A 72,089-nucleotide genomic window follows, 5' to 3' on the forward strand; every position below is an offset into this window, starting at 1 on the left:
TGCCACAACCAAATTTCGGAGGACTTGTCAGTTTGATTCGCTGAGAGATCTTGAGCCAACTGATGTGAGCTAGCGGGTTTCAGATCTAGGTAGTAGAGCTTCCCCCTTCTAGTACCACAACCAATTGTCATTCGAGTTTGGATGTCCTTAAAAATACAAAGGTTAAGCCAGATGAAAATCACAACACAATGCAACACACAGGTTATTTGAGCAACAAATAATAAGTTATGGTTGAGGGAAGGTACAACTAAGATAGAATCAAGATTCAAATTATGTGAAAGAGTAATTGAACATTCTCCAATCATAGGTGAGGGAGTGCCATTAACAGTAGAGACTATATGTTCTATGGACTGCTTCACAGACCGAACATGCTGACTGTCGAGGGCCATGTGATTCGTAGCACCGGAATCAATTATCCATGTACTACTACTACTACTATCAGATGCAGAAGTATGGAGAACCTTACCAATGTTACCTGAAGTAGCAATCAAAGAGGAAGCTTCTGCAACATCAGTGGGAGGTTTGGTCATGGCAACAGAGGCTTTGTGGTTTGGCTTCGAATTGCGCTTACGTGGCGCCTTTGCTAGATCCCACCAATCTGGATAGCCAATCAAGTCATAACATCGTGCCTTTGTATGGCCTGTCTCACCACAGTGAGTGCACAGATGTTCGGGTTTGACAGCACCTATCTCATAGCTACCCTTCTGTGATCGTGCTTGGTCAGAATCAATTTTTAGAGCATATTGCCGAGACTGGGTCTTGGTGTGGTGAACCATCAAAGCGGAAGACTCATGATTGTCTGGTTTAATATTCAAGGTAGCCCGAAGTACATCATCCCGACGAACATAGGCATAGGTGTCGTCGAGATCCAACTTTGGGTCCTTCCGAAGAATTTCACCTCTGATTTGTTCGAACTCTGCATCTAGGCCCCTTAGAAAGATGTGCACTGGCAACCGTGCGACCAATTTCTTATATGTGAGCACATCATCGAGATCCTTCATGATAACTTTATCACAATAATCTAATTCTTGGAAAATTTCGACAAGCTCACCGTAATAGGTTGACAGAGGGCGACCAACTTGTTTGGTGGAGAAGGCACGCTGATTCAATGCGAAGAGTTATGTCTCATCCGATCCATCATAGAATGATTTGGCAAGAGCATTCCAGATCTCTCATCCGATACATAGTCGCAGATAACGCTTCATTATTGCCAGTGACATGGAGGTCAGCAACCAGCCCTTGGCCTTTTGATTTTCAGCATACCACTTTGCATAGGTAGCATCGGTTTCCTTCGGTGGGTCAGTTTTGCCCATAATATATTCGAGCTTCTCACGCCATGCGATTTGCATCTCCAATATTTGGGACCATACATTATAGTTACCTTCAGTGAGGACAACACCGGCATGGAAGCTAGAGTTTTCAGATTGGATATGGATTATTGGGGTGGATGATTCGAGAGTAGAGGATTCAGATTTGTCGGGAGCCATATGGGTTCTTTGATGGTGGTTGAGTTCTTCAATGGTGGTTCAAACAATACATAAGGTTTGTTCTTCGATGGTGAATATTGGAGGTTCTGATACCAAGTAAAAAAATAGTATAACACTTTCTTATATTTCTCTGCAAGATCATGGGCATAAATAGCCGATTCACATAGTTGAGATCCTAAAGTTTAGAACCGAATCTATCTATGCAGAAGAGCATATCTCTAATCTAGGAAAAACATCTTTACAATAAGGGAAACATATAATCAGTCTATATATGGAAGTACACCAACTTGGAATTATTTTTAGAATCGTCAACAACTAACTTTAACATAGGGATGGAACTCACGCATTTTGGGAGGTTAGCCCAAAGATTTGAGGGGCCAACAATTCAGAACACAACTTGCGTGAACCTAAAGTTGAGTTTAATCCTGGCAACCCCAGCCCAACCCAGCCTAGACATTGTGTTGGTCGGGTTACAAGAGTTCAGTAGGTTAAGAGGCATGAATATGTTTCTGCCACTTAAAATATTTGGACACTCTCGATATAAATTTGCAAAGGGATTTCAATTTACAATCTTGAGGAAATGGGGTTGGTGTTGAAGCTTGGTTTGCTGTGTTCACATCCCATGCCCACAGCTAGGTCGAACATGCGACAGGTAGTGCAGTATTTGGACAGAGATGCTCAGATGTCAATGTGCCTCTACCTGACTTATCTTCTCTTACTGTAAATGTTGGTGATCCTACACATGGTACTTAAGGTTTTGATGAATTTGTCAATTCAAACTACTCTTTTATAGAGAGATCGTCGTTAGTTGCAGAGTCAGTACTCTCAGCTGGGTCGTTAATTGATCACTATATAACTTCAGAAGGATAGTAATGCGTTAAGCGTGCTTAGTCTAATGTTAGTTATGCCCCAATGTGAGTATTTTTCTATTGTTAACTACTTAACTCTCAATAAAATTTGTTGTACTAAATAGGGAAACACTTAGTGAGTTCTCTACTATTTTTTTTTAGTTTTTGTTTTTAATTGATTGTTTACTTTTGTATGTGGTTGAACGTAACTCCTTGATACCTCCATCCACCAATTAATGAAGTTACGCCAAGTTTTTAATTCCGTAGATCCTTTTCTAACCGAAAACAGAAGATAGAATAACCACCATTCGCTAATCAATATTATAACTGTGAGCTATATATTGTTGGAGGGAGATAGGAACCAAAGACAGTTTCAAAATGTGTCCTAGCTTAAATGGTATGTGAAGAAAGGTTGACATCTGAAACTGAAAACTTTTTTTTTTGCTAGAAAAAAACTGAAAACTTAATCAGACTAGATCAGAATGCATGACTTGGTTTAAGAAAGACTGTTTCCTGATAGAATAGCTCTTATCAAATCTTGGAATACTCCGCTATCAGTAAAAAATTTGTTTACCATCCCAAATGACAAGAGCAATGCTTTCTTTCTATTACATATCAATTGGACTAGACTAGTGCTAAACTTGGGACAACAGTGAAACGGTTGAAGTACTCTGTTCAATCAGTTGGGAGTTGGGACAACTGTGAAATGGTTGGAGTGCTCTGGTCAATCGGTAATCTTACATCTTCTAGTTCTTCCAAATCATGCTAAATCAAGCCAACGTCCTCAAGATTTATTGATATCATTCTAGGGAAAAATGATACCAATCGATCCATACTAAGATAGCTTGTATATGGACAATCTAAATTTCAATCGAAATCTAAGCTTTCACTACAACCAACAACCCCACTTCTAAGTAATGAAATTAACTATCACAAACAAACAATAGCAATGTAAAGTAAAAATATAATACAATGAGACAAGATTTACCGTGGTTCGGCCAATAATGTCTAGGTCCACAAGAGCCAATCATTTTATAAATATGGGTTGGGAAGGAAGACTACAATCAATCATCTCAAGTATCTCCAACACTTATTAGATCTCTTTTCACTAATCTCTCTCCTTACAAAAATTTTTCTTAGTTTTCTCTTAATTTTGGTTTATCTCAAAATTGGTTTTTCTCTCTCGTATCTTGTTATGGGTAAGAAACCATAACTTCTTTTATATAGTGTCCTGAAATTTCAGTGAGCCACGAAATTTTAGTTTATCTCGGTTTATCTACAAAAAACTCATAAATCGATCTCTTCTTCTCAAATGGTAAGGGATTACCCAACAATCTCTCCCTCCCGAGCCATGAGGGGGTATACCTCCACACATTCCCAAATCAATAGGAGGAGTGTGCTACCAATCCGGTGGTACGTAGCACAATAAACATCAAACTTGTCTTTCAGCAAAACTTTTGTCATCATATCCCACCCATTCTTGTCGGTATATATGGATTTTCGCAATGCAAAATTGCTTATCTTCGGGACATTCTCTAATCCAATGATAACACACATGTATGTGTTTGGATCTAGAATGAAAATTTGGATTCTTGCTCAAATAAATGATGCTCTAACTATCGCATAGTACCACAAACTATTTTTGTTTTAGCCTTAATTCATTGAAGAACCTCTTCATCCATAACATCTCTTTGCAACACTCAGTGGATACAATATACTAGGCTTCTGTAGTGGAGAGGGCAACACACTTTTGCAACTTCGATTGCCATGAAACTACTCCCCTGCAAATGTAAACAGATAACCAGAAGTGAACTTCATCGAGTTAACATCACCTGTCATGTCTACACTACACCATAATAAGGATTTTCAAACAATTGCAATTTCATGTTTGTAACACATATACATCCGTTAGTAAATTAGTAACAATTTGTATTCCGTTACAAAAGTACTTAACCGTTTAACCGTTAGTAAATTACCCGAATTATTTTGTGACGTTTATGGAGATATTAACTAACGGATGCACAATTGTGACAGGTGTTAAAATGAAAATAGAAAAATTGAGACCAATTGGAAAAAAAAAAAAGGAGGAAATTTTAGCAGGATTGTTTCACCTCGTGGTCATTATTTCATTAGGTCAAGTTGTGAACTACCCTTAGGGTAAGAAAAGAGTATATACAAAAGAAGAAAAAGGGATGAAGTGTTGGCACTGCTGGTCAACCGCTACCAAGAGGCAGATGAGACTCCAAGGAGCTGCAAAACATCACCACTTAACTAAAGCTGTCAGAAAAAATCCACCATTGAACTAGAACTAGAACTAGAACTAGAACTACTACTTGTATGTTTAGAACTAGAACTTGTATGTTTAGTACATTGAACTATGAAATTTCTTGAACTATCTGTCAAAATTTAGTACATTTCTTTATTCATTTATTCATATCTATGCAAACCTGTCAGAATTTAGTACATTAAACTATCTGTCAGACTTTAGTACATTTTAAATTTCATATGTTTGCTCTATCTGTCAGAATTTTTCGTCATAATTTCAGTAGAACTAGAACTAAGTTGCTTCTTTTGTTAACAACTTGAACTAGAACTAGCACTCTAACATTTGGAACAAAAGTTGAAGAAATCAGAGTTGAACATAACAAAAGTTGAACAGAACTGAAGCTAAAACTCAAACAAGTCTTTTTTTTTTTTTTTTTTTTTTTTTTTTTTTTTTTTTCAATAATGGATATTTCATTAACATACAACAATACAATACAAGGTGGAAGAGTGCTCGGATTTGCAGCCTTAGCTAGTTCATGAGCCTCCCCAATAAAAGACCTACTTAACCAACTAAACTTAAAACAATAAAAGACTAGCCACTTCAGCAACAACAACCTCTGCTTCATGAATTCTCCTCCCTCAGTTTTTGCAACTACTCCTGCTATTGCATTTCTATTGGACATGCTCATCCTTTTATATTTAGCTTTGAGAATTCAGATAGAGTCATTTTTAAGGTAACATGGGGTTCCGTTGTCAAAATGGTTCGCTTATTTCTTAACTCCCTCTTTAGTGCATCTTCAAGCCATTCAAATTCCCCACAACTCTTGCATTAATTCAAATACTTTTTCCCAATATTCATTCCATACTTGGTAGTCTTCACAGACCTCTTTCCCCTACAATAATTTCTCTTACAGTCACAATCTACCCATGGGCACTCCTGAATCCAATGGCCTACCTGACCACACTTAAAGTATTCATTTCTTGATGAGCTTGATCCAATCCCAAACAGTCTTTCAGCAACAGCTTCATCCAACCATTGCATATAACTTGTACATGATTGATGTTGGCACTTCAAGTACTTCCGTCCTGGATTATTTGTTGTTTGTGATATGCCCAACTTTCGGATCCTATCACATGTAGATTCCTTACAGGGAGAGTACATAAATTGGCACTCAATAGCTGAGTGTCCAACCTCATCACATACCTGACATTCAACCTGTGGTGAACAAAACATGTACTAATTACTTACTGAAGAAATAAAATTTAACAACAAAATTTGAAACTAAAAGAATGTATAAAGCTATCACAAGGACAACACTACTATAGAAATACACATATACCACAGTAGGTATGAATTTATATACCACTGTTTTTGTAATAACAGTGGCTAATATTTGTATACCACGGTAGAAATTCATCTGATTTTTTGGATCTTAGTTTGTACCACTAATTTACAAAAACCGTGACATCTGGTTAGTTTATACCACGGCACATTCATTTTTCGTTTTTCAGTTATGGAGTATCCCACGGTTTCCTAGCAAACAGTGGTTTATATTTCGACAAATTATAATCCCGTGGGGATAGAACTTGAAGTTTATCAAAACAGAAAAAGAAAAAGAAAAAGAAAAAGAAAGAAAGAAGTTCCACTCGCTCTAAAGCGTCTGCGCCCAAGCTTCAAATTTTTTCTGCATCCAACTTCCATCAACTCTAAGGCCGAATTCTCTAACCCAAACTTTAAGAGATCAGTGTGCGTGTGTACTGTGCTTCATCAGGTTGTGAGCTGCTCGTTTCATGCGCTTCTGTGTTTTTCTAAATTTTTTCATCCGGTAAAAATTTCTTGTTTATACTTCGAAATTCAAATTTTGTTTCTTTTTATTACGTATCTAAAGTCTATTAGTTAGAATTTCGTATATTCAATTTGGAATTTTTAGTTTTTAATCTGTGTATGTTTGTCGTCATCCTCTGAGAAAATTTAACTAGAATTCTTACCAATTAAATATGAGAGGGTTGGATACTTGGCGATCTAGGTTCTCTAAATAGCCGCTTGTCTTGCTCTTAATGTGTTCGATAGAATGAATGTGTGGGTTGGCTGGTGTGGTTTTGAAGCAGGAAACAACGACCAGGTGGCACCCTATGGATTCACCACTCACTCCTTCCACTTTTTTCCCCACTCTCAAAATCCCCAATTCTCCAAAAACCCTAACAAACTGAAAAAATAAAATGATAGAACAATCAATAGAAAAGTTGCAAGGAGTTGTACGAGACTGTGTAAGCAAACATCTCTACTCATCTGCAATTTTGTTGGCAGATAAAGCTGACATTTACATGCAAGCCCAAGCTCTTTTCCTCGGTCATCATTACCATCTCCCTTTCCATCTCTTAAATGCCTTCCAAATTGTCCTCCAAGATATCCGCTTTCGCTATCTTGCCACCAAATGCCTGGTAAAATATAATATTATTTTAATTAGTATATAATTGTACGTGTCAGTTTTTAATTGGATGTGTTTAGGAAGAATTGAAGGAGTGTTATGTACTTGGATAAAGTTGATGAATATGGGAATGTTATTGGTTTGAAAGATAGTAATGTTATGTACTTGGATAAAGATGGGGAAGACCGTGAAATCAATGTAAGGGCTTTCTTTATTTTGAGTCTTGAGTTTACTATTCAGTTGATTATGATAATGTTTGTTTTTCTTGGTTTACAAATTAGTTCAGCAATATGTTTTTTATGAGGAAAGGGAAATGAGGAACTGGAAAATCGTGCCGAGGCTCCCAAATGGTGAGATGTTGTCATGCTATCTTGTTCTTTGTATTTGATATACATACACTACTACATAAATGCTCATTAGCCACGGTAGGTCAAAGCGTATATACCACTGTTTCCCTAATAACAGTGGCTAATAGTCATATGCCACGGTAAGAATACCTTTTCTAATTTCGGTAAAAGCAAATGCCACTAATCTTGTAAAACAGTGGTATATAGTATCTCATATACCATGGAACAAACCAATATCGCCTAATTTGTATTTTGATGTTCATATACCCCATCGTATCAACTAAAAAGTGGCTAATGTTGTGCAAAAATATAACCATACCATGGACAAAGTCGGTCTACCAAAAACCCCACGCCCAAAGAAAAATTAATATTTAGAAAGTAGGGTCAAAAACCTTATGGTACTAAAACTTACTCTTTTCAACTTCCCAGACTCTCAAAACTTCTAACTTCCGAAACTCTCTCTAAAATTTTATCGGTCTCTTTTTTTTTTCTTAACTTCCATCATCCACTAGGGTTCTTCTTCAACTTCTATCGGTCTCTCATCGCCACCAGTAAAGCAGCAGAGTGATTTTATTCTACAGCTCTCACCAATTTTGGCTATCAGGTAATTGTTTTTTGCTCTATTTAATTTCAATTTTGGCTGTAAAGCAATTATTTTTGCTTTATATCATTGGTAGCTGTTGATAGGGTTCACAAAAAAAATTCTTTCCAATTTTTCTTTGCAAAATTTGGACTCTAAAATTTGGGGATTTTAGTGTAAAAATTGCAGACTTGTTATGGGAATTGAAAAAAATCAGAGAGTAGATAGATTATGTTCTGTTGTGGTTTAGGTTTAACTTTGCTTAATCTTTTCTTTTGATGTTTTAAGAAAAGATTTCCCTCGCTATTGTTCTTCACCTGTTTAGTTGATATTTATTTTATATTTTTAATTTTCTTTATGTTGCAAAGAAGGAGCATGATCGTAGGGGGAGAGGGGTATGTTCGATCGTGTCTCAGAATCCTAGTACTGTAAAAAAAAAACACACAACAAACAAAAACAAAATCATGTCCATAAGAACCTATACATACTTTTTGACATTCATTTCTTATATGGTTACGTGTATATCGAATCATTTAACCTTTAACGTTTCTGTGTGACGTGTGTTTAAAGTTCCTAGTTATATTTTTTGCACGGGTATTTCTAGCATCCAACAAATGCATGTTGATATCAAACAAGGGTTGTAGGGGGTGATTTAGTCTAGATGGAGTCGTGGAGATCATAATACCAGATTGTTTTGCGATCTGCATATATGGACTTGTCTTGGACACTGTCAAGAGATAGCCATTGTCGGGAGTGTTGTACAGGATTTCCCCAAGATGGAATGTCTATGTGGCAATGCCTTTTCCCAGTTGTTTAGTGTTTTCTAGGCTTCACAAAATCAAAACAAAAATTCAAAGGACAATGCTTTTATTATAGGAAATTTTTAATTCTTCTTGCAGATAACAGTACAAAACCTAAAAAAGAATTAACTGACCAGCCCCGCGCTTCTCCAGTGAATGGTCTTAATGGTTCCAATATATGTGCTTTTCTGACAATATTCGACCCTTCCATTGGAGGCCAAGAATCCTACATACAAAGAAAAGGATTTTTGTGGTAGTCCTAGCTTTTTTGATGCTTTGAATAGCTGATCCCCAGAGGGCTTGTGCGGATCACTCTGCCATGGCACGATCCCCTTCACATGGGTTACGAGGGATTGGCTTTCTAGAGGTGCTGAATTCCACTTAGTACTTACCCAGTACTCACAGTCTCACAGACTCGACTAGGTCCATAGTTTAGTGCTCATCCCATATCCATACAAGTAACCTAAATATTTACAGCATTCAGATTTCACTGAAAACCAATGTGTAGCCCAAACCGAAATAACAAGCCACCATTAAATTAGTTTGGTCTTGATGTAAATCTGATGTGCTTGGTCAGTACAGTGTTTGTTACTTGAATCATATATTTCTTTAAATATGTTAGGAAGCTCAAGAAGATTTGGTGGAGAAACTAATTGCATAAAGAAAAATTATATAAACAAAAAGTAATCGAGTAAAATAGTAAATGTTAAAAGTCATATATGTGCTGGTATCATTTGCTTTTACCCAATACTCTAATAGTAACACTGATGTTCTATTCGTATTATTTAAGAAGATTCTTTGAAGATTTGAAACATGTGGAACCATTATATGATTATTGAACTGTCTAGCGCCTCTTAAATTGCCATCGATGTGTTCTAATCTCTGTCAGTTATCATCATTCTTCTTCTATTGGTAATAGGTACTCATGGTTATACTGCCTATTGTTATTTGATGTTACCTACCTTTCTGTATTTATGAATGGTTGCTATGATCTGTAGGGACCAAGAATGAAGATTCTCCTTTCTGTTGCAGGACGTTCCAAACGGTAACATTAATGAATGCTGACTATTGATAGTTATCATGTATGGTCCCCTTCCAGTAGTTGTACACCCTCGTTTGTAAGTGTCACTACTTTATTTAACTAACAATTGGTAATCTGATCCTGTAATTTAATGGTGGCATTCATATGCCAGATTATTCGGTATTTCTTTTTTATTTTTTGCTTACCTACTTACCGGGATCTAACTAAGTAGATGTGTAATGTGTCGTCTCTATACGCACTGAAAAGTGAAACATAAACCCAGTGGTTTTGAGGTTATATGCAGGATGCAGTATGCTACACCAATTTTCTAGTTGAAAAGATGAAGGCTTCAAAGCATTTGTAGAATGTAGGTAACTTGGTATGCAAAGAAGATGATAAACCCGGCGATTCTTTTGATAGTCAATGACAATGTACTGATGCGACCACCTATACTCACCAAATTACTACGATTAGTTCACAAGTGTGCCTACCAACATCAGTAGGTCAAGTACTCAAAATACAATCAAAGACCTAAGTACGAAAGGAGTAACTTGGCTTGAAATGGACGTATAGTCTTGTGAATATAATGTAGATGAACTAATGGCCTAGTCCATTTTTTCTGTCTATTTTCCACCTTTGTGCTCATTTGGTTCTACCAAAATCATTATCGGTCTACAATGCATCAGCCCATGTACTGTCTTGAGCAGATAGATGAAAGCGGACATTGTTTTCCTTCTTACCAGAGCCTGATAAAACTTGTACAATTAGGGGATCTTGCTAACCAAAAAATCCTTTGGTTGATACTAAACTTGTAAAAGAGGTAGGGTGGGGGGAATGTAAATATACTCAGCTATTAGAATCACTAAGTTATTCCTAGTAGGCTAGTACTTTCAATTGAATCACCTTAAGAAAATCGTTACTGTTTGTCAGAACTCCAGAAGGATTTGAGCGAATCATTCGAATAGATTTTGTATCACACTGCCTGCCGTGTGTTTAGTGTTTTCTTCCCCCAATATAGTAGGTGCATTGATCAGGTGTTTGCATTCCTCAAATTATAATTCACTAAACTGCTTGGGGATATTTTTCATTGAATTTCATGTGAGGTCCCAAAATTATATGAAATCCCATAGCACTGTCTCGATGCGTCAAAATGTGGTCCAATGAAAGGTTTAGCAAGGTTTTAGCTCTCACCAAATACTTGCCTTTTAGTAGCCTAGTAAAACTTGTAATGGCCTGGTGATGGCATGTAGTTGCCTATATAGTGGCCTGGCAGTTACAATTTTTCTTAGTGGCTTAAGGTGTTTGACTAAAAGAATAAGATATGGAGACTGTTCTCATACATAAACTGGTTTTAGAAACTTATTCCTGTTGTTTTATTTTTAGTTTGGAAGTTTGCTTATTGTTAATTGATATATTGGCCTAGTGATGGCATGTAGTTGCTTGTATAGTGGCTTGGCAGTTCATGTTTACGGTTTTTGTTAGTGGCTTAAGGTGTTTGACTGAATGACTAAGAGATGGAGATTGTTCTCGTACATAAACTGATTTTAGAAGCTCTTATGCCTGCTGTTTTACTATTAGTTTGCAAGTTTTCTTATTGTTGATTGATATATTGGGCAGGAACGCCTGGCTGATCGTGATTTGAGCTGACAAATAGATAAACACGTACTCAACGGTAAAAAAATTACTAGCTTTCAATTTGTTGATTGTGTGTGTGTGTTTCTTTTGCAAAGTTAGGGTACTGAATATTATGATTGCTAGGAATTTTTAGTATCAAGACCCTAATCTTAATGCGTCACTTAACTATTTCATTTTAGTATACCAAGTATCTAGGTGGCTGGCCGGGCACATGTAAGGAAAGTAGGAATTTCCCCATTCATACGCCTAAATCCATTCCCACGCTACACTTTTGGCACCTTAGGTGATAGTACAAGGTTATATTGTATGTTTGTATTTGCTTCAACCACCAGATTGAGCCAAAATCTATGAATTGCATGATTTTATCTTGCTTAATCACCTTTTTTTTTTCATGTGTATGTAGTACTTGTGTATTGAATTTCTGACATTGAGTATGGATAAGCCTTGGATGACTATGGATAGACTTTCTGATGAATACGAGGAAGTGGTCAAGTATTTTATAAAATATGCTGGAGAGCATGCAGGCCCAGACAATCTTAATTTCATAAGATGCCCATGCCTTAATTGTGGGAACCACTTGCATCAGAGTTTGGACGATATCAGGGATCATCTGTTTCATGTTGGTTTTGAAAAAGTTACGAGCGTGGATATGGCATGGGAAAAAGCCTCACGATTGGAAAGTCCCGGCGTCAACACGCATGAACCTCCATGTCAAGACTTTGATATGGAAACCCCATGTGATTTTGGGGACACGGTTAGAATGGTTAATGATGCATATGAGAGTTTCACGGGGAATCCTGAAAAAGCTTTGTAAATTGCTTGAAGATCTTTGAGAAACCTTTGTACAAAGGTTGCAAAAGCTATACAAAGTTATCATCCCTTGTGGAATTGTTCAACTTGAAAGCCAGTAGTGGGTGGTCATACACGAGTTTTACCAAGCTATTTAAGGTGTTGGGAAAAATGTTGTTTGGATAATAACGGTGCCACAATCCATGACCAAAGCTAGAAATATTTTGTCTACGTTTGGAATGGAAGTTCAAAAAATACATGCATGTCCCAATGATTGCATACTTTACAGAGGAGATGAGTACAAGGATTTAACTAGTTGTCTAACTTGTGAAACGTCGAGATATCATGAAAAGAAGGGTAAAGCGCCTGCAAAAGTTTTGTGGTACTTTCCGCCTCTCCCAAGGTTTGCAAAGATGTTTCAATCCGCTCAGACATCAAAGGATTTGGTATGGCATGCAGATAGAAGAGTAGAAGTTGATGGTCAAATGCGTCATCCAGATTCTCCAGCATGGAAAGAGGTTGATAAAAGGTGGCCAGAGTTCGCTGAAGATCCAAGAAATCTGCGACTTGCTCTTTCGACAGATGGGATCAATCCACATAGTAATCTCAGCTCTAGTCATAGTTGCTTGCCGGTTATGTTGATCACTTACAATCTTCCGCCATGGTTATGTATGAAGAGAAAATTTCTGATGCTGACAATGTTGATATCAGGTCCCCGGCAACTTGGTAATGATATTGATGTTTACCTTAGACCTTTAATTGAAGATTTACAGGCTCTTTGGAATCCTGGTGTGGAGGTTTATGATGCCTACAAGCAAGAATCTTTTACATTAAGGGTTGTTCTACTGTGGACGATCAATGATTTTCTTGCTCTTGGAAATTTAGCTGGGTGTAGTGTCAAGGGATATCTTGCTTGTCCAATATGTGGTGAGAAAACTGATTCGACAAGATTGAAACACTCGAATAAAAACATATATCAGTCCCATAGAAAGTTCCTTCCAAAAAATCATTGTTATCGAAGGCAAAGGAAGGCATTTAATGGTCAGCAAGAGTTAAGATCACATCCAGACCCGTTAACTGGAGAGGTGATTTCAGAGAAGCTCAAAGGGATGAAAGTTAGATGGGGAAAACCAAAGCTGGTGATTCCAAAGCCAAAAACATCAAGAAAGAAGTCAAAGGCATCCAATGAAGAGTCACAAACACGAGAGAATCAGCCTAGCACTTCTGATGAGAATGAAAGTGGTAAATATTGGAAGAAGAGATCCATATTTTTTGAGCTTGATTATTGGGAATTCTTGCTTGTGCGACACAACTTGGATGTCATGCATATTGAGAAAAATATTTGCGATAGCATCATCGGCACACTACTTAACATTAAGTACAAGACAAAAGATGACCTCAAAAGTCGCCTAGACCTCTTAGAAATGGACATAAGGAAGGAACTAGCACTAGAGAAAAGGGGAAATAGGACTTATCTTCCACCAGCATGTCATACGTTATCTAGAGCTGAGAAAGTAACAGTTTGCAACACTTTGCGTGAACTCAAAGTGCCAGATGGATATTCTTCACATTTTAGACACCGTGTGTCGATGCAAGATCTAAAAGTGTATGGTCTCAAGTCACATGACTATCACATATTGATGCAGCAACTTCTTCCTGTGGCAATACGATCAGTGTTGCCAAAGCACGTGAGGTATACCATCACTCGGTTGTGTTTCTTTTTCAACTCTCTTTGCACCAAAGTAGTGGATGTGTCCAAATTAAAGGAAATTCAAGACAATTTGGTCCTCACTTTATGTCTACTGGAAATGTACTTTCCACCATCATTCTTTGACGTCATGGTGCATCTATCTGTTCATCTTATAAGGGAGGTTGAGCTTTGTGGGCCAGTATTCTTTCGTTGGATGTATCCATTTGAGAGGCAAGTACACAGAAGATTGAATTAACTACTTTCAATAATTCAGTAAAGCTTCATCAATTTGATTGTTTGTTTGTTTGTTTGTATTTTCTCTTTTTTTGTTACTTTTTGAATATTAGGTTCATGAAAATACTAAAGGGCTACGTGCGGAATCGAAATCGTCTAAAAGGATGCATTGCTGAAAATTATATCCTTGAAGAAGTTGTTGAGTTTCTTAGCGATTACTTATCTGGAGTGAATGCAGTGGGAGTCCCATCAGTTAGAAACATGGATACTAATGATACGGAGAAAGAAAATACAATTTCTAAGGGAAAGCCTCTTGGTGGTATGAATGTTGTTGAAGTCGACGAGAAGACTTGGAAGCAAGCTCATCAATGTGTTTTGGCAAACACTAATGACGTTCAACCTTATATCGAGTACATTAGTATAGGATTTTGTTTTTCCTTATTTCACCTAGACAGATAATGGTGACCAAGCTTTTTTCTTAACTTGATAGGAAGCATATGGAACACCTAAAGCTTACTTATCCTCGTAAGTCAGCCAAATGGTATCAAGATGAGCACACTCGCACATTCATTTATTGGATTCGTCAAAGGGTAAGATTATCTAAAATTATTTTACATCTAATACAACTTTGCTAAATTCGACTAAGATTCTTGGATAACTTGGATAATCAAGTTAAGGAGGAGGCGCGAGCTACCCGGTAACAAACTTTCAAACATCCTGAAAGTTATAGCTCAAGGACCTCGTCAAGACGTTCTAAAGTGTTCAGGCTATGTTATTGGTGGATACCGTTTTCATACGAAGGATCATGAAGCTTCACTAGTAAACCAAAATAGTGGTGTGGGTTTAATGGCGACAACAGTGCAAATTTCTAGTGCCAAGGATAAGAACCCCGTTCTTTCAGAAATGGGTTACTACGGTGTTATAACTGAGATATGGCTGCTCGACTATCTGGTACTCAAAGTCCAAGTATTTAAGTGTGACTGGGTTGACAACAAAAATGGCATCAAAGTAGACGATTTGGGTTTCACTTCTGTTGACCTTGGTAGAATTGGACATAAGGAAGACCCTTTTGTGATGGCCTCTCAGGCCAAGCAAGTCTTTTATGTACCTGACCAACTCGATCCAAAATGGTCAATAGCTTTGAGGACTCCTGAAAGAGACTACCTTGAGGAAAGGAATGAGGATAAGCTAGATCATACAAGTAGTAAAGTCTTTCCAGATGTCGACTTCCTTAGTTCAGGTGCATCAGTATCATCTTATACGCGTGTAGATTGTGAGGGGACTTATGTCGACCCTACCTCTAACGATTAAGTTAGAGTATGTTATGATTTTTTTCTTTCTATGGGGATGTTTGAACAAGTTTGTTCCTTTATTATTTGACTATTGCATATTGTTATTAAATGTGAATTCATACCTACTTTGATATTTATATTTTCTTTAATACTTTAATTCATGTTATGGATGATCATTTGTCTTATTATTGTTTAATTAATAATGTCCCAGTTATTGATACCTAGCTTATTTCATATGTTGTTATTGGTTAAAGTCTTCATGTCTATACTCGGTATATAGGAAATCAGCATGGATCCAGGAGAGAATTCTGATTCTGATTCAGATATGGGAGTTGACGAGACTTCCGATACACCAATGGAAGTTAACAATACACAAGATTCAAGTGTAGAAAGGACAGGAAGAGGAGCAGTTCAATGCAAAAGGATAACAAAAATGAGAGAGGGTGAACTATTGAATGTTCAATACAATGAAGATGGTCAACGATATGGGGAAGGCGGAAAGGATTTGGCAAGCTACTCGGGTTTGTTAGCGAGTCCCGAATCTCTATTGTTGATTATGAAAATTGGCATGCTGTCGGAGATGAAGTGAGAGACTTGTTATGGGATACTATAAAGGTAAATAGCTCCAGTTTACTATTAATTGTCTAATTAGTCTTAGGTTATTGTAACTTTATAGCTTATTCTTTTTTTATAGGCCAAATTCAACTTGATAGAAGACGAAAAAGAAGGGTGTTGTCTCAGATATTGGTGAGAAATGGAAAGAATTCAAGAGTCGGTTGACTAGGTACTATATCACTCCCTACAAAGACCAACCTGAAAAGCTTTTGAAGCCGCCTAAAAAACACGAGAAAAATATTAGACAGGAAGATTGGGAAAGATTTGTGAAGTCAAGACTGACACCAAAATTTCAGGTTAGGATAACTTATTTTTGTTAGTTTGATTGGTTTTGGATAACTGTATTCATTTATGGTTAACAAGCATTCTATCTTCTGATACTTCCTACTGCCTTCTTCTCTAAAACTTCAGCCCATGTGCTCTTACTTTCTGCTGGATTTTCTACCGAGTGCGGGCATGGGTAGTAATTTGGTAGTCTCTTTAGTCATAGTCTGGGGGCGAGTCTCACGAGTCTAGACGCTTGCTAGATATTCATAGTAATTTGGTAGTCTCTTTAGTCATAGTAATTTGGTAGTCTCTTTAGTAATTTGGTATTCATTTTTGCTTTTTTCATTCTCATTTTCATACTAATGATTAGTAGTTTTTATATTTTGTCTCTTCATTCCAAATATAATAGATTCCGTATCCGACCTATTATTTTGGAGTCGCTCAAGAAAGAATACGGGGCTAAATATTCCGGAAATCAAAAGCTGGTGGTAGGAAGAAGAAATAGTTCAGTTGGATTCTTAAGTCGTATCGGAGCAATGGATTCTAATTGCTACCATACTTTGGTATAAGTCAAGCGGTCTTTCTTGTGACAATAGGAGTTTCCGAAGTTGGACTGATTGATTTGTAGAAGCCGTTGATGTTTGATATTTTCATTGTATACGGCAATGACATTGACGTTTGTACTCCTGAATAGGTTAACATGAGAAGCTCTTTGTGAAGAACTTCCCATTCAAGTCGAAGTCCCCAAAAAGCGTGAGTGGTACTTTTAGTATCGGTTCACATACACCATTTAGCGGAGGCTCGGATGCTTATCTATGCTAATTAACCTAATAGCACCGGGTTTACTTGAAAAACTCATCCGGATAGTGTCAATGCTCTTGGCTGGCGGTATGTGTAACTTGTGATGGCTGTGAACATCACCCAATAATTTTATCTAAAAGGAAAATAAAAATGTAGTGGAACCTCTACTCTGTTTTTCTTAGTCTTCCTTTTCACGAGGTTGAGTTCTTAACCTACAATTGGAAAAAGTGAGAAGAATAGACTCCCGTTAGGGCTATGTTTACCTTTTTGGTATACTACATATTTGGAATATTTTCTGGTACTAGAACAGGGGTAGTTGAGGGACTTGGTAGGTGGTTCTACAATAGAAATTCCTATTGAAGATGCAAATAAACTTAGCTTTTCAGGTTTTAGAATGGCTGTTATACGAATGTGGGCGCCATGAATGAAGGATAAACTCCAATTCTTCTACTATGACATCAGCTAAAAGTTGGATTGATTACAACTTCTTGGGTCAGGGTCTAAAGCTACTTATCGTTCGAAGAACAATTAAGCCTCGTGAGTCGGGGATGATGATGTTAGCCTTCAGGACAAGCGGGTGCTGATCCCTTCGGAGTTGTTCGTAATGGCCTTCACTCTTTCAGGCCAGATGGACCAAAGAGAAAGAGAGTCTTTGTAAAGGTAGTAGAGGCTCTTGTTGATGTGGAAGGGATGGTACTACTTAAGTGACAATGATTTGCCCGTAATTTTATGGACAATCAAAATGGAGAACAGAACAGGGGCAAAGTTATAGTAAAGCCAAGTAAGTAACTTCCAGTCCTGTATGTTCCTAGTTGCTTGCATCTATCTAGCTCTTAGTGTCTATGGAATGGCATTCCTATTAAAAGCTTTGACTGCTGCATGTGAATCTGCCTCTATTATTATTCTCTCTTCTTTCTCTATCTTCTTGTTGTAAACATCTTACTTCTCTTACAATCTCTTGTTCTTTACCTCTTTCTTTCTCTTAGCTTATTTCTTTCCCTTCTCTTAAAATACTCTGTTTTACTAAGTTTCAAAACAGAGTTGAAACAGGGGAATTTGACTTTGATGGAGAAGAGGAATTTGGGTTGGAATTTGATGAAGAATATGAAGTGGGGGTGTCTAGTGTTTCACATAAATCATCGGAGTTGCCTTTAGAGTGTCTTAGTGTATCAGGACTTGGGGTCGGGGATTGCGGTTTGGGCTGGTTGTGGAGAAGTTGCACTAAGCTCAAAAGGTTGGAATTGAGAAGTTGTGAAGGTATTGGAGATGGTAATTCATTTACATCCTTTATAAAGTGTTTAAAAGCTCTACAAGAATTGGAAATTAGAACTTGTAGGACTATTGTTGATAGAATTTTATTACTATTAGCTGAACATTGCCGTTCTCTTAATTCACTATTACTCTATGATGGTGGTAGTAGAGAGGGTCTTCATCAGTTTATTAGTCAAAGCAGATCGAATATTCAAAAACTCAACCTTCGATTGCCTTTAGACCTTGAAAACAATCACCTATTAGCTGTTGCAGAGAATATCAGGGGACTTATAAGTCTTAGACTTGTAAGAATTTGACTGATATTACCCAGTGAAGTCTTCTTAGTATCAAGTCTATTCTGAACATCAAGTCTTCTTAGTATCCTTAAGTCTGTTCTGAACATCAAGTCTTCTTAGTCTGCCCTTCTGTTATGAACATCAAGTCTTCTTAGTATCCTTAAGTCTATCGTGGCGGTGTGCATCCTACTCTTGGATAGCCAACTGGAAACTTTATTACCCTTTAAGACCTCTCTTTTCATGCTGCCCAATGGAATTCAGTAATTCATGGTCCAGTGGAGTAGTGGACCTATAGACCGCCAGTAATTTGAATCACACGTACTCTCTGACACTGTGGAAAATGGAGATGGTGCCTGAAAACTTTACATTTCAAACACTACTTCCACCTTGCGATGAAATAAACAATATAGAAAGCAATCTGATTTCTTTCCGAGCACAATCCTCAAGAGATTATGTACTGGAAAAACTGTTATACACTTTAGACCTCTATGTAAACTGTTATACACCAGTCATAATTCCCAGTTGAAAATCCTCAAGAGATTATGTACTGGAAAAATTGTTATACACTTTAGACCTCTATGGAAATGAACTGGGAGAAGCCTAATGCTTGATGATTGTTTTTAACACAGGCGTTATTGTATGAAAATGTACCGACTGTAGTTGATTAGCAAGTCCTGGGTCTTGACAAGCTAGCATACACTTGGTTAACAAGTATGAACTCCAAAAAATAGACTTTCTTTTCTCATCTACATGCAAAGGTTAGAGATTTGGGTTATTGGATTACACCCCATTTTTGTGTGTGGTCCTCTTTATCACTTAACCATTAATCTTCCGAGGAATTTTTCTCAAAAAAAGAAATAGAAAATTCTCCCCATAATTCATGCCCAGATGGAATTCAATAATTCATGGTCCCATTGTTAAATATAAGTTGTACAAAATATTTTCCAGAAAATTAGAACTTTAGTAGGTCTCATCTGTTTCTGAGTGCTTCCCAAGATAATGTTTTTCCCTGAAGTCGCTCTTCCATTATATTCTAAGCTTTAATTAGCTCTGAGGGCCCAAGCGTAAAGCTCACTAAAATTTTGTTTACAATAGAGAACGAAAACGAAACTATTATGACGAGTGAGAGTTGGAGCTAGGCAGAGGATAGTTAGGAGCTATAGTTGCGTCGAAGAAGAGTGAGGAGCTATGGCTTATAGGGAGCGGGTAGTGGCGTTATCTGCGGAAAGCTTTGGCTTACCTTTGATTCTCCTTCCAGTTCGATGAAATCCGGGGCATTGCTAGTTTGAGGAGGAAAGGACTTCACCTGCCTTACCCCTATGATTTATAACTTGTAGTCGACTTTTCGTGAAAATGTTGAACAAGGATAACAGAGCTAAAGCTGAGGTCTTGTCAGAGCTTGAGTGACGAGCTAGAGTTGGAGCTATGGATAGTGACTGCTATCTTTATATATGCATTCCTTGTAGGGTAGCTACTACTGCTGTGTAAATAGAACCTTCTGCTGCTAGTGCTAAGTAGTGACTTCATGCCAACATTAAGTCATGAAAATCATTATGACGAGTGAGAGTTAGAGCTAGGCAGAGGAGAGTTAGGAGCTAAGTAGTGACTTCCTGCCAACATTAAGTCATGAAAATGCATATGCCTCGCCAACATTAAGTCATGAAAATCATGTGACTAAGCCTCGAAATGTCTCATTCACTCTTTTGTTCTCCAGTCAACACAATGAATGTTGTCAATATAGGCCCTAACAACATGGCAATCACTGTACGCACAAACCCACCACAGTAAGCACCTTTAAATAGTTGGTCCTCTAAAAATTCTTTACTTGTCTGTTAATAGGAATGTGACCTCCCCAAATTGCTGCTATCATAGGATGTCATCTACAAAGCGGTATTTTTGCACATCCCCGAACTCGAGGCAGACCTTTGATAGTCTAGGATTGTGTGCCAACCTAGGTTGTTAATAGGAATGTGACCTCCCCAAATTGCCTTTGACGTGTGCTGTGATAATTAATTCCTTGACTATTAAAGACATCCAATCACATTAAACCCATATATTGTTTTTTATTCCTCAAGACGACTAACTCCATGTTTTCCAGAAATTAGCAAACTTAATTCCACCGGAAGCAAAGAAAAGTATATAACCCACGGGGGCGGGCAAGACGGGATTTGCTAATATTTGAGAACAATTGGTAAGTACATTGTCTGTCTCAACATTTATACATGTAGGCACTTGTTAATTTGTTTGGGTATGATAAACCTTCAACCAAGAGTTTGAAGACATGCATCATATTAACCCCCAATGGTTTTGAGATTATTTTGTAACCATAGAAAAAAGAGTTGGGACCATCCTTTAATGGAAAAAATCGAAGGCCTTCAATATGGAAAAGAGCTTACTCAAAAAAAGGAAAATATATTGAAGTAGCTACGGAAAGAGTGGCTGAAAAGATTGTAAGTTTTCTAATCATTTATTATTATGTTTTAATGTTAGACATGAATGCTTGTTGTGATTTGGATTTGCTAAATCCTTGTTTACTTCAAAACTTAATTGAAGGATGTGCTGACTAAGGAAGTAGAGGAGGGAAAGGTAGTTATTGAAGGGAGTAAAGACATCTTAACTCTAGCATTGGGCACACCCGAGCATCCTGGTCGCACTCAAGCAGTTGGAAAGGGGATCGCCCCCACCACATATTTCCATGTTAACAAACGTGGCTCAAAGGAACATGTTACAAAGTTGGAATCAACAATTCAAGAGCAACGGGACCAAAACTACCATCTTCAGGAAGACGTTAGGTTGCTGTTGGATAGAGTCAAAAGGTTGGAGGACAAAGATAACTCCTTACCATCTAAAAAAATCTCTTCAAACAGCAATACGAGTGTCAATATTGATCAGACGATACACTCATCTGGCAAACATCAATCTGGTAGACTAGTAAAAAATGCTCAGCAAGTAAGTTACTACTGTGAATGTTTCTTTTATTTTTTTTTATTGGTAACCTGCCATCTATTTGTGCATCATTCATCGTTGCATCTAGTGTTTGTGCAACAACAGTTTGACCCAACCATTTTATGCATTCCGACCTTCTAACTACAAATTTTATTTTTTTTACTAATAGCTGAAAAAAAAATGGGAAGGCAGCCCAACCTCCATCAAAGCCCAAAGCAGATCATGGTAACAAAGCAAATAAGAAAACACAAGAAGGTCAAACACCATTTTCGAGGCCAACATCTGGTCTAGGACAGGCAAGTAGCATTTTACACGTGATATATATAATTTTAATAATGTTAAAATGGTTCTAAGATTTATACTTCAATTGTAGGGCCTAGAGTGTAATTTGGCTCAATCTGATCGTGTGAACAAGGTAAATAAGAATAAAACACGGGGTCAAACATCATTTCAGGGTCCAACATCTAGTCCAGGAGAGGTAAGTAGTGTTTTACACGTTATATATATAATTTTAAAATGGTTCTAAGATTTATACTTCAATTGTAGGGCCTAGAGTGTAATTTGGCTCAATTTGATCATGTGAACAAGGCAAATAAGAAAACACGGGGTCAAACATTTGGTCTAGGGGAGGTAAATTGTAGTTTACACTTAATATGTTATTAAAATATAATGTTGTGTGCTTATTATGATACTTAGACATTTATATAGGAAAAAGAATGTTATTTGGTTGCGGTTGGCCGAACAAATATTGTTGCTGAAGGCTTGGTATACGAGGGAAATAAACGAAAAGAAATTCACGGTTACCCTTTGGGACTCAATAATTGTCACAGCCCGAATTTCTAAACAATTAAAAAAAATGAATATTTGAAATATAAATATCTCAAACATCACTTGGTTCAATTGTCTAAAAACCCAGGCTATGACGGGGTGGATACAACACATGTCAAAACCTAAAACCCACATCACAACAAGATCAACTTAACAACAAAAATCTCCAAATTCCTCAACTATCACTTTATTAAAAACTTTCTTCCATCCCAATACAAACATAAACAAACTTTAAGAATAACAATTTCCAACATCGTATTCTCATGTCATATAAAAATGTAACCTACGTTATTACATCCTTCCAAAAGATCAGACCTAATAAACTAAACTCCCAGACTGCTCCAGGCGAGAATCCCAATCACATGCCGGGTTCCATCGCTTCCACTGTTTCCCAGAACACACCCACGTTGCCAAAACAAAGCAAACATGGGTCAGCAAAATGGAATTTGCTGGTATGAGTAGACTAACCACATATAAATATTATCATACTTTAATTATCCAAACAATCACGTTATATTTTCCCATAACTTAATCATTCACAGCTTGGAAGACAGGTAGTTCCGTCATTTCAACCGGCATAGTGTCTTCCCAAGCAAGACTTACATTCTATTAACTCATTATCATAACTCGTTATTATAACTAGGTAACTGAATTAAAACCTACTGATATCCACTTTTGGATAAGGGTAGGACCGCGTCCCTGTACAAAATGTTATTAAGTCCTACCCTCCTGCAAAAGAAAGTTAGCAATTTTATATAATATGTGTAGATATCGTATAGGTATTCCAATAATGTAAGCCCAAATACACTCGCATAATCAAATCAATTTCTCTTATCAAATAATCAATTTCGTTTCTTATACACTCACCATTTAGTGCCTATATACCTTAGGTCATTCTCGTCACATTCAAGGAATACCCAACCCTACATTCCCGTACACTCAAGGAACACAACTAACCCGCAAGGCGAATACCTTAGTTCCTCTCTAGGGTAGTCCAAACAATCTGGTCATTCATGGCACATTTAATGAATACCCGGGTCATTCATAGCACATTCAATGAATACCCATATATAACGCTAACGGGCCATTTATGGCACATTCAATAAATGCCCACCTAACCTATGACATCAATAAATCAAAAACTCAATTCCAAAACTTGCGTGGAGAGTTCTAAAATAGTGCGGTAAATTTTGTTTACGCATTATTGAAATTTATTGTATATATTATTTCAGAGAACGAAGGAATATCTTGATTCAAGTAATTTTGGTTTACGCGTTATTAATTTCATAGAGGTATAAGTGTCATAACGTTGTGTATCGTAAAAGACTGAAAAATCACAAAGCAGTAAATACACGTACACAAGTATATTTAGAAAGGTCCTAGCCTAAGTCAAACATGCTAATAGTCCTAGACTTATCCTAATAGACCGAATCATAATTTAGGAAAAAGTCAAATTTGGGTCAACTGGTCAAAGGTCAAAGTCAACAGTCAATGGTCAAAGTCAAAGGTGCATGGCTCAAGGGCTCATGACGAAGGTAATGATTCGGACCCAACTGGCCAAGCCCAAACCTTAGAACCCGAAAATCTAAAACCAACTTATTTATTCCACCTGACCCAATTGGGATCTATATTAAGTCCTATGGACTGGCCCCAAGCAATATTATAAACTGGCCCAAAACAGTTAAGTGGTTCGGCCCAAAAATTGAACTGAAACCGGCCCAAAAACTTTAAATTAAACTGGTCCACAAATAACTTAAAATCGGGCCCAACAAGAAATAGAAATTGGCCCAAAGAACTTAAACATTTCGGCCCAGCTAACAATAAGGGGTTTGGCCCAACCGATTAGGCCCAAAGCCCAAATCGAATTATTGTTCATCTTCTCCAAATTCTCTTCTCCACCACCAAAACCGACCGGCCACCAGCCCCCACTAATCCCTTCTCCCTCATATCAGTTTGACTCCTTGCAACAACCCCTACCACTTTGTCAAACACAAAAACTCAAATTCTTAAATTTAACATCTCGACCAAAACTAGATCTGAGACAAAATTCGGTCACCATTAAAGCTTGTTTCAAGCTTCACTCGACCCCATTTACATCCCAACATACAAACATACCTCAACAACCCACCAAAGCAAACAAAACAGTTCAAACGATTGTAAAAACGCATAAAAACGCAAGTCACAGTATCACAGTAATGGCAGTAATGCCATTAACGCCTCCCTCAAAGCTTCACTGCCCCGACATCACGCACTACACAACCCAAACATCAAGTTCCAACCCAACACAAAGTCACAAACCACCCACGCACAACAGTTAACATAAACGGTACTGACCGCCATTAACACATTATCTTGTTTTATTACTCTAGCCATTAGCATAAACTTTACTGACCGCCATTAACACATTATCTTGTTTTATTTCTCTAGCCGCCATTTACGACTTCCGAGTTCCAACAGTTCCAATACCGATTTCAGAGATTCAACAGTTCAAATCAACTCTAAACATATCGACAGAACTAAAAATTATAAAACAACTGGTCGGAAACACTTTCGGCAAAGAAAAATATGTAAATATTAAAATGCATTTAAAATCATAGTTTTAGTAGTGGTGAGAGATAAACTCTACTCACCTGTAGCGCTCTCCGATTATCAACCAGCTATCAGGAAAAACCTTCCTTTTCTGTTGTCAGTAAAACTTCTCCCTTTTTTGAAAAACTCTCGCGGTGTTTTTTTTTTTACCAACCCTATCCTGTTTTCTGTTCTGTTCAAAACAAAACCCCCGAAATAGGGACGAGAGTTTATCCCATAAACCCACATCTCCTATTTCCACTAACACTTATCCTATTTTTATTATATCTATTATCTATTATTATTATCTTTATTATTATTATAGAAAAAAAACAAATAATAAAAACACGGGGTGTTATAATAATGTTCGTGTTGCGGTTGTATCGCTTGTTTTTGAAGAAGCTGGCCATCTTGCTCTTCCTATACAAGTGAATGAGGAGCTTAGATATGTCGCAGATGCTCTTGGCATACAAGTTCCTTGGCCAAAGGACCATGTCTATTATAAAGACGACATTGAGGTAAATAACAAGATTCTTTAATATGAAGTTATATGATCGATTTCTGAATTTGGCTTCTTTTTTAATAATTGGTTGTTCTGAATTTTTAATTTAGGAAAGTAAAAATCAAACTAGTGATAGTCATAATCAAGGTGCAATAGATTCGTTTGTGGGATTCCTCAATATGGCGCTTCTAGGGGACCAAGGTTCGATACATTTTCCAATGGGGGAGGAGAATTGTTTGAGATAATATGGGTAGTTTCATTATGGAGAAAAGCGATATAATGGATGTATGTAACATGGATTGGTTAGATGCTGCTATTTTGGTGGTATACATGAGGTTAGAATATCTGCAAAATTTCATTGTTGGTGTTATCGTAAATCTTAGATATTCATATTTAGTTTTAGTAATTATGATTGCTTTATTTTTCTTTCTCTAGGATTCTTTATGACGAATTTGTGAGTTGTCATGATGTCGTCGGATTTGTAAACCCTTTATCTTTCACAAGAGCTAATGGGAATGATAAAACTCAAATTATTGTGGAGAGCTTGCAGAATACAAGTGGAAAAAGAGTTGTTCTTATCCCTTATAATCTAGGGTAAGGATATTGTCTTATATTTTTAATACTATCCATGTTTTATCATTTTTATTGGAATGTATATTATAGTTTTAATGTCTAATTTTTCTTTTTTAACCACACATGCCTCTGATCTTTTTGTAGTGGACATTGGGTTTTGATTGCTATTAATTTATCACGGATGACTTTTAATTGGTTGGATTCGATGCATAATCTACCATCTAATGATATGGATATCTATTTTAACAGGTTTGTCATGATTGTGTATGTATATGAAATAATTAGATCATTACGTGCTTATCTTTTACTTGCTAATGAGGTTTTACATTAATCTTATTTTGAAGTGCAGTCATGAAAATAGAAATACTTGAAGGGAAAGGAAGTAAAGGTTAGTGGGAGAAGATTATGGTAATAAACAAATTCTTATGCATACATACTGTGTGTTTGGAAAAATATATGCTTATGAATATTTTCCATGTTTGTACTTAGGTCACGTACCAACCTGGTAGTAAAGAGTGTGGGTATTACGTAATGAAGTTTATGAGAGAAATAATGGAAGCTTGTTCAGATAATTCTTTTTTGAAATAAGGTATAATTAAGTCATACACTAGCATTCTCTATTTTGTGTTACTCTTCATTATTTAGTTATTATATACTTTTTATCTTTGATCGTCGCGGATGACAAATCTATCCCTCAAAGATACATACACACAAGAGGAACTTGATGTTGTTCGACTTGAAATTCTTAGATTCATCCAAAGATAATGGAGCGTTCAAGCCAAAGCGTCGAGTCTTAGCTAGGTTTTGACCCTTTCCATTAAGGTGTGGTGCTTGATCTCACCATTTTTTTATATTTTAGATAGAACAAATAGATTGTTTTTTTTTTGATGCAACAAGTTAGGTCATTATTATTTTGATATAACAAGTAAATTTGGATGTTTCTTTCATTATTGATGACTCAAAAAAGTTCAAAATTCTTTTAGCAATTCAATGTCTTTGTGTTGGATGTGTAAATTTATTTCTTTTGTTTGTGTTGCACTATGAATTGTTTATTTGAACAATGTGTTTTTAAATCCAGTGTGGATATATATGGTGAAAATGGGCAAGTTGCAGGTTGAATGAATATGATTAGAATCAAATAATTAGTGGTTTTTATAAATTAAAAAAAAAAAAAAAACTATAAACCACGGTTTGATAAGAACCGAGGTATAAGCAATTTATATAACCCACGGTTTGTAATGACTATACACCACGGTTTGAGAACCGAGGTATAATCAGTTTATATAACCTATGGTTTGTATCCAACCATCGTATATATCATCACTATTTCCCACGGTTTGTAAATATAAGACCAAACTTTTCGGACTATTAACCACGGTTTGTAAATCCTAATACCACTGCTTTACTCAAAACCGTGGTATATAAGAAGTACTTTTCCCCACGATTTTGTTAGAAGTATTTGTCATGGTGGTTGTTACCACGGTATGAAAACAGTGGCTAAATGCTTTTTACCACTGTAAATAACAGTGGTATATGAGCTTTTCTGTAGTAGTGATAAAGGAACTAATACAATTTTGAATTATGATGCTCTATAAGGTACAAAGCTGTTATCAAGGCTGACCCATTATGTTACGAGGTATATAGATGTTAAGATTAAACTGCATTGAGTCTTTTCAATCATGGCTAGAAAATATAATACTGGATTTTTATTTTCATAGTTGATGTCACGCTCATCTTTCTAATGATTATGCACTTTATGATGTTATCTTATATTCCTCGGTGTATTTCAGGCTTTGGAATGTCTCAATCACATGCTTAAATCTGAAGAAGGTAATGTCGCTCTGTGGACTTCTGTTCTGGTTTATGATATACTGTCCATCTTTCTACACGTTGAAATTTGTATCCTACATCCTTCTACACCTTGGAACTTGTGCGAATAACACTGCCAGTTTAGCTTGCACCTTGAAAAACAACACAGATTTGTTGGCCTGTAAAGCCAAGTACTACCATCAAAGTGGAGAATTTCAAAAATATTTTTGAGTTGACTTCTACATAAGTTAGTAAATATTTGCATAGAGAGATTTAATTGGTAAGATGTTACTTGGAGCCTTGGACGACGTAGCTCGATCTTCTATTTATTTATACTTTGTTAATTTTAGCTTACTTGAAAGAGACCCTTTCCATTTGAAAAGCACATTGGTGCATCTAACAACTGCTATGAAGCTTGGCCATTCAAATGAACTCTATCTAATGACTTGTAATTTAGTGAAGGATTATTCTCAAAAGTAGGTAACCTATCTCTACTATGCAATTTTGCTTGTTTTGCTCCTGTAAATTTTCATTTTGTTTTATGTTCTTTACATCAGTCTTTCACTAACAGTCACTTCACCATTTTCAAAGCATTATCATATGGTTTGTTGTTGGTTGCTATTACTATTATATTAAGAAATATGGTGAATCGTGATGGTTTTTCAGGTGACAACTTTCCCCTTAACAAATTGAGATATTCCCTATTCACTCACAATGCTAATCCAATTATTCCTGAGTGAAAAATTTTGTGCTCCATATTTAGACGTGTACTATTCAATCATCAATAGTGCATGTTTTGTACTACATATTCAGTCATTTGGTTTAGTTGAATTGTACACTTTAGTTAGGTTTTACAAAACAAATTGGATTTCAATGAAAAGCTTCTCTTTTTTTCCCCGGCTCATAGTCCCAATTAAAAACTTTACTTTGTCTGATATCTGGCAATATTTTTAAATACACAAAGACATTTTCTTATGAGCATATGTATACATTGGCAAAGCAGATTTACATTTAGTGTTGACCTTTTGAGGTAAAAAATGTTTTTTTCTTCCTTGCTAACCTAAGTTTTGTAACTTTTGATCTTATGTTCCATTCATTCATGTTATTCAAAACAAAATCATTTATGTTTTGTATTTTGTACACCCCAAATCAATATTTGCTCATCCGGCTAATTTTCTACTTTAGAACAAAGCTAAAACTCTTGATGGAACATTTCTCCCTGCTTGGATAGGTCACGGAAATGCTTTCGCTACTCAGGAAGAGGGTGATCAAGCTATGTCTTCTTTCCGCACAGCATCTCGTTCGTTTCCAGGGTAATTTCTAAATTGTTTTACTTATATTTTTCATTATTTTTTAATCACAACTATTTCTTTCATAGGGTGATCAAACTTTGTTTATTCTTGGTCCCAGGGACAAGAATGTCAATGCATAAGAGAATATTCTTGGTGAAGTTATAGAGATTTACATTTTTTTTTGTTTTGTTATTCTTTCATTGTAACAAGATTGATTAAGCTGGTTTGGAGGTTCTTTGTAATATATTTGTATTGATTAGAATTTGGATTTTTGATTGGGAATGTGTTGTTTTCGGATGGTGTCTAAAATTAGTCATGTGGTGTTTTGAATTTGTGATGAAGTGGAATGTGATATGCATAATTATTTTCTAAAAGTATTATGTGAATGGAATATTTTAATAATCAAGGATTTTTTTTTTAAATAAAAAAACATTATATACCACGGTTTTGGAAGAACAATGGCAAATATGGTGACTTTATACCACGGTTTCTCAAAATATCATAACTTCATTAAGGTCGTATACCACGGTTTTGAAATGCTTATTACCACGGTTTTAGGATAAAACGTGGTTAATAGGTACAAGTTTATACCACGGTTTTCCTATAAGTATTTACCACCCTATCTAATACCACGGTTTAGAAACTAGTGGTAAAAAGGCTTTTACCACTCTAAAAAACAGTGGTATATGACATTTTCTGTAGTAGTGCAAGCATAAATATTATAATCATATTATAAACACCTCATGTATTCATTAGAAACTAATAGACATTTCAAACTAATAATACATATGCTTTAATATTGCAATTACCTTCATTTTTGCAAGTTCTTTTTGAAAAAAGAAAGCTCCTGTTTGCTTTTTGGTTTGATCTTGAATAAAAGCGTAGTGAGGGTTTGTGAAGTTTGGGATTTTGGAGGGAGATGAACATGGACTTTGAAAAAGCCCAAAGATAACGCGCGTGAGAGAGAGCGTGGGTGTTTGATTTCGCGATTAGAAATTTTAAATGAGACTCACGTGCTTCGTGCATGCCTGCTTACGTGGAGACTGAGTTGCCCATGTGTACGCATTATGTACACCAAATCATCAAATACGTATACATACATCACAATATATATAGATGGTACCCATTTTAACAATATTTGAAAAATACGGTACAGTACCCTATTTTGCAAAAAAAATAATACAGTACCCATTTTGTAAAATTTACTATAGTTCGGTACCCAAATCAATAATTTTTTCTTTATTCAATGATGAGATAATAACCAAAAATATAATAATAATCGCTAAACTCATTAAGCCTTTTGTAAACAAAATACATGGATAGAATTAGTCCTAATAACTCTAAAACAAAACCCTTTGATCTCTCACATTGTCCTAATAACTCTAAAACATACCAAATATTAGGGATTGAACTGCGGTGATGCCTTCACCACTCGCAAATAGTAGGCCAACTTGCCATGAGATGGTACGATGATGCCTTCACCACTTTGGTCAAACTGCGGTGTTCCAACACATCCAAATATCTAAAAAATATATCATAGTATGTAATTAACTTGTACTAATGGGAAAACCATTGATTGCATCAATCCTTTATCTTCTAATAACCGAGTAAAAAGGTGACCATAATATATATATATGTTTAATCAATATTGAAGATCCAAGAAGTTGAGTGTAGTGTCTTACCTGCATCAAATCGAGTATTCCAAGATCCCACCATCCTTCCGCTTTAGGACCATATAATTGGGTCCCCTAAAAAAAAATGGATATTGGATAATGAGTATGAAGGAAAACTTGAGAAGAAGGATATACATGTTGATCAAATGAACGAGTGTCAATCAACGATGGAGCATTGATTCTTTCGTTGAGAATCAATTGGGTCATCTTTGTCAAAAAAAATTTAGTTGAATATCAATATATTTAGTTCAACCATAGAAATATGAATTTAAACATTTAAGTACCAGTTCACACACACATGAAAAGCAATATGAAAGCCAACAATTAATATGATACTTACCCTCGAGAATGCTGGCTTTCTGTAGCTCTTCTCTCAATGGACTTCACACTCCCACCAAAGCTTGGAAGTTGCATCTTTGAATCTTCATGATGTCGTTGTCAGACAGAGAGCAAATATACAAGTTCTAGTTTAAGTATTATCCCTGAACTACAAACATAAAGCAAAACATACGAAATTCTGACATAGTGCAAACATACCAAATTCTGACATAGAGCAAACATAGAAATTTTAGCAAACATACCAAATTCTGACAGAAACAACATAAACAACTACAAACATAAAGCAAATAAAAGACAAACATATAACAAAGAAACTATAGCAAACATACAAGTTTGCTTGACATTCCTTAACAAAAGACTCAAACTAGACTAGCCAACAATACTAGACACCATAACTTCTTCTTCAGAGTTTTTCCCATTGTTTTCATGCACGCACCTGCAGCTGCTAGTGCTAAAACAGCTTCTTTAATTTGTTTTTTAGATGTCCCTGCTAGGGCTACTGGGGTTGCTAGGGCTACTAAGGCTGCTGGGGTTGCTGAGGCTGCTGGGGCTGCTGTGCTTGAGGTGCTTGCACCAAGCCTAGTGGATCTCCTCTGTGACACAATAGACTTTTGGAATCCTGGTGGTGGCTCATCATCATCAGTTGGAACAACATCTTTCTCTTTCACAAAACAGTAGGGAAAACATTTTTCTGCTTGTCTTTCTTCCCCAAGCACCTCAATGTAGCACAACCTCTGACACTTAGGACAGACTCGAATATGTAGGTCTCCATCTTGGTACACCATTTCCATGAACACCTTCCTTCCCTGTGTTGTCTTCATGATTTCACATAGTTTATCATAGGACTGAGATAACTTGGATGTGTCCATTTGAACACTCTTCACGGCTCCTTTCACCATGTCAACCTGAGAGTGAGTGATCAAGTGATTTCTAAAAGTCTTGAGTAGAGAGTGGTGTGAGTGGAGCTGTTCTTATGTAGGAGATGAATACGAAATGAACCATTGGCATGCATTGGTACCTATAAAGAAATGAATACGAAATGAATAGACACTACTACTCAACTAATACATTCATTAAGCACAAGTTACAAAGCACCAAATATTTACTATAATATATCTAAAACAGTTCCTAATCTAGTAGTGTGCTGCAGTTTCAAAACAGTTCCTAATCTAGTAGTGTGCTACAGTTCCAAAATAGTTCCGAATCCAATTTCACATATAATCCAGGCCTAACATTCATTTCCATAGTCAAATTACATTAATTGCCACAATTCCATATTCAAAGATAAGTCAATATCTTAGTTAAATTACATCCATTTCCATAGTCAAATTACATTCATTTCCATAGTCAAAATTACATTCATTTCCAAATTGGCCTAACAGTGTTTGGCTTAGTCTTAGTTGCACCAGCTTTGGTCTTAGTTGTAGCAGCTCCTTGTTTACTTGTCATTGACCTTGTTGTTGGTGACTTGCATTCAGTTATTGTCTTGGTCTTAGTTGCACCAGCTCTGGTCTTATTTCTAGCTTGAATTGGCCTTGCTTGAATTCCTTGAGATCCAGCTTTACTTTCTTGAGTTCCAGATGCTTTTGGTATAGGAACATTCATATTTTTAGCTGCAGAAGAAGAAGTTGCAGTCAATCTTGAACCTGAACCATTATAAACTTTGATTGGTGGTGCATTGCTTCCTGAACAAATGAAATGACTGCCAGTGTGTTCTGATATATATAGGCCATAACCTTGTGGAGGCACTTCTTTTCTCCCAGAAATCTTTCTCTTCTTGGTTTGGTCCTACAATATACATTGCAATATATAAGGATAAACTAATAAAGACAACCATTAATATAAACTAATAAGGATATAAACAATGTAAGAACAACAACCATTAATATAAACTAATAAGAATAAACATACGTAATATAAATACAAGTTGGATAACTACTAACCTGAGATGGTTGCACACTAGGTGGTGGCATAGTTGGCTGAGGAGTGGACTCTGGCATGTTCTTACTATTTCTCTTCCCCCTTGTACTAACACTTGCACTAACAGTGTCCTATAATGCAAAAATTATAATAAAAAATTCAAACTAATAAACTAACCTCATACCATTATAAACCAATAACCTAATAAACTAAAGAAATTTAGAAACTACTAACCTGAGATGGTTGCACACTAGGTGGTGGCATGGTTGGCTGAGGAGTGGACTCTGGTATGTTCTTACTCTTTCTCTTCCCCCTTGTACTAACACTTGCACTAACAATGTCCTACAATGCAAAAATTATAATAAAAAATTCCAACTAATAAACTAACCTCATACCATTATAAACCAATAACTTAATAAACTAAAGAAATTTAGAAACTACTAACCTGAGATGGTTGCACACTGGGTGGTGGCATGGTTGGCTGAGGAGTGAACTCTAGTATGTTCTTACTCTTTCTCTTCCCCCTTGTACTAACACTTGCACTAACAGTGTCCTATAATGCAAAAATTATAATAAAAAATTCAAACTAAACTAAACTAATAAACTAACCTCATACCATTATAAACTAATAAACTAAACTACTAACCTGATATGGTTGCACAGTTGGTGGCATGGTTGTCTGAGATGGTTCTTCAACTTCTGATTGCATAATTGGTTTGATGGTTGTCTGAGATGGTTCTTCAGCTTCTGGTTACACAGTTGGTGGCATGGTTGTCTGAGATGTAAGTTAGAAACACAAGTTAACCAAAAGGGAAAACTTAAGGGTAACTGACAAAACATTTACTTACAACACTAGCTGGTGGCAATAAGTTGCAACAATTCCTTATATTATGGCCAACTTGAAAACACCTTTGGCATACAATCTGCCTCCCCTGTCTGCTAACCTTGGTTCGATTTGCACCTAGCTCACCTACTTCCTTTTTCCTATTCTTTTTAGGCCTTCCTGGCATCCTTCTATCAGCAGGTGGCAAGCAAATAAAACAAGTGCTCTTTGGCCATTGCATTTCACTAGTCAAGGGTTGCATATAGTGTTGGTATGCCTTGATATAATACTCCACTCTGTACCAATGAGCCATATAATTTTCTGGATTTAACTTCATATAATATATGGCTGAAATGGCATGCTGACAGGGAATGCCATTTAACCCCCACATCCTACAAGTGCAAGTTCTAGCTTCTATATCAACACATTATGATTGGGAATAGCTTTGAGGTCTTCTAATCTCAAAAGTTGTGGCCCCACTGTAAATGGTTACCCAATTCCTGGCATCATTCATGTTCTTTTCAAGTTTTGCCCTAGCCCTTGGATACAACACATCATGCCATTTGTTGTATATAATTATCTTTTTATGCATCCTTTCCACCATTATATGTCTCACACATGTTATTCTCAACTGCATCACAACAGGGCACAAAAGAAAAAAAAAAAAAAAAAAAAAAAAGACTACCATCTTGCATCTTGTTGCTCAATCAAATATTTGTTTGCTTCATCAGCCAGCTTTGCTATCTCTTCCATGGTAAGATCAAACTCTTCAGGAATGCTTGCCTTGGCAGCTTGCCAAAACAAACTCTTGAAAATTGCACCTTGTAATTGGAAACATTTAAAATTTTAAATTCTTGTAAAAACAACAATTTCATATATTAAAACAACAATTGTAAAAACAAAAACATTTAAATTGCATATGAAAACAATAATTGTAAAAACAAAAACACATTTACCTAGTTGTCTCTTCCTCAGGTTTGTATAGATATGCCTTGCACAACATCTATGGTTTGCAAATGGTAACATCTCATTAATGACTTGTAGCAAACCTTTTTGTTGGTCAGTGATTAGAGTCAAACCAACACCATGGGCAATTCCAAGGTCATCAATCAACAAATCAAGAAACCATCTCCAACTGCTTGCATTCTCAGCTTCAACAACACCCCAAGCAATGGGAAACATTTGATCATTGCCATCCCTCCCAACTGCAGTAAAAAGTTGCCCTTTGCAATACCTTTTTAAAAAGCAACCATCTAGACCTATGGCAGGTCTGCAACCTTCCACCCATTCCTTCTTACATGTATCAAAACAAATGTACATTCTTTTAAAAACAGGTTGAGCTAATCCTACAACTTCATCTACATCTATTCTCACTGTACTCCCTCAATTCCTCTTTAATATTTCAAAACCATAGTTCTTAATTTTGGAATATATCTTAACCAAATTCTTTTCAATGTCCCCTATACACTTTCTCTTAGCCCTGAACCACATTGTTTTTGATACATTAAACTTGTAAGTTTGTAACACTTCAAACTTGAAATCACTTAACTTCCAACCTGGATTACTAATGATTCTATCATGATAAGCTTTAGCCAACCACTGAAAATTAGCAAGCCTACTCACTACACCAGAATTTGTGATTTGCGACGGTCAAAGTCCGTCATTTTTTCCAATTTGCGACGGTTTTTAGTGTCCCAGGTCCCGTCGCTAATCGCCCTGTCGTTAATATTTACAACGGGTAAAGACCGTCGTAAATGGAATTAGAAAACGACTAATGTATCCATCACAAGGTCAAAGACAAACAAAACCGTCGTATTTCAGAAAAAATATTTTTTAAAAAAATGTGTGCAGGCCAAATGACCTGCAACTACTACACTAGTTGATTCGTAGGAGATCCCCACCCTCATTTCACAATAGTTCACATACAAACTAGGGAATTGGTCACATACCAAATTTAAAAAACATAGTTTAACTCCATTTTATAAATAGCATTACTTGCTAAGTGGCTCATTCAATCAACAATTTAAAAAAAAATAAAAATAAAAATAAAAATAAAATAAAATAAAAAATAAAAAATAAAAAATTGTTAACTAAACTTCATAACAAACTATAGTCTTTAGCTTTCCATTACTTGCACCATATTCTCAATAAGCCCTTGTGTAGCATATAAAGAACCTGCAACGACAAAAGTTCTTTTAATAAGATATAACTTGATTCAAGGATCTAAAAATATAATATATTTAATGAACAAAAAATGTTATCTAAGGGCACCTGCCGAGTTCATCACATTTGAAGCAACGAAAAGCTAGAATACATATTCTTAGACAATTCTAAGCATGAAGTAAAATGGTCTTCTTCCGTTCAATACCACACATAGCTACGTACACCTTAACGTGCATCATAACCTTATAAAATAATAAATAGACTAGCCCCTTGATAAATCTAAATTCGAATATACCGAGATACGAAAAATAACTTTAATTTGATCGGTTAGAACAATCAGTCCCTTATTAATTTATGTGCTTGCCTTCCATATTAATTTCCATAATTATTGTTTACTCATAGTCTAGATAACGGTCTTTAAACATCAAAATCATAACATTCAAACAAGTCTTATTTCACAAATAACTAAAATCAAACAATCATATGCTGAAATTCTAACATGCATAGAAACAAGATAAGCACAAATTAACTAAACCCCAATTCAAAAAAATTAGAAACATTACCTTAGATATTGCTTGGATAATTAAAACTCGAACCTTCATTTTCTATAAACAGAGCGAGATGTGTGTACAAAAAAGTACCTAATCAATGTCACAAATATCCTCACATAACTATAATCAAATCAATACAATTTCACTTAAATTGACTCTAGCGTCAGTGATAGGAAAACAAAACAGAAGGTTTAAAAGCATATTGTTTGCACACATTTCATATCCCATGTATGCGTGTACTCGATGAAAGCATATCCTCTTGGCTTATTTGTCAATTTATCAGTGACCATACGGACCTGTGATGCTCAAAAACAATCAAAAGCAAGAAAACAAGACCTCTTCTTCAGAGATATCCAGACTATGGAACAAAGTAATCACCTCATACCAACCACTTTTGTTTCTACTTTATAACCTAATAAAGCTTTCAAACTAAAATATCATATATGGCACAGCAGACAGGTACTATGCCTCACTAGCTGTGCTCACCTTTTGGAAATGGATTGCCAGAAAATCAAGGTAGATAGGAGAAATACCAAATGTGGAACAGAATTACCACCCTCTTACTAGGGATTTTGCCCATTAGATAACCAAATACCATATGAAAATGAAAAAAATAAACCAATTATTCAGAATGATAGGGGCATTGTTATCACAGTTTTGAATTGATAGAGTAAAAGAGGGAAAAAAAAAGTATCATTACCACGTGATGGTCTTTTCCCCTCCATGGCTTCTTTCTTCGCTTCACAGCATAGCAGATTCCTCATATATTTCCTCCACCACGTCCGGCTCAGAGTAATCCTTATCCACAAGCGACAGTTTAGATGGCTTTTTGCGGAACATATTCTTGAACACACCCTTTCCATGCTTCTTTAGCGGTGGCACCGGAGGTGTTAGCTCCTTTGGGAGTAATATATCGATGACAATGCAAGTTGTGTCATCTCGAAGTCCTTCGAATTGTACAACCTCCTGGAGATGTAAGAAGTAGGGTGTCAAATAAAATTTTAAAAGTAATATATATAATAGACACACATATATATATACCCATCAAAAACTGCATTATCATCAGCAAAATAGAAATTTCAATTGGGATTATAGCGTACATGGACAATTTGAGAAGTTGCAGCAGCGGGTGACATCCCTTGGCAGCAGTTCATAGCCGCCTCTGACGATAAAGTATCCCAAACACCATCACTTGAAATGACAAGCCTACCTCCCACAGTGGATAACTGTAGTAATCACATACAACAGTTACTAACAAGATGGTAAATAGTTTGCTTATAACTTCTTTACCTCGTAAAATAACTAATGGTTTTTCACTCATAACATAGAAAATCTTTGTTTTGAAGGAATTCAGAAATGATAAGACATGCTAGAACAGGTAATGATAATGATAATACAATCCTGCCTGTGAAGAGGCACAGGGCCAATCTTAGGACCCTGATAATACAATGATGCACAGCCATCTTTCCTCCACATTGTCATCTCAGTCACATTCAAAACATCCATTTCCGTCATGTGTATCTTACTTAAGTGCTCTGATAGTGAATCACTAACTAATTTGCGATGCATCCATGTACCCGATGGAACTGACTTTCTCTGGCAGTGTCTCCAAGTGACAGGTCCCTCCAGTATTCCAATCACCACCTCTAGTGCATATTATTAGATCATTGGGACTTATTAGATCGTTCTGAAACATGGAGTTTTGGTAATATGCAAAGAGAGAGAGAAAAACCAAATGTGAATGAGAATCACTGAAGAGGGTGGATCTGATTGTACAAATAAGCTATTTAACAACAGACCTGAAATGAACAGGAGGAGAATATGCGATAGAAGACCTGGGTCTTGCTTGTATTTACTTCCGCCTGATCCAGTCACCCAAGGTTTCATTTGACCTCTGTAAGCTCTCTCTACACTCATTTCCATCTTCACTTCGGCCCCTTCTTGGAAATAAGAACCCCTGGTCAATATTAACCAAGCAGCCAGATATATCATATACGCCATGCAATATTAACCACTGGTAGTTTCTACAATATTTCTTTGAAATCAAACCAAAACTGAGTAAGGACAAAAAAGGTAAATCGTGGGCACAAATATTACTTTATAATCTCAAGAACTTTGTTTCTGAAATGCAAAATAAGAACTTTCTATGTTTTCTATGTTTTATAGAAGATGTTCATTACTATCCGATTTTGTAATTTGGCCTAACAGATCAGACAACGCAGCCTAGCTTTGAAAGTCTGTTTTGACATAGAGATAAAAAAGAAAGAGAAAATTAATAGTGCCATCACTTCTTAATATCTCTAGTTATTCTTCCTAGGCAATAATGGGTACTTGAAGCGGTGTGCATGAAGAGGCCAGAGGTGGTAAACTTACCCTCTAGTCGGACACGGATATAATCCTCTTCATATTCCTTAAAACACTGGACTAAGAATATAAAAATGAAAACAATCTAACTAAACGACAATCTATCACCAGTGCAGAGTGAAAAACAAACAACTCCATAAAGTATGTGTTGGGGTTGAAAAGGATCGCGCTCTTTAAAGTGTTATAAGATGTACCAGGGCAACACCATTTACGTGCATACGTTGGTAAGCTGACAAGGTCAATGGACATGAGTATCAATATCAACTTCTCCGAGTATGAGCCCAATCTGAACTCTCACCCACTGACTATTACAATAATTTGAGACGTATGATCTCGGGATACTCAACCGAAAAAGTATAGTAAAATAAAATATAATAAAAAAAGGTGCTTCTAGGAGCATATCATGTTGTACAACGTCTTATTAAGCAAATCCTTGGTATCAATGAACCGATTTTAAACTTAAAATTAAGATGTATCCTCAGTATCCTTAGTATTAAGATGTAATATTTTGTAAACTTATTTTAGCATTGGAAACCCCGATGTAAAACTGAAAATTAAAAGAAAGGACAAAAGAACAAAATTAAATAAAGTAATAATGAAGAGTATTACACTAATGGGAAATGGAAACAAACAAACAAAAAACCAACACCTAAAAAAATTCTACAAATATCAAGATCCCAAATGAAATGAAACAATAAAATTTAAGGTTAGAATAAAACACAACAGAAGATACAAATATCTAAGAAACAATCCAACACCTGATTTGAGAATCCAACGCCAAGACCAAGCAAAAGCCGGCCAACATACAAAGTACTAATGAAATGAAATTCCCTGTGTGAAACTAAGTAACACAGATCAACATATACAGGTAAAAGATTCTAGAGATATACAACCAAACACACGTGGCAGTTGAAGTACGAATATAGAAGTAGCACAATTCAACAATCTAGACATGGATTAGTCATTATTCCATCTTTTAAACACTAGCAGTAGCCACATATATCTTAATCACCACCCCCATGCTTGTAAAGTTAATTATACATACTTTTCAAGATGCACACAAATATCAAACCGTTCACCCCTAAATGGAATGAAATGAGAATTATTAAAAAAGAGACCTTGAGAAATCCAGCACAAATCGCATAATTTCATCAATTGAATCACATCCTAATACTTAATAAGTATTTGAATTCTTAAAACTTGTAACAGACCAAAACACAAAATGAGGGTTTAGCTAACCTTGGAATTTTCTGCATAAAGTTAATGATATACCAGCATGCCAAAACCAAATCAGCCCTCCTACACCGGGACCGCATACTTATATCGAGAGAGCATCGCAAAAACAACATCCAAAAAAGCTCTCTTCTAACAACAACAGTTGTGCGTCTTTTGTACAACTCAAAGTTATCGATATCTTAAGGAGAAGATTTGTCAAGTTTTTCTTTATAAAAAATGCCAGAATGATCTCTTCTCAAGACGTCAAAGACTCTCTGACTAATATGTAAAGAAGAGAATATGATTTACCATATATATATATATAGAAATGAAGAAATGGGGGAAGGAGTAATGTAATAATACCTTGGAAGTGTGATGGGCTTTGCAACCCATGAGTTGCAAACTACTCTGCAAGACAGACCTGGTATACCGAAAGGAGTCATTCTTATTTTCTTCATTGTCAACATCAATCACTATTATATACAACACTTTCAGTGTCTCCGTCATCTTCGTTGTGTTCATCTTAATCTTAAACAATGCAGGACTTAAACGGAACGGAGGAAAAAAAAAAAATTTTAAATCGCCAACACATTCAAGGATTTTCAGGTCAGCCCCAACACGAAAATCAATTTCTCAGCCCTGGTCAACCAATTTTTTGAACCCTAACCCACAAACAAACAAAAATTAAAAAGGAAAAATCAATCCAAATGCTATTAACTAGTAAATAGAGAGTCTCCAATCAAAAGGAAAGAAAAATCGTACCTTGAAGCCTTATAGGAAAGAGATGAAGTACACTAATCCAAGAGAGGAATATATAAGGAGGACGACTATGGCTGGTGTGGATTGAATACTTTCGTCGATGGATAAATCATTGATGGGTCGAAGAAGTTTCAGGAAAAAAAATTAGCAAGAGGGTTTCTGGAGGCTGGACGGACGAAGAAGGCAAAAATTTAGTTTTGAGGCAACTAGGGTTCATTTGAGAGGCGACGGCTTCAAAGAAAATTAGATACATTTTTGCCCGTCCTCGATTAAGGACAAAAGAAGTTGTCGTCTATTTTTTGGGCTAAGGCCGCGCGACGGGTTTCCTCATGTTTGGGACTCAAAAGCCCGTCTTAAAATTAAGACAGGAATACTTGTCTCAATAGGTCGTCCTAATTCCACAATTCTAGTGTAGTGTACTATTCAAGTTCCTTAAATATTTATGCACATTAACAAATGTCTTGATTTGGAAACTTTCTTCATTCTACATAGGACTGGCCCACAGTCTCCAAGGACATTCACTACCTTCTAGGTAGCATCTTGCTTGCATCCTACTCGCTTTGTTGATAGACCACTTAACTGGGCACCCAATAGCAACAGCATAATCTTTCAAAGCACCTTTCAGTTCATTTCTATGACCAAACCTCATCCCAACTTCAAACGGAATCTTCATTATCTCAGTCTTGGTATTAAATATTGGGAACTTGCTCCTATTTCTAGCTGCTAACCTAGGCCTCATCTCATCCTCTTCACTACTAACCTCAGGACTATCATGATCATCACTACTAGCATAATCAGTTTCATTTCCATCCACCATTGGTGCTAACCCCTCAATACTTGGACCACCTCCATCAGTTGGAACATCCTCAACATTCACATTGTCATCCAAATTGTCATTCACACCCTCCATAACTTTTGACTTCTTCTTCTTCTTCTTCATACTAACCAACTGTTGTGTTCTTACTTCAAACAATTTTTCATCCACATCACTTATATGATCTAAACTAGCAGCATCAGACTGATCAGATTCATCCTCCATTTCTACTACAGTCTCAGATTCATCACTACTCACATCCTCTTCTATAATAGGGCCACTACAAGAAACAGGGTCATTGGCAACAAAAAAAACTGTCGCTGAAAATTGCCAAAATGTCGCAAATTGCATTTTGCGACGGTTTTTGGAGTGTCGTGTCAGCGTCGCTAATGTTATAGTCAGCAATGATATGGGCCTATGATTTTTCAACGTCGCCAAATATCATATATTCACCGACGATTCCTAGTGTCGCCATTTCCCTAATTTTCTCGCTAACTCTTTTCCGCATTCTAAATGCAATAACGTAACAAAAGATGGGGTTTTTGCGACATATTCAAAATCATTGGTAATGAGGATTACTAGCTATGTTTTTATCATCAATAAAAGTTCAAAAAATTTGAAAATTTTCAGCGTTATTAGCGAGGTTTTAATCATCACTATAAATCCAAAAAATTTAAAAGAAAATGTAGTATTAGAGACGTTTTTAGTGTCCCTATAGATAACAGTAATTTGAAACTTTGTTCATATAAGCAATGTTTTTATCGTCGTTAAAGATTTAAAATATTTGAATTTTGTGTGTTTTTAACAACATTTCCATCGTCGACAAAGCTAAAACAAATTTAAAAAATTAGTGTCATAAGCGACGTTCTAATCGCCGCTGTAGTCCAAAAAAGTCTATTATTTGTGTTCATGTTCCGGCACTACATGCGCCGCAAAAGACTATTTTTATCACTAATATCGTTACCAATTGTGCCCCATTTGTACAAATTATTTTTCACCTATCCCATCCCATCCCTCCCCCCCAGTGGCGGAGCCAGAAAATTGAGTGAGGGTGAGCCAACCCCAACCCAACCAAACATAAAAAAAAAAAAAACTCAATTTTTAAACTAATTATTCACAACTCTTATTTGAAATTATTATTTGTCACACGAAATGAAAAAAATCAAAACTGAATGGTAGTGCAAATCTCTAGACCCATTAATGTTATTATGTACTAATGTCTATATTTTTATGAATAATTTCAACAATTCTTGTGCATCTACATTTTTTATTTCCTAATTCTCTTAGGTGTTCTAGATATGATTAGGTTTTACTAACGTCACATAGAGTGATGCAATTGTTTAAAGAGGGGCTTTGTTTTTGGTTGAAAGGGGTCGGGACTATATATAGAGATTATTCCAAGTTCTTCGAGGAATTATATAATCTTGAAATTATTTTTACCGGATTGTGAGGTCATAAATAGTAATTTGGAACTTCAATCATCATCTCTAGAATTACAAGTCAATCATTAGGTCCAAAGATAGTGTCTCGGATCAACTATCCATAGTGTCATATATCGCTTTTGCTTTAACTTTGGTTACGACAAGTCATAGACATTTATCATGTGACTAATACAATTTAGATTTAAAGAGGCGAACATGAGCCATTACCGGGTGAAAAGTTATAAAACATTTTAATTCGATCTTCCAAACCTTACCGGTGAACATGAGCCATTACCACCTTGGATTCTTGCCTTTGGGAGAAGTGCTCATAAACTGCTTAGTACTATGTTCTGAATTCCTTCTTGGACTTGTCTCACTAGCTTGTATCCTCTTCTCTTTTCCATGAGTACCATCCAAGTAAAGGTGTAACTTTGTTCTTCCTTATTAGCTACCTTATCATCTATTTTTTCTTAGGCCTAAATGAGTGCTTCTTCCCAACCTTCATCTTTCTTAGTAATAGCATCTTTCTCCACCTCATAAACCTCTACAATTTCATCCCCTGTAACATGAATTGCATCCACAGTTTTATATATCTTTATCCAAACTGGTTTCTTCTTCTTGTTTATCTACTTTAATCCGTGTATTTTTGCGTACAAATTCAGGATGCTTACATCTTGCATATGAAGTTGTTATCTCAGGAACATAGGTGTTCCAACTTTACAGATCTCTTCTATCCTTGTATCTCATCGATACAACTTCGTTACCTAGTTTGATGCTAATTGGAGTGGTAATGTCAATGAAAAACAATTTACATGTTTTGTTGCAATTATAGAATTCTAGTTTGTAAAAAATAGTTGCGTAGTTGAGATTTAATACCTTGACATAATTATTTGTTTTAAGAAAAACCATAAACCAAGTTAACATATCCATCGGTGAGAATATTAAGTTATTTACCCAACACAATAAGCCCGTGGGGCTCGGTTTCGACTCATTGACACCAATAGTCCAAAGAACACTAGGTCTCATGCTATTAAATACCATCACTATTTCCCTGGTCTTTAACTTGGAAATAGGAAAACTATATTTTTTTTTTGGCGAATTGAGGGTGAGCCACTGCTCCCCAGGCTCATGCCATCTGCTCCCCAACACTAGGTCTCATGCTATTAAATACCATCACTATTTCCTGGTCTTTAACTTGGAAATAGGAAAACTATATTTTTTTTTGGTAATAGAGAGTAAAATAGAGATAGAGAGTGAAATATGTTGACTTTAGCTCTACTTTATTGACTTTAGCTCTACTTTAGCTCTATTTTAGCTCTACTTTATTGACTTTAGCTCTACTTTATTGACTTTAACACTACTTTTAAAGGGATAGAGAGCCATTGGACTCAGCCTAAAACTTTTGTCGCCAAAGGCCCTGTTTCTTGTAGTGGGCATTGGGACACAGTTTCATTGTGTTCAATATACACCTGATCAACTACACCTATTTTCCTGGCATACTCAACCATCTCAATTGTCTCTTTGTCACTAAAGATTTGGTGGATATTATTCTGCAAAACTCTACCTTGAGGTGCCCAATACATGTTTAATAAATTATGTATATTCAAATCATCATTCACTATCCCCAAAAGTTCCAAATAAGAAATCCGATCAAAATCCAACTCTGTGACATACTCTATTATACCACTGTAATTAATTTAGCATTGGTGAGGTTTTAAATCCCCCGAAATATATGGTGGAATTCTATCATCATACTCTCATGATTAGTTTCCACTGAAAATGATATAAAAATGATTTCAAATAATATAAAGAACAAACATTATTATATCAAACCTATACAAATAAAGAACCACCAATTATAATATATCATTATAGGCCATATTCTATACAAATATCGAAATGAAATACAAAGAAAAGTAATAATAATATAACTTACTTGTTTAGATAGTTAAACTAGGTTTTCTTTCAACAAGAATTTCCACAAGAACAGTTGAATTTCTTCAGACGAGGGTTTGTGAAGTTAGGGATTTTGGGGTCAGGATTTTGGGATTTTGGAGGGAGATGAACATGGACTTTGAGAAAGCCCAAAGATAATGCGTGTGAGAGAGAGTGTGGGTGTTTGATTTCGCGATTAGAAATTTTAAATGAGACTCACGTGCTTTGTGCATGTCTGCTTATGTGGAGATTGAGTTGCCCATGTGTACGCATTATGTATGCCAAATCATCAAATACATATACATATATCACAGTATATATAGACGGTACCCATTTTAGCAATATTTGAAAAATACGGTACCCTATTTTGTAAAAAAAATAATACAGTACCCAATTTGTAAAATCTACTATAGTTCAGTACCCAAATCAATAATTTTTTCTTGAATAAAATGTAATGAAAGTTAAGACTTGCGACTTGTTAATGAATTGTGTAGAGTATGTTTGGTTTAAGTGTTTTCTTTCTTGCTATTGTACCTGAGTGTATGTTTAAGTTTTTAGTGGGATGGATGTGTTGTGTATAATATGTGGGATGTATGTCAGAAGCAGGCGGGCCAGGAATAATTGGGACCAGAATATTTAATTATTATTTTTAGATGCTTCCAAATTTAGCATCGGTTACGTTTCCGTTAGTAATTGAAGCATAAGTAACGGTTATGTATCTATTTAAGAATGGAAAATTGCTAACACTTTTATTTGTGGGAAATGAATTAAGAACAAAATCAATAACTGTTACTAATAATTTACTAACAGTTGTTATGTGTTGCTGAAATTAAAATTTCAGCAACACTTGATAACCGTTAGTAAATTTTCTAACACTTTATAATCGTCACTAATATCCGTTACTAATATTTGTCACGCTTTTGTGTCAACGCAAAGTAACCGTTACTAATATTTTTTGTAACGGATGTATATCCGTTACAAATCTTCTGTGGTGTAGTGGTAGCATTCAAGTAAGGTCTTACTCCCACCAAAACACAAACACGCCTCGAAAGTTCCCTTGAGATATCTCAATATATATCCACTTAACACTTTCCCAATGTTTTTAACAAGGATTTGATAGAAATCAGCTTACAATACTAACGACAAAAGCAATATCTAGTCTTGTACACACTATCATATATTGCATACATCAAATTATTCACTGCGGATGCATAAAGAATCTTTTGTATTTCTTTCTTCTCATGCTCACCCTTCGGACATTTAGCTTTGGTCATGCGGAATCAACCACTAAGCGGATAATTCACTGGCTTCGCTTTAACCATGTTGAATCTCTTCAGCACTTTTTCAATATAGCTCTCTTGATAAAACCACAACTTTCCACTTTTTTATCACGAGTGATTCGCATACCAAGTTAACACCAACTCTGTCACGAGTGATTCACTATGTCCTTAAGACAGATTCCCCCTCTCACGGTGTTTCAAGGTTGAATGGGAAACTATCTCCCAAGATAGAATGGATTTTTCCTTCTATGGAAAACAACACTTCAATTCCACAGAATTAGCAAATGCAAAGTTGTGTTTTGACTAAGAACAAAGAGGAGAATAAAGGTTTTCAAGAAATGTCTCTTCATGCAAAAACGTTTGATATTTATATGAGAGTGATGCATTTTCGAAACAATACAGTGACTATTTGAGACAACATAGTGACTTTTCGAAAGGACGCACTTTTTTTGCATAAAGCAATGTTTCGAACCGTCACCTCTTTCTAAAGGTCGCACTTTTTTGGCATAATGCAACGTTTCGAATCGTTGCACTATTTCATAAAACTTCTTCAAAATTTTAGAGACAGTTTTTTTATGTCTATGATGCAAGTTATAACTGAACAACAAGGAAGACTTAATTGAAATTAACAGTTGAATCAGACATAGCACAATACATATTAATTAATACCATTTAAAATTTGATGCGCTTCCTCTATATTGGCACGCATAAAAATAAGGGTTAACTAGTATTGCCCCCAACTAGATGATCCAATTAGGATCCCCCCCCCTCGGGAAATTAGAGTCTTCCCCCAAAATACAAAAAAAAAAAGTCAAATTGGGTTGGTCGTATTTTTTGTGTGTATTTGGGGGGAGACCCTAATTTCCCATCTAGTGGGGAAATCCTAATAGTGTGTGTGTGTGTGGGGGGGGGGAGGGAATACAAATACCATGTATATGTTTAGTATATAGTAGATTAGATCCCCCTATCTGATTCCCAAAGGGAGATCCATTCAAGTTGATGGAGAAGGATGTAGTAGTTAGAGATGTTTTAATCCATTGTATCCAGGTTTGACAAAAACTAAATTGCTTAAACATTTGAAACAGAAAGTCCCATTCAATTTGGTCAAAAGCCTTATGCATGTCCAACTTAATGGCCATGCATCTATGAATACCTTTTTTTTTTTTTTTTTTTTTTTTTTTTTTCTAAACTTATGAAGGATTTCTTACAAAATAATGGTATTGCCTGATATTTGTCTTTGTTTAACAAAGGCAAATTGCATAGGTGATATTAGCTTCTTTAACAAAGGCCGGTTTGAGACGATTAGCCAAAATCTTAGAAATAATTCTATAAATAATGTTACATAAACTTATAGGTCTATTGGAAGTAATTTTATTTGGATTTGAAGTTTTAGGAATCAAGGTTATATTAGTATGGTTAAAGGCCTGAGTTATATTATTATTGTTAAAGAAATCATTAATAACATGAAGCCATATGGGCCTAGAGCTTTTCTAGGCTCCATGGCAAACAAAGCATCATGAATCTCAGTAAGATTAACCGGTTGAGTTAGCATGTCATTATCCATATCAGTAATAGTATTTTCAATACACAGAATATCATCAGGGATACTGGGATATGGATTAGAAGTAGTAAAAAGGTTTTTGTAAAAATCAATGATATCGTTACCAATGTCTTTCCTATTATTTAACCAAGTGTCATTATCATTTTTGAGCATAAAGAATCTTGTTCTGATTTCTTCTACAATTAGTAATATTATGAAAAACATTTGTGTTGTTATCTCCTAAAGAAGGTTTTAAAAATCTTGATTTATCTCTCCAAAAAGCTTCTTGTTTATAGTTAATCTCATATATCTTATGTTTAATCTCATTTTCTAAAGCAAGAGCATTGTATGTAAGAAGGATTTTGTAGTTGTATTTGACATGTTTGTAAATGATGTTGAACTTCAAAATCAAGTTTTCGGAAATGGTGTTTATTCCAATGTAGTAGACCCTTCATGACTGCTGATAGATTATGAACGAAGTCAGTTGGGTGACTAATGGAAGACCAGTTTTGTTGCACTATCTCTTTGTAAGATGGGTCTTGTGCCCAAGCCGTTTGGACGAAAAATGGTTTTCTAGTTTTTCGGTGTTGAGGACGAGTAAAAAATAATCATGCTGTGATCCGAGTGGATAATAGGGAGTGTAAACAAGGTAGCATTTGGAAAATTTTGAGTAGAAAATTCATTTAGAAAAGCTTTCTCAGTACGTTCTTTAGTTAAACTTAAAAGATTTTGATTGTTAGTTGGACCAAGTATGAGTTACACCAGAAAAACCAATATCAGAGAGGTTAATTTGTATCAAAAATCAAATTTTAAAATTCATGGGAAGATTTAGTGTTTTAAAAGGTTTTCCATATTTTGCCCATGCATGTTGGAGCTCGTTAAAATCAACTATAATAATCCAAACATCATTCACGCTATTGGTTTCTTACATGATTCCAAAAAACAAAACGCTCTTTTCGTTTAAAAGGGAGGGGAGGGAATATATGGAAGAAAAGAAGATAACTTGAGGTTGATTAGGTAAGGAAATCTCTGCATGAATAATGTTTTGGGATGAGAAAATGATGGTTAAGTTAATTTTAATTTGAATTCCACATAAGCCACAGTCCTCCACTTAGACTAAGTGAGGGAAGAAAAGATTTGTGACTGAAAGGCATTTTAAAGGTACTCCATTTACTATCTTCAACTGAGGCTTTAGTTTCCATTATGAAACATACGTCAAGCTTATATATACTATGCTGTTTAAGAATATATTGCATTGTAGAGGCTTTCTTGCTGCCTCTACGATTCCAAGAAGCAATTTTTAATTGTGAGATGGAGGTGGCCATCTTGTGTAACCACAGTGTTCAAGAAAAGTTGAGTGAAGTGGAAGTGTTTCACTAAGCGGGAAAAGATTGAAATTAGGAATAAAAGTTGTATGCAGTTGGGATATGTGCTATACTTGGTGAGTGGTGGGGATTTGCATATCAAGGTTGCTTGGCGTGGCCAGTAGTTCTTGGCATGCAGCATCAGCATTGCCATTAATTATCAGGTCCATCAGCATGATTATATTGTCACTTGTTTCACCTTCCTTAACATGATTGGATATGTCCATAACCACATCTGAACTAGTTTCAAATTCAGGATCGAAAAGTTTTTTTTTTTTTTTTTGGAAGAGAGTACTTATGAAGAGCTTTTTATTTTTGGGTTAAGTAGTATTATTCCTAGATGAGCCAATTAGGATTTCTCCTACTAGATGGAAATTTTTGTGTGGGGAGTGGAAGAGAGAGAGACTCTAATGTTGACCGTGTTTTTCATCTAGTGGGAAAGAAATCTTAATTGGCTGGGGGTAATACTAGTTTTGTTTTTTGCCATTTCTTGGGTGCTTTGGAGTGTTTGGGGAAGAAATGCTAGGGGAAGGACAAGAGGTGCTGGGTTTATGGGAGCCATTTTCCTAGGGCGCATTTTAAAGAATTTTACAGTCTTGTTTGCTCAGAGAGAGATATGTCTATTGGAGTATAAATTGTTTGTCTGTGGGTATGTTGAGTGAAAAAAAAAGATTTTGAAAAGGTAAGGTTAAGAAATTGGTAATGATGTACATTCATGTTGTTGTTGTTGCTATGATGTTCGTTGTAATTGAGGGATGAAGGTGGGTAAGTGATTAGTTGTTGACCTTTGGAGATGATTTTCTCTAAACAGGCTTCAATTGCACTGATTCTTTCCTCATGAACTTCATCAATTTGCATAGTGTCAGCATACTGTGCCATAAGATTCTCTTCTAGATTGTGGGTTTGCTTCATGTTCACCACGTGGAAATGGATTACTTACACTTAATTTAGTATTAGATACGTTGTCGTGCGTAGAACTTGCACGAGAAGAATCCTTTGCCAAGTGCTCATCTTGAGACTGAACTGATGGTACAACTAAACCCCACTTGCTTGTAAAGCCTGAAATTTAGATACTGGAGTGATTGGTTTTTCTTGATTTGCAAGGACGCAGTGCCACTTGTCGACTCTGATTGTTTTTGTTGATTCGCTGCTTCTTGTTGTAGCTTGTTAGCTTGCTGTCGTCTTCTTGGTTCATGTGGATCTTTGATCAATTTTTTTTTAGACACCTCCCTTAAGCCAGCTTGTGTATCTCTGTTTTGGGTTAGTTAGATTTGCCTCCTTCATTTTCAAAAATATTAGTGATACCTCCATTTGTAAAATCTAACGGTTATGTTTCTTCATCTGAAAAAAAAAATTCATATCGTAGCCATTTAATTTTTTTGAAAATGGGGATAACACTAATTGCAACTAGTCATGGAGTGGTGGTAAGTCTAACTAACCAAGTTTTTTGCCCAACTGATTGTTTTTTTTGCACTGCAAGCGTTTTTCTCATGTCCGAGACGACCATATTCATAACAGAAAGCTTCGAGACGTTCAATCTTGATAGGGAAAGATAACAAATTATATGCTTGGTCTTGTGTTTCAGCAAACATTGGAAGAGGTCGATTTGCATGGAGAATGACTGTAACTCGCATGTAAGCACTACCATTATCGAAATGTTGTTGATAATCAACAGATTGAACCACCCCTACTGACGACCCAAGCTGCTTTCCATTTTCAACAGTGAAACGTTCTAAAGGGAGTTGAAATATTTGAATCAGAAAGGCATGGAAAAGAAGTTGAGTTTTTCTGGGGGCTTGTCTTTCTCCCAATGACATTATGTGGCCACCAATAATACAAGGCCTATTGTTAAGCACAAGATCTTTTGTGGAATGAAAATCGAACAGAAAAATACTTGATTTGCTGATGGTGAAGCTAAACTCTGATAAACCCCACTGAATTTTGAGTTGTTGATCAATATAATTATCAACAAAGGATCAAGTATTAACACATAAGGAGTTTCCCATATGCTTTAAGTTTCCACAACTTCACAATTTTATCATCAACATCTGGCAATTGCGTAATCTCTGATACTTGATTGAAATGGTTAATTGTTGTTGGAGGTCGGATTGCTAGAAATTGGGCTCTAGACATTTTCTTTAGTGTGTTTTTGTATAGAGAAATACCAGTATTATCTTTTGATTCTACTCCAATTTTAATAACACATCACTTTTTGGGTGTATTAACTGTTTTTAAAACTTCTTATTTCTCCTTTTTACCCTTTCATTTGTAACTGTCAATTTCTTCCACAAATAAATAATATGAAAATCTAATGTGTGCAGACTGTAGGTGTGTCAATCGAGGCCACTCATCAAGCAATGGTGCGTGTGTATTGCTCCAAGATATACTGAAATCAAATAATACAATTGTCTTATAAAAAAAAACCATTTGTCCTTTCACAATTTGAATTACATCAAACAAAGCTTAAACATGCTATTCAAAATTATCAGAGATGCATTTTAAATTGTTAAAGCTGTATTGAAATTAGTTGTAATCAACATTACTTTTTTCCGTTTTTGAAGTTGATGTTTTCCACATTGTTTTGGTCTCTCCAGAAATTCATCTCACTTTTAATTGGAATTTTGTAGATTTCAGATGAATTTTAGTTATTTTGATTAACCCACTACTTTTGGTAACCGATTTAGTTAAGTAGCTTTTTTTGTTGGTAGTTGGTTTTTTAGTTGGGACTAATAAAAGAGGTCGATCAAAATTGTAAAAGTCATTTTGAAATTTGAGAGGAGATGTCAAATTTCGCTTTTATGGAGGAAAAACAAAAAAAAAAGTTGCTATTTCCTCCTAACTTAAGAAATTTTATGCCCCAGTACCTATACCCAATTTTCTCGATTGTTTTTGTGGAGACTCATGGGCTAGGTAGACCCTACAACCTATAAAAATCGGTAATGTCTTTGTGATCTTTCCTCTTTCTCGCTTGCATTACAATGTTCATATAAGCTTTGGTGCAAGTTTAATGCACGTTCTTCGTTGTGTGCCTTATGCAGATATTTAGGCGCCTAATGCCTTTAAATGATTCTTTTTTGTGAGTGTGATTGTGGGTGCTTTGCTCCTGGAATATACTGTACTGAACCTTGTGCATGCCAATGGTGTATTAACAAACCTAAATATGAAGATTTGGCTCTTTGAACTCGACAACAAATTGAAACACGCAGTCCACATGCATTTGCTCTAAAAATTGTACGTCATGTGACGGCAAGGACTCTCTTTCTAGTGTCTCAAAAAGGGGGTGCATTTGCAAGAAGCCCACGTGTTTTGGTGAATTCAATTCTATGTAAGTTTGATTTGTAAATTGGGATTTGGATTGGTGTTTATGTTCTCATAATAATACTTAATTGATGATGTTTAATTGATTGGTGGTTTTGTTTATTGTTATTCATTTGTTGATCAAGTTTGTCGAATGTGATCTCTATAAGAGAATAATCGTATGTGCTGCTAGAGCTAGATGTGCAGGGTGGAAACAATTTGACCCAGGAAATATATATATATTTGTTTACTGGTGGCTATATATTACTAACGGATATTTCCGTTATAAAAAGCATTACTAATAGCAAGTGACACATCCATTGCTAATGGATATAACCGTGACAAACTTTACTAACACTTATATCCGTTAGAAATTACCAATTTAAATGGGTTATCAACAATTGACTATTTGTTACAAAGAATTATAGCAACGGATATAACCGTTACTAAAATTAATTTTAGTGACGGTTGTATCCGTACTAAATTTGGCATAAGTGAGTGTGACACCCCATAGCTAACGGATATAAAGCGTTAGTAAAAAATATAAGCAACGGATATAGCCATTGGTAAACACCCTTTTGGTGTAGTGATGCCGAGTGAACTCCTGACCGAAATCGTCATCCAAGAACTGCCACCTGACTTATTTGATCGTGACATCCCCACCAAACACCAAGTAAACCCTGAAAAGAAAAGATAAAACGAAGATGTAAAAAGAAAGAGAGAAGATGAACTGTGGTTTTGGAGAAGTATATCGAAGCGGAAGATTTGGTTTGATTTGATAAAATGATAAGATTTAGGGAAGGAGAAAGGTATAGGCTTGGAGGAGAGGGGGAGTTTCTCACAAGGAGGAGTTCTCACGAAGAGCTAGGTTTTCTCACTCGAGAGAGGGATGTAGGAGAAAAAGTTCGATAAACATTGATATCTTGCTAAATATCACCAAGAAGTAAACAAACTTTATTTTTCAACTTGTTTATGTTTAATTGATTGGATTGCTTTGTTTTTGGGTGATTAGTAGTTTTAGTAAGAAACAAGACCTGGATATGTTTTCGATCAATTTGCTTAATTTGAATGTTAAAATATATAATTTTGATAAAACCCCAAGTTTATCTAAGCAATGCAAGTTTACATGTTTAGTTTCTTCAGTTTTACATGTTTGAATAAATTCCTCTAATTCACATCAGGTTTGAAATAATAACTACCTAATGATGAGTACGTTGACTATTAGATTTAACTGATTAGCGAAAAAAAGTAACTTTTAGATTTTAAAAAAATTGCTTAATTTGAGAAGAATGTGGTAGTAATTCTAGCTTTAACTTCCTAAGCTAGTTTATGTAAATTGTATGCGACTATGGATTTCTCCATCATAAGATCGGAACTAGGGGGGACTCAACTCTCTTGATAGAAAGTACACTTCTACTCCTACTTCCACTGCAAGTACATTTCAGTTCTAATTTATTATATGGGGTATTTAGGCTTTGGTCCTATTTATAGTAGCGATATTAGGCTTTGGTCCATTTATAGTTGGAAATTAGACTTTAGCCCAACTTCTGCTAGTCAAACTCGTTAACTGTCAAACTAAAATTGGACAGTTTGATCACAGTCAACGAGTTTGACTAGCAGAAGTTGGGCTAAAGTCTAATTTCCAACTATAAATGGACCAAAACCTAATATCGCTACTATAAATAGGACCAAAGTCTAAATACCCCTTATTATATTCTTTACATGATTTGTCAATTGATATTTTTAAACTTGTTACATGACTTGTAATAAATTTTTAGTCTTGACGTAGTCTTAAATTGTGCTCTATGATTTATTTTTATTTATGCTACCATAGGCTCAAAAAACTTATCTGAGTGTGGCTTTGTTTACGTCTATTTATGAAAACGAAACATCAATGCGTGTTTGTGCCTTTATAGGGTCTGGTCACAATGATTTTCTAGTTTCTCTGAAGTTTTTGTTTTCAATTTGTTGCCTTTAAAGCACACAAATTAAAAGTATGTATATGTATATTAATGTAATATTATCGGTTTTATGTATACCTTGTTATTTATATTTACTTGTTTTGTTTTTATTGATTTCAACTCTAAGTTATTTTTAACTTTTATATGTTGCATTAAGTATGATAGGGATTACTTTGTCACCCCCAAACAGAGAGTAGATGAAGGAACCAAGAGACGTGATGATGATATAGTATCTAGATGAAATTGAATCATTCATTGAATTCATGAGGGATGGTTTTGGAAAAGGAACTTGGTTTTTCTTGTCCATTATGCCAAATGTTGCAATGTTCGTGGAATGGTTGATCCAAAACCATTTTGTTCATTTAATTTGCTATGGATTTGACTGCCTTACACTACATTGTATTTTTATGGGGAGTCATCTAAAAATGTTGGGAATTTTGAACTTTTTTGTTCATCCTCTCATAACTCTCTTGAAGATACCCATCTTCAAGAAATTAACTTTGTGAATGAATTGAAGATCGAGCTTATGACCATCCAACTTGATGATTTAGATGAATGTGTTGATAATATTAGTTCAGATGAAGATTTCAATGTGGATAAGATTAGTTCGGATGGGGATTTGATTGCAGTTGAGATTAGTTTAGATGATCGAAGATGTAGATGTGGATGTCGATTGCCATAATGAACATCATAACCAAAATCCAGATAATTTTAAAAAAGATATGAAGTTCAATAATTTGTGGGAGGATGTGAAGAGGCCAATATATTCCTCATGCAAATATGAGAAGACTAAGTTATTAGTGACAGTTGAGTTGATGAACCTTAAGACAAAACATTAGTGGTTCGATAATAGCTTCACATAATTGTTGGATGCGCTAAGAGATATTCTTCCCAAAGATAATACATTGCCATTGTCTGTATATGAAGCTAAAGGGCTGATTAAATCTTTAGCTATGAACTATGAAACAATCGATGCATATCCCAATAATTGCATTTTGTACTGGAAAAAACTTGAAGTTCTTTATGATTGTCCTAAATGTGGTGTGAGCAGATGGAAGAATGGTGGAGTCATTGATCTTACTGACAAAAAGACAAAGACTAAACCCGTACTAGCAAAAGTCCTGAGATATTTCTCATTAATACCAAGTTTACAAAGATTTTATAGATAAGGCTTTGGTTTCGATACTTGAATGTTATAGTATTTACTTCCTACCTTTGAATCATATAGTTTTTAATGAAATCTATATTTTTTTTCGATCTAGTGTTCCATGGATTGCGGATAACATGACATGGCAATTGACCTTAGGCTTTTACATATATTTTGACCTATGTAGTGGGCTTTGTCTGTATGTAGTTTTGTTTGGCCACGATTCAGTAGATTTTGGGATAGGAAACCTTTTAATTCAGCCTTTTAAAAAAAATTGAAAATATAACAAACGACACGTATAAAGTGTTGCTAAAAAAACAGGTCCCCATCTGACACAGTGGAAGTGTCTTTTTTTTTTTTTTAAACTGACGCCTCTATAAAGTTTTTTTCCAACTATTCTGGTGTATTGACTCCAGACGTACATAATAAAGTTAGACAAGAAATGATACTGCTCAGAGAAGAAAAGGTAAGAGTATTTCTTCAAAAGGTACCATCCAAAAGACATTGTGAAGGTGCTTAAATAACTAGTCGTGTTTGGCATTGAAATACCTATTGAGATCCGATCATTAGGTAAGAAGTGCAACCTCATGTTGACTCGTACCCTCTCTTAAGAAAATTTCAAAGTAAATGGTATTGCTTCTAAATGGTCACACAAGTAAATGAAATTGATTCTAAATGGTCTAAGGGACTTTCTTGGTTGTTTCTTTTGTCAATGTTAATACTTGAGATTCTAAGAATATACACTTACTTAAAATGTCAACTAGATCTAATGAACGATTTTTAAGGGGGATCAGATGGTTATATGAACTCTACTTAAAATGACTCTAAAAAAATTCCATCACTAAATACAATGAATTAGAAGCTAACTTTTTGTGGAGATGTTCTCCACACAATAGAAATCATCTTCACTAAAAATTAATTCATTTGAAGATGTACAACCTCGTGAAAAATTATTTATAATGTTATAAAATTATCTAAAATTACTCATATTCTTTTAATTTTGGTACAACTTTTGACAATGGTAAACGTATTCAATTGAGCTGCTTTTTTGTGGGGGCGTTCCCCATCATGTGATGTATATCTCCACAAAAAATTAGCTCTCAATTCATCTGACATGTCAACTATTAGGAGTGGAGTAACTTTGGAGTCACTATAGGTGGAGTTCATATAACCATCCTCTATTTTAAGTACTAAGAGCACATCTCTAATGGGGAGGGGGGTGCGTGTAAACCGTATAGAGTGGAAAGTTTACACCCCAAGTGTAAAAAAACTCTATCCAATAGGGGTGCTAAACCGTTGGTAATAGACTATTAGTTGATAGAGGGGATGGGAAATTCCCCATCTCGCTATCAGTTGATAAATAGTCCGAAATGCGACACTTGAACACACATTTGAACAAAAAAAAAGCGTTCGAAGTCCAAGTGACATCCCTATCTATTTCTAAAGTCACAATTTGAAAATTTTAAACTCGGCCGACACTTGAAGAATTAAATATGGACGCCACTTCAAGTGTCATTCGAGTATAAATTAAAGAGGGACGTCACTTCAAGTGTCATCTGAGTTTAAAATCAAACTTTTTTACACTTCTTCGTTTGGAACAATAGAGAGTGGATATTTATGAGCTATACATTAATAATTTGCAATTGGAGTTGTAAAATCCTAATGGCACCTAGGTGGAATCTATGTGGAGGTGTAATTTTACACTTAGAGATGTCCTAACAAATAATTAACTGCATCTACTACATCTATCTGCTAAATGTTTTCTCAGAATGACTGACACGAGAAATTATGTAGATGGAGAAGGCCGCAATTTACCATTTGAACTTTAGAGTAGAGACATTTAAACTCTTCCATAGTTCCATAGGTAGTCAAAACAGGCCATCACACATGACATGTGGTCTTCGGTACTTCGGTGAGCCAAAGGAATGAATATTGTCAATCAAACAGGGTTGGCGATCATAGGTCATAGGTGCACTTTTCCCCTTTATATCATATATTATCATGCACTTCTAGACGAGTGTTTATAGCAAGTCCATTGTAGATGCTTACAAACCTGTCTGGCTGGGTCAATTGGGTGAACAAATCGAAGCAATAGTATTACCTCTATTTGATATAGTTCAAGTGGATGGCGATGCTGCACATTTAGCTCAGCTCATTGTGATGACCAAAGGGCAGTTAGAATAGTATACATGCACTTGATATAAATCTTAGACAGAAAGAGTGATAATTAAATGATGTAAGTATAATCTGGATCCCAGCAGTTCACCAGGACCTGATGGCTTCAATGGGCGTTTCTATCATGTTTGCTGGCACATCATTGGGAAGGAGGTAATAAAGGCAGTTACACAATTTTTCCACACATGTCAAATGACCTCTAGTTTCAATGCTAATTTCTTAGTCATCATTCCAAAAGATAAGAATACTAACAAACTAAATAGATTTAGACCTATTTGTATGTCTAATTTCTGTTACAAGATTGTTACCAAAGTTCTTGCAATCGCTTGGAAGTATGGCCACGAGGGTAATTTCGAGGAACAGTGGCTTCATTTCCCAAAGAAATCCCCACCGAATATTGCATTAGCTTTAGAACTTGTCAATGAGTTAATGATAAAGCGCCATGGTGGTAGCATTGGCATCAAGTCGACATTTCACGGCATTTGATACTCTTCATTGGGACTTTCTATGGAAGGTTCTTCGCCAGGTTTAGGTTTCATGAGAAATGGATAACTTGATTAAAGGAGCCATCACCAGCAGACTCTCTCTGTTCTTTTAATGGCAGACCAATAAGATTTTTTCATGCGGAAAGAGATCTTAGGCAGGGTGACTGAAGCTTTAGATAGTGGTGGTAACTTCAAAAGAGTTTTTTTTAGAAGTGAGATTCATCCTAAATTGTTTAGAGTATGAGTGTGGGAGTTGTGAAGAATAAAGGTAGACTCTTGTATAGATTAGATTTGTTTTAAGCTAATGAAAACATGAAAGCTTTAGTTGTTGGTATTGAAATGACTTGAAAACATTGAAAGATTGGAATAAAAACAACAAAATAAGATTGAAGATTATATTGGAATAAGAACAAGTAAAATAACAAGTTTGATTGAAAGAAAATAAAACAAACAATAAAGTAAAAATTTGAATTGAAAAACTAAACAAGAAATTAGACAAACCAAATGATTTGGATCCTAAGACAATGGATGGTTTCTCTCTCCCCTTATTTTTTTGAGTTATATACCCCTACTTTTGCCTTTTTACAGATTTGCCTTTTCTCCATTACAAATTAGACACCTCACACTTCACTTTTGCTTTTGCTTTTTGATTTCTTCTTGACCAAGGTAGGTTTTGGGAAAATGTCATATTTTGAGATAAGGGCCTCCATCTCTAGTCTTATGAATTGAAGGCTTTGACCTTTGACCCAATCCTTTGACTTTGACTTTTTCAGCACTTTTCCATAGCAACTTCTGGTCTTCATAATAAGCGTGATTAATGCTCCTTTTGGCAGTAAGTCGTAGCTTTTATGATAAGTGGTCTAAAATACTCCCTAATCTGAAAAAAGCAATAAAAGCTATGAGTAATCTTTTCGTTAAGCGTAAGAAAGACTGTAATGCAGCAACATTGAAAGATTGGAATAAAAACAACAAAATAAGATTGAAGATTATATTGGAATAAGAACAAATAAAATAACAAGTTTGATTGAAAGGAAATAAAACAAACAATAAAGTAAAAACTTGAACTGAAAAACTAAACAAGAAATTAAACAAACCAAACGATTTGGATCCTAAGACAATGGATGGTTTCTTTCTCCTTTATTTTTGGGTTATATACCCCTACTTTTGCCTTTTACAGATTTGCGCTTCTCCATTACAAATTAGACACCTCACACTTCACTTTTGCTTTTGCTTTTTGATTTCTTCTTGACCAAGGTAGGTTTTGGGAGAATGTCATATTTTGAGATAATGGCCTCCATCTCTGGTCTTATGAATTGAGGGCTTTGACCTTTGACCATTGACCTTTGACTTTGACATTTGATTTTGACTTTTTCAGCACTTTTCCATAGTAACTTCTAATCTTCATAATAAGCGTGATTAATGCTCCTTTTGGCTCTAAGTCATAGCTTTTATGATAAGTGGTCTGAAATACTCCCTAATCTGAAAAAGGCAATAAAAGCTATGAAAGTTATCTTTTTCGTTAAAGTCGTAAGAAAGACATAATGCAAAGAACATTAAAAGATTGGAATAAAAACAACAAAATAGGATTGAAGATTATATTGGAATAAGAACAAGTAAAATAACAAGTTTGATTGAAAGGAAATAAAACAAACAATAAAGTAAAAACTTGAATTGAAAAACTAAACAAGAAATTAAACAAACCAAGCAATTTGGATCCTAAGACAATGGATGGTTTCTCTCTCTTTATTTTTTGGGTTATATACCCCTACTTTTGCCTTTTACAGATTTACCCTTCTCCATTACAAATTAGACACCTCACACTTCACTTTTGCTTTTGCTTTTTGATTTCTTCCTGACCAAGGTAGGTTTTGGGAGAATGTCATATTTTGAGATAAGGGCCCCCATCTCTGGTCTTCTGAATTGAGGGCTTTGACCTTTGACCATTGACCTTTGACTTTGACTTTTTCAACACTTTTCCATAGCAACTTCTGGTCTCATAATAAGCGTGATTAATGCTCATTTTGGTGCTAACTCGTAGCTTTTATGATAAGTGGTCTGAAATACTCCCTAATCTGAAAAAGACAATAAAAGATATGAGTTGTCTTTTTTTTAAAAAGCCAATAAGAAAGGTTATAATGCAAAGAATATACTGCGTAATAAACGCATATCTTGGGAGCCGATCACTACCCCCAAATATCATCTTGCTTGTTCTTAAGCAAGGATGAGAGAAAAAACTAAGATCACAAATGAGTGATTTATTATAAGTTATACTAATCTCGTTTAGCAAAGTGTGATTGTATTGACTATATGCAACAGTACCTTTAACCCACTAGGAATTCCCTAAATGACGAGCTTTAAGCCTCGTGGAGAGTTTTCCAAAGGAAGGTACTCACAAAGTTTTTCTATTTAGTATAAAAGGTCTTGTTTTCTTATTTATTATCGGGTTCATACATCTCATTAGCGGTAAATAAGGACAAGCTCTTTTGAACTTAGAATAATATATATACAAGAATTTAATCATCTAAAGATAAATGTGCAAAACATGAGCAATGAAATACAAAAAGAAGAGTTGTTTCCTTGGTGCTTTTGGAGAGCTTCCTTAAGGTGGGTTGATAAGAGCCCAAAACCGTAGTTTTAACCCCTTAATAATATTACATTTAGACTAATTATGTTTATAATAAATAAGAATTAGTATTGTTTACGTGTTTTTTGTGTATTTAAGGTATTGGAGTCAAATATGTGAAGAAATATGTCACTTTTGTAAGAGAAATGAGCACAGGTTGGTTGCTAAGAAGTTCTATGATTAAAGCCCAAGTTTCAAGGAGAAAAACCTTTTTAAAAGCCCACCAAAAAAGCTGAAAAAGTCAAAGTCAATGCGGCATAAATAGAGCATAAAAATCAAATAAACTTCTACAGTCTGTATCTTTGGAGTTAGACCTCGGAATTGGACCTACTATATGTCAAACCGACCGGCTCATAAAGAGCTTTCTAATGGTCTAGGCCTTGATCTAATCAGAGAAGTAAAAGTGGACAAAAATGTTATTGTAGTAATTTCTAGCAGAGAAATCCTTTTGAACTTAAGTAATTAAATTTTAGGCTTGATTTAATGGCCCAAAACATAGCTCCAAAGCCCATGCACGAAATTATAAACCTAGCCCTCTCCTATATAAATAGGACTAAGGCACAACTCTAAATATAACTCATTAGATAATAAATTAGTTTTCTTCTTTAGTTTTAAACCCTAGTTATTGTTTTATTAGTCTAGCCACCATTAATTCAAGTCAAGTTATCTTTAATAAAGTAGTTCTTCATTATGTCTTTTTCTACTTATTATTTTGTTTATGATAGTCTCATGATTTATAGCTAAGCCTCTATTAGAGGGGTTTGATTAAAGCCTTGATGAAGACTTGATGTGTTAGTATAGAATAGTTGTAGTATGATATTCCACTCTAGAAGGTAGTTAATTCACTATGAGAATGAGTTTTAATTACCTCACATGCTAATTATTAGTTGGTAGAGATGCTATGAATATTTAGGGATAAAAAGACCTAACCTTTATGTGAAAACATAAAGATTGTGGGTTTCAAAAGAATCTACACTAGCATATTAAGAATTAATCAAGGTGGAATCAAATCCCCCTAATCTCTTCTTCTCATTCACATCTTCTCATTAAATTGCCATACTATACTTTTAGCATATCTTAATTAGTTATTTTTAACATATTAGTATAATTAAACTATTGCTCTCATTGATATTGTAGAATTGTTTAAGTTAGAGAAATTGTTACGCTTTTAAGCAACTAGGAGTGGAAAGAATTCGACTCCAGTTTTATTATAAGATAATCGAGAGTAGAACTTTGATAACAATTAGTGTTAATTCATGTTTTACTCACGCCGAGTTTAATTAGTTAAGTAGGAGTAAAAGGTTGTTTTACAATTATCAAATGGCATTTTATCTTAGTTGTGTTTAGATTAGTTTCCTTCGTTTTTCAATTCTACCATATCCCATTTCACCTACCCACCCGATTGTTTGGTTCTAGCCGTGGTTTTTTATTTTACAAAAATTCGACCAAGATCTCGAGTGCTTCTTTACTACTACTCTATTTCTAAGCTACCCCTTCCTTTGTTACTAGATTGTTTTTTCGAACAATACCTTGAAAAGCGCCCCTTTGTGTACTTATACTTGAGCCCAGCCCTTTCTAAAGAAAGCCCCATTCACGTTAGTTACGTGCTCTCTTTGTGTTCAAGTTATTTTTACTATTCATCTGTTCAACTTCTTCAATACACCGAGATCGCATATCAAAGACGATATTCATACGCGATAGCAAGGAGGCATTCGTGTACTCCTTCTTTCACTCCTCGCCTCTTCATTAGAGGAGTTTTAATTCTAGTATATCGTTGTTGTTTGATCACGCTAGTGGTTTTTTTTCATATTGGCCTTAGCCTTGCATGAGGTTAAGGTTCAGTAAGAGTAAACCATCTAACGTTATCTATCGTAAACGTCAACACACATTCCTATCTAGAATATCACACACTACACCTGCATCAATGACTAAAGAAACAAAAACTCCTCTATCTGATTTTTACAAAGCCCTAAACGATAGCCCTAAGTCATGCATCGTTCTTGCAGACCCAGTGGGGGATTTTTGAATTTCCCCGAATATATTTAATTTGTTACCGGTTTTTCATGGGTTAGACCACGAGAAGCCTTATCAGCATATGCATAGAATAGAACAAGTTCTTACCACATTTCATCATCCTACCATAGGTTCGGAACAAATTAAACTAAGGGTGTTTCCTTTCACCCTAGCCAATAAGGCAAATCTTGGTTAACGCCAATATGCCTAATTTCATGGACTCATGGGCCAAACTTGTTCAATTGTTCATGGAACAGTTTTACCCACCACTGAAGACAGATGAAATGCTTCAAAAGATTTATTTCTTCCGCTAGAATCCTCATGAATCCTTTTCAGAGGCCTGGAATCGTTTCACTGATCTTCTCATTGAATGCTTGCATCATAACCTTGCGAAAAACACGCTTGTTCGTTCTTTTTTCAAAGGGCTTTTACATCATCATAAAGAGGTTCTTGATATAATGACTGGGGGTAGTTTCCTTAGTAAAGGAGCTTCAGACGCTTATATATTTTTAGAAGATCAATCTAAGCATAAGAATAACTGGGGTAATGACGCCCCTCCTGGTTCGCTTAATTCTTCTTCCACGCCCCGCAGGCTGCCAGTATGTTTGAGGTTAAAACTGATCCCGAGCTTAGAACTCTAATCGAATTTCTCACAAAAAAGGTAGAAGTCATTTCAGATAACATAAAGTCTACTCCCCGCCAAGAACGCCAACTCTATTCCATGTAATTTCTATTTGAGTCTTGAGCATCCCCGACTCATATTGTCATCTTGTCTATGAACAACTATCATAACCATCCGCACATCCGACAATGTTTGCTCTAGCCAACCTAACGCACCTTGGAGACAAAACCCCAACTTTGGTTGGCAAAATAATCAACAAGTTACACCTCCGGGGTTTAATAATCAAAATGTTAGGCCAGCAAACAATTACAACCAAGCTCCACCAAGACAAGGACAAGAACAAGGTAATTATAATAATAATAATAATAATAATAATAATAATAGAGGTATCATCCCGGTTAATAACAACTATCACAACCTACCCGTTAATAATCAACGTGAGATAGTTCCTGTCACACCACCTGTGGCCACTACACCTTCACAATCGGATCGTTTCGAAGTCTACATGCAAGCTAACCAACATATTTTACAATCCATACAACAATTCATACAACATTTAACCCAAGAGAAAGCCCAACCAAAAGGCGTGTTTCCAGGTCAAGCTATACCAAATCCTAAAATACCAAATACAGCCTTTGAAGTAATCGATAATACTATTAATGATAATTTTAATGTAGGTGAGTTAAATGCCATCACCACTCTCCGTTTTGGCAAAGTGGTTGATAACGCCGTAACTATGCCCATTAATACACCACCAGTGGTCGTTGAAAATGAAAAATTACTAGATACCGATATAGAAACTGAGGATCCTACTCCTGTAGAGGTATCAGTTAAACCATAACCCAAGAGGAAAGCGGCCAAGGTTAAAACTCCTATTGATCCATATGCTAAATATATAGAGAAACCACCGCTTTCCCGTGAGACTAGCCATGTTAAACAAAGGATACAAATTTTGACGAGATTAGGGAAGTTTTTAAAAATTTAATGATAAACCTACATTTTCTTAAAGCTATTAAAAATTACCACAACATGCTAAGTTTCTAAAAGAGTTGTGCACTACTAAGAGGAAAACAAACATTTCAAAAGACGCTTTTAAACTAAACAGTTTCCCACTTCTATCCAACATAATGGAATCGTTAAAGTACAAGGACCCTAGTCGCCTTACTATACAATGCACCTTAGGGGATACCCACACGACGACGCCTCTATTAGACCTGGGGGTGAGTGTTAACTTACTCCCTTATTATCTATATAAATAAATAGGTCTACAAGAGATGCAACCAACTAAAATGACGTTGTAATTAGCTGATCGTTCTATTAAGTATCCTAAGGGTGTGGTTGAAAACGTGCTGGTTAAAGTTTAAGATTTTTACTACCCGGTCAACTTCGTTATCCTCAACACAGAAGTCGCTAACGGCTCTGTTCCTATCATCTTAGGGCGTCCTTTCTTTGCAACTGCCAACACGCTCATAAACTGCCGTGATGGTTCGTTGTCCATGTCTTTTGACCATCTTTCTGTTGAGGTAAATGTTTTCAAAATGATGCAACAGCTACCCGATACGACTATTGATGGAGAAGTTAGCATGATCGAGAGCTTAGCTCAAGATTATTTCAATAACACGTTTCCAGAGAATCAGATGCACCAATTCCTTTTCTTCAGAAATTCCAACTTCGACGATAACTCCCTGGACGTAGATGAAATCGAGGAAGATTTCTTTTGACTTTTTTTGCAACTCTTCTTTGCCACCTAGCGAGTCCCCCCTATCAACATCCATTCACCCACCTCACATCCTAATATCACTCATTCACCTTCCATCAATGTTCCCCGCCCTCCACCTTTTCAAAGGAACCTTGAGTTTGCACTTGACCCTCTTGCTTCTCCTGTACTTCATGATTTTCTAAACCCTCATAGTAAGAAAATACTACCCAAGGAGAAGCCACCCGACCCTTTCATGTTTAGATGTGTGATTATATCAACCCACGCCACCAATGAGTTTTGTGTTAAACCCACATTCTCATTTTTCTATTCCTTCTTTCTAAAACTTATCCATATCCCACATATCTTCCACAACCATCCATTTTTTCACGATCATTCACTTGGCTACCCTTTTGTTGGAGGAAAAAAAAGAAATTGCATGCTAGGTTAGGTTCTAGATCTATCTGCATTCACTCTCATTCCACTACACCACGTCATAGGAAATCTTGGTGCCTAATTCTGTTTGGGTTTGCCATATGTGTTAATTATTTATGGACAGACCCGCAACTCTTTAGAATATTGATATATGGTAAACTGCATATTAATACATGTTTTAGATAAAGTCTCAAGTATCCACTATAAAATACTCATTTTGTTTGGTGTACTTCCTTTTATTTCCACATATATTGGTAAATGCACCATTAAGGTAACCGAGCCCTCCTTTTGGATTGTGTGGCTGTAAGTACCGGATCCTAAGTCCACGTTTAACATAATTCATGCTTTCCACTCTTGCATATTTTCTCGTTTTTGAGTCGTGTTTCACTATGGAGTGAATTACGCCTTTATTGCTTTATTGTTTTTTTTATATTAAACCTTATTCATAAAAAGTAAAAAATATTTAAATCCAATAAATATTAGTCTAGTAAGTCTCGGGAATCTGACTTTAAAAGACCCACGTCTTAAAACAAATTTTCTAAACCATGTTTTCAAAAATTTGTTTGGGGGTGGGGTGTTTGGTCTTTCCATTCTTGATCACTCAACTTCTTATTCTTATTATTTCCTTATCTCATGGCTAGTTCTTTTAGTTGTATTGTTGTTTTAAGAATATTTTCCCTGTTTAGTATTATTTTTATTCCCAACAGTAGTTAAGTAGTTAATATTGAATTCTGTGTTTGATTATTATTTAAGTTTAAAGTTGGTTTAATTTTTCGAGTATGCTATGTTTTTTTTTATGATCCCACCCTTCCGAATTTGTTTGGGGTTGGCATTATTTGTTTAGCAATGTTGTTATCATATCCACATTTTCCATTCAACACATTATTGCCTTGCTTGATAACTATCGCTTTGTATGCGATCATGCCTATAGAGTGTCGCTAAAATTAGCTACACTTGGTTTGTGCAACCTCAAGGATTAGAAATTAGATGATTGCTATTTTTAATTCCAAATGAAAAGTTATCGGTTTGATTTTGGACTCTACATCTAGTCTGTTTCTATTTTGGATTTAGAAAAATTTTCTTTTCCATCATCTTGCCTTTAACAATTTTGGGCAACTTGAGGACCTTTGTTTAAGAAACTAGTGCTCTATAAATACATGGCACACCATATACTTCACACCACACCTCTCAATTCATACCAACAAATAGTACTCGGAGCATGCACACCCTCTCTCTTGCCTTATAACAGAGCGCGCCCCCGCCCAAGGTCTTGGATTGCAGTGTCAAAGTTGAGCACGCACGCGCCCTTCCATAAGCTATTCTAAGCGCGCCCGCGCCCTGACCTCAACATACCTCCAGTTCTGTTTTCTGGGGTTTTTCGCGCTCACTTCCAGGAGTTTAGTAGTGTATTTGGTTGCTATAAAATCTTCTCAAATCATACTGGAGCAGTCCTTTAAAGAATTGCTCGAAAGTGACACCTATGGATACTGGTTCCGCGACAGGATTGTGTAGTCAAGATGGCAAACTCTGCTGGTAAGTGCTGATGACTCTTATTCTCCTGCACTTACTACTTATTTCTATGATCATTGTAAGTTCTTTTATCGACCAGATGGGGAACAAGTGTTCTCTGTCGACATTGATGGTAAAATAATGGATTTAAGCAAGTTTTTGGTAGCCTTTGCGGTTGGGATGGCTATGCCTACTTCCCGAAACTCATGGGGCTATATGTATGATAATATATACCTCTATAACTATGAGTATTTCCAAGAGACTTATGGGGCAGGGATTTTTCGTGTAGAGGACCAAGAACAAGATAACGTAGCCCTTGGTAGCCTGTCCCTTAACGTAGGCACTATCATGTTCTTTATCATGCCAAATATCTTAAGGGAATAGCGGTTTTCTTCTCGCTAATAACGCCGTTGGTGATGTTTTCCTTGCTTTAGCTGAGGGACGATGCTATATGACATTCCCCAGACTTTAATGTCCGGTTTTAGCACGAGTCTATAGTATGAAGCATAATGCACCTTCTTATATATGCCCTGCCTTTGTTCGCCACATTCATTACACGGATTGGGTTGGGGTTGACATTATCGACCCACAAATTGCATTGTAATTATATTTTCGCATGACTTGGCGGTGTGGAGGCTACAACCTCATTGGGTTGCCCCTTACACCCCATCGACCGAAAGTAACGCTTTTAATAGGTTAGCACAGTTGATGATAAAATGGCGTGAGGCCCCACAAATTATCATGGCTTGGCAGGATGCAAATGAACCTCACTTCTTTATAGAAGAGGAGGACAACGCTTAAATGTTGGATATGAAGTAAGTTTTACTTTTTGTTGGTGTCTGCGCTATGTCCCAAAAATTTAATTTTTTTCTTATTCCCATAACGGTGGAACTCATATGAGTTAAGCGCCTGCTTTTTTTTACCTATATTAAAATGTTCTAAATTTGTTTTTCAGTGTTCTAAAATTTTCACGCGTTTCCATGGTATTTTTTATCCTTCTTATTTCTATACTTTGAAGACAAAGTATGTTTTGTTTTGGGGTGGCATGAAACACGCGAATTTAAAGGCACATATTAGGATATATATATATATATATATGTATAATATGAACTTGCTTTTAGTAAAAACTAAAAATATATATAAATAATAAGTATTTATACTATATTTGTATTATTTCTTCTTCCTCAGTGATGATAGTAGTCTAAAAGTTTCAATGCTAGCTCTTAAATTAGAATAGTTTTTAAATTTAGGTTAATACAGGTAATCGCCATTGCATATTTCCATAAATATATTGCATGAGCATCTATGTTTGTATTAGGTTTCAAATCTAGGCTAGTATACTTATTTTACAAATCCTATGAGAATATAGATGCTTGATCACATGTCCACTTACTTGATCACATGTCCATTTGAATTTACTTCTCCCTTATTTCATTACTCGATATTTCACTCATAAGGGAGAAGTAAATTCCAAATAGAGAAATCACATGTCCACTTGCTTGATCACTATACTATATCCTAAGCAGAATTTAGGCCATTTTTTTTAGATCGATATAGCCAAAAATTCAAACTTATATGAAATTATTTTCCGCTAGCTAGTTGTCCCCTTCGAGCTTTTCTTTAGCCTTTTCATAAACCACAATCATTTACCCTTTTACAAAACAAATAAAAATAAAATCAGCCTACCTATTTTTTTGAATGAGTCTAAGAATAGAGATGAAATGAAGAAAAGAAAATAGAAAGACCTGTGGAAAACCAAGAATTTGTTAGTTGCTTCAAATAAGAAAAGAAAAGAAAGTTTCCATCCAAAGAAAATAAATAAAAACTAAAAAATAAAAAGTTAGAACTCCAAAAACAAAATCAAAGGAGTCAAAAGCCAAAAGAAAAAAAAAAAAAATGGCTAAGGATGGAAACAAAGTAAGAACAAGGTTTTCTCTAGTTACATATTTTGAAGACCCTATTATCTCAGACTTGTTCTTTTGAATATCCATTTCCTTCATTCTTAAACCATCACTTAATCCTCGCAACACCTAATAAATACCTCTAGCTCAATTAGAAATAGGTTAGTGTGATAGTAAGTGGAAAATGTGTTTGATCGACTTTGGCTTCCTTGTATGTCATTGAGTTTGTAAGGTAAAGTGTTCCCACTGCACACTGGAGTGAGCGAAACTTGAGTGGAAAAATCAGAGTATTTTTGTCTTGACATATTTGTGAGGACCTACTTAAGGACACTATTCCCAAGTTTCATAAACGGACCTGTTATTGCATTTCATAGCATAGTTCATTATATATATGTTTATCCGTAGATGATTGATTATTATGCACGTATTAGCTTAGGTTTCCAATTGATTATTATGTATTCATTGCTTGTGAGATGTATAGATATCCGGAGAATAAATAAGGAGATAGTAATTTTTATTTCTTAGTCGCTGTAGTATAGATGAAGTTTGTGAGTACCTTCTTCAAAAACTCTCGTGAGGTTATAACTCGGCCCACTAGGGAATTCTAGTGGTTTAAGACCTTATTGCATATGGTCAATGCAATCGCACTCGGCGAAACGAGATTAGTTAGAACTCTATTTTTGGTCACTTATTTTAATTTCTCATATTTGCTTGAGGACAAGCAAAATGTTGTTTTGGGGTGGTTTGATAAGAACCCAAAACTGTAGTTTTAACCCTTTAATAATATTACATTTAGACTAATTATGTTTATAATAAATAAAAATTAGTACTGTTTACGTGCTTTTGTATATTTCAGGTATTGGAGTCAAATATGTGAAGAAATATGTCACTTTTGTAAGAGAAAGGAGCAAATGTTGGTTGCTAAGAAATTCTATGATTAAAACCCAAGTTTCAAGGAGAAAAAGCCTTTTTAAAACCCAGTCAAAGCTGAAAAGTCAAAGTCAACGCGGGCATAAATAGAACATAAAAGTCAATAGAACTTCCACAGGACGTATTTTGGACTTAGACCTCATAATTGGGCCTACTATATATCAAAACGACTAGCTCAGAAAGAGCTTTCTAATGGTTCAGGCCTTAATCCAATCAAAGGAGTAAAAGTAGACGAAAACACTGTTGCAGTAATTTCTAGCAGAGAAACCCTTTTTGGACTTAAGTAATTAGGTTTTGGGCTTTGATTTAATGACCCAAAACATAGCTCCAAAGCCCATACACGAAATTATAAACCTAGCCCCTCTTCTATATAAAGATGACTAAGGCACAACTATAAATATAACCCATTAGATAATAAATTGGTTTTCTTCTTTAGTTTTAAACCCCTAGTTATTATTTTATTAGCCTACCCACCATTAATTCAAGTCAAGTTATCTTTAATAAAGTAGTTCTTCATTATGTCTTCCTCTACTTATTATTTTGTTTATGATAGTCTCATGATTCATAGCTAAACCTCCATTAGAGGGGGTTTGATTAAAGCTTTGATGAAGACTTGATGTGTTAGTATAGAATATTTGTAGTAAGATATTCCACTCTGAAGGTAGTTAATTCACCATGAGAATGAGTTTCAATTACCTTACATGCTAATTATTAGTTGGTAGAGATGTCATGAATAATTAGGGATAAAAAGACCTAACTTTTATGTGAAAATATAAAGATTGTGGTTGCAAAAGAATCTACACTAGCAAATTAAGAATTAATCAAGGTGGAATCAAATCCCCTAATCTCTTCTTCTCATTCACATCTTCTCATTAAATTGCCATAGTATAATTTAGCATATCTTAATGAGTTATTTTCACCATATTAGTATAATTAAACCATTGCTTCTCATTGATATTATAGAATTGATTAAGTTAGAGAAATTGTTATGTTTAAGCAACTAGGAGTGGAACAAATTCTGACTCCAGTTTTATTATATGATAATCGAGAGTAAAACTTTGATAACAATTAGTGTTAATTCATGTTTTTACTTCCACCGAGTTTAATTAGTTAAGTAGGAATAAAAGCTGGTTTTTACAAGTATCATGGGTTCTCACAGGGGCATGTTGCAATCACAACTCTCTGATAGATTCACTAAAGGTTCGTTATCTCAAGTGCAGCGGGCACTTATATTACTTGCATACTCAAATAACGCCCAAAAAACTGGGTCAATTTATCACGCTTTGCCACTTTACTATCACACCATCATATTCTTAATTGAGCTAGAGGTCGATCTTTTATTAGGAGTTTCGAGGCTAGTGTGATGGTTTAAAAGGAAAAAGGAAGGGAAAAATAAAATATGATAAGTCGAGAAACTGGGTCTCCAAGATATTTGTAACCCGAGAAGAACCTCGGTTTGTTCTTTTGTTTTCGAATTGTGATACATTCTTTTAGCCCTTTGACTTTGTGACTCCATATGATTTTGAATTTTGGGAGTTCTAACTTCACTTTTGTTTCTTTTTGTTTGTGATATCGTCTCCTGTTGATTTTGAACTTTTGGGAGATTCAATTTTTTTGACTCATTTGATTTTTTCTTGGAGTTTTGGTTTTTAATTGGTCTTTCATTTTTTTTGAAGCAAATAACTGTTCAGATTTTGTACATTATTAGAAAACTGTAAATAGATAGCATTAATTTAATAACACTTATAAAAAACTGCTATAAAATTTTGAAGGATAGCATTTATCGTCTAGTGCTATCCTAAGTTTGTAATTGGTACACTAAGTATTATGCTTTGGACAAAAAAATCGATCAAATTCATTATTTTTATCAAGCTATCGCTATAAACGGCAAGCCTTTGCTGGACTTCAACACCAAAAATTCAAGTCCACCAGGCCACCTCAACTGAAATTCCCCAAAATGAAAATGAAA

At 35.5% G+C, this 72,089-nt stretch overlaps 2 protein-coding genes, 2 long non-coding RNA genes and 1 pseudogene across 4 annotated transcripts; 4 read left to right on the plus strand and 1 right to left on the minus strand.

The window, feature by feature from the left end:
- Positions 1-6,820: 6,820 nt before the first annotated feature.
- LOC147508652 (anaphase-promoting complex subunit 6-like) lies at positions 6,821-29,190 on the plus strand (annotated as a pseudogene).
- Positions 12,837-14,584, plus strand: LOC147508653 (uncharacterized). The gene is made up of 3 exons (XM_086599613.1): positions 12,837-13,372; positions 13,442-14,122; positions 14,239-14,584. Exons 1-3 carry the CDS (start codon positions 12,837-12,839, stop codon positions 14,582-14,584), a joined length of 1,563 nt encoding a protein of 520 aa, XP_086455739.1.
- Positions 20,970-21,890, plus strand: LOC147508654 (uncharacterized). Its single transcript, XR_015216400.1, has 3 exons — positions 20,970-21,097; positions 21,201-21,596; positions 21,763-21,890. It is a non-coding gene; the product is annotated as an uncharacterized LOC147508654 (long non-coding RNA).
- On the plus strand, positions 21,965-22,415 carry LOC147508655 (uncharacterized). Its single transcript, XR_015216401.1, has 3 exons — positions 21,965-22,071; positions 22,140-22,223; positions 22,302-22,415. It is a non-coding gene; the product is annotated as an uncharacterized LOC147508655 (long non-coding RNA).
- A 3,119-nt stretch (positions 29,191-32,309) lies between the features above and the next one.
- Positions 32,310-42,783, minus strand: LOC147508656 (uncharacterized). Its single transcript, XM_086601062.1, has 12 exons — positions 40,976-42,783; positions 40,577-40,875; positions 39,757-39,829; positions 38,434-38,591; positions 37,735-38,321; positions 37,335-37,600; positions 34,877-36,095; positions 33,744-34,741; positions 33,543-33,650; positions 33,332-33,439; positions 33,121-33,228; positions 32,310-32,965 (listed from the first exon to the last, which is right to left on the minus strand). The coding sequence occupies exons 8-12, from the start codon at positions 33,804-33,806 to the stop codon at positions 32,537-32,539; spliced, it is 816 nt and encodes a 271-aa protein (XP_086457188.1). The 5' UTR covers positions 33,807-34,741; positions 34,877-36,095; positions 37,335-37,600; positions 37,735-38,321; positions 38,434-38,591; positions 39,757-39,829; positions 40,577-40,875; positions 40,976-42,783; the 3' UTR covers positions 32,310-32,536.
- Between the last annotated feature and the right edge of the window lie 29,306 nt (positions 42,784-72,089).

This window comes from Coptis chinensis, chromosome 3, assembly GCF_015680905.1.
Source record: "Coptis chinensis isolate HL-2020 chromosome 3, ASM1568090v1, whole genome shotgun sequence".
NCBI classification, from domain to species: Eukaryota; Viridiplantae; Streptophyta; class Magnoliopsida; order Ranunculales; family Ranunculaceae; genus Coptis; species Coptis chinensis.

Bases quoted from the DNA above. Each gene is read 5' to 3' on its own strand.
- LOC147508653 (XM_086599613.1), top strand. From the start codon at position 12,837: ATGTTGATCACTTACAATCTTCCGCCATGGTTATGTATGAAGAGAAAA. The intron at 13,373-13,441 runs GTCAAAGGCATC...TGAGAATGAAAG, and splicing joins CCAAAAACATCAAGAAAGAA to TGGTAAATATTGGAAGAAGA. The intron at 14,123-14,238 runs GCAAGTACACAG...TTTGAATATTAG, and splicing joins TGGATGTATCCATTTGAGAG to GTTCATGAAAATACTAAAGG.
- LOC147508656 (XM_086601062.1), bottom strand. From the start codon at position 33,806: ATGCAATCAGAAGTTGAAGAACCATCTCAGACAACCATGCCACCAACT. The intron at 33,651-33,743 runs GTTAGTAGTTTA...TTTGCATTATAG, and splicing joins CAACTGTGCAACCATATCAG to GACACTGTTAGTGCAAGTGT. The intron at 33,440-33,542 runs GTTAGTAGTTTC...TTTGCATTGTAG, and splicing joins CCAGTGTGCAACCATCTCAG to GACATTGTTAGTGCAAGTGT.